Source organism: Myotis yumanensis, unplaced genomic scaffold (assembly GCF_028538775.1).
Source record: "Myotis yumanensis isolate MYYU_CA2020_CCGP unplaced genomic scaffold, mMyoYum1.0.hap1 SCAF_19, whole genome shotgun sequence".
In the NCBI taxonomy this organism is placed as follows: Eukaryota; Metazoa; Chordata; class Mammalia; order Chiroptera; family Vespertilionidae; genus Myotis; species Myotis yumanensis.
The window spans coordinates 25,253,332-25,310,478 of record NW_027223770.1 but is presented as its reverse complement, the minus strand read 5'-3'; the positions used below and the strand labels follow the sequence as shown (position 1 = coordinate 25,310,478).

At 58.6% G+C, this 57,147-nt stretch overlaps 4 protein-coding genes across 15 annotated transcripts; 3 read left to right on the top strand and 1 right to left on the bottom strand.

Moving 5' to 3' along the window:
- Nucleotides 1-2,398: 2,398 nt before the first annotated feature.
- Nucleotides 2,399-15,570, bottom strand: TCN2 (transcobalamin 2). The gene is made up of 11 exons (XM_070399632.1): nucleotides 15,511-15,570; nucleotides 13,818-14,012; nucleotides 13,341-13,540; nucleotides 10,341-10,533; nucleotides 9,288-9,457; nucleotides 8,197-8,358; nucleotides 7,822-7,994; nucleotides 7,504-7,690; nucleotides 6,190-6,361; nucleotides 4,774-4,889; nucleotides 2,399-2,974 (listed from the first exon to the last, which is right to left on the bottom strand). Exons 3-11 carry the CDS (start codon nucleotides 13,402-13,404, stop codon nucleotides 2,913-2,915), a joined length of 1,299 nt encoding a protein of 432 aa, XP_070255733.1. The 5' UTR covers nucleotides 13,405-13,540; nucleotides 13,818-14,012; nucleotides 15,511-15,570; the 3' UTR covers nucleotides 2,399-2,912.
- Nucleotides 15,571-15,881: 311 nt separating this feature from the next.
- Nucleotides 15,882-27,780, top strand: PES1 (pescadillo ribosomal biogenesis factor 1). 2 transcript variants are annotated; one of them, XM_070399481.1, is made up of 15 exons: nucleotides 15,882-15,990; nucleotides 17,509-17,588; nucleotides 18,330-18,483; nucleotides 20,073-20,182; nucleotides 21,305-21,476; nucleotides 21,565-21,654; nucleotides 23,519-23,635; nucleotides 23,755-23,829; nucleotides 24,136-24,222; nucleotides 24,337-24,467; nucleotides 24,828-24,953; nucleotides 25,079-25,263; nucleotides 25,691-25,860; nucleotides 25,961-26,122; nucleotides 26,925-27,780. In XM_070399481.1, the coding sequence occupies exons 1-15, from the start codon at nucleotides 15,967-15,969 to the stop codon at nucleotides 27,006-27,008; spliced, it is 1,767 nt and encodes a 588-aa protein (XP_070255582.1). In that variant the 5' UTR covers nucleotides 15,882-15,966; the 3' UTR covers nucleotides 27,009-27,780. The 2 variants fall into 2 exon arrangements, with proteins under 2 accessions (XP_070255582.1, XP_070255583.1); XM_070399482.1 differs by lacking the exon at nucleotides 15,882-15,990 and adding an exon at nucleotides 17,292-17,311.
- A 1,576-nt stretch (nucleotides 27,781-29,356) lies between these two features.
- Nucleotides 29,357-39,188, top strand: GAL3ST1 (galactose-3-O-sulfotransferase 1). Of its 6 annotated transcripts, XM_070399793.1 has the most exons (5): nucleotides 29,357-29,457; nucleotides 31,832-31,944; nucleotides 32,373-32,451; nucleotides 36,790-36,929; nucleotides 37,785-39,188. In XM_070399793.1, the coding sequence occupies exons 4-5, from the start codon at nucleotides 36,799-36,801 to the stop codon at nucleotides 38,935-38,937; spliced, it is 1,284 nt and encodes a 427-aa protein (XP_070255894.1). In that variant the 5' UTR covers nucleotides 29,357-29,457; nucleotides 31,832-31,944; nucleotides 32,373-32,451; nucleotides 36,790-36,798; the 3' UTR covers nucleotides 38,938-39,188. The 6 variants fall into 6 exon arrangements, with proteins under 6 accessions (XP_070255894.1, XP_070255895.1, XP_070255892.1 ...); XM_070399794.1 differs by lacking the exon at nucleotides 31,832-31,944; XM_070399791.1 differs by lacking the exons at nucleotides 31,832-31,944; nucleotides 32,373-32,451 and having other exon boundaries at nucleotides 29,385-29,457.
- A 5,484-nt stretch (nucleotides 39,189-44,672) lies between these two features.
- LOC138997732 (SEC14-like protein 4) lies at nucleotides 44,673-54,262 on the top strand. Of its 6 annotated transcripts, XM_070399537.1 has the most exons (13): nucleotides 45,126-45,226; nucleotides 46,904-46,979; nucleotides 48,441-48,484; nucleotides 48,752-48,811; nucleotides 48,933-49,121; nucleotides 49,553-49,648; nucleotides 49,957-50,017; nucleotides 51,277-51,360; nucleotides 51,667-51,773; nucleotides 51,839-51,978; nucleotides 52,076-52,245; nucleotides 52,967-53,013; nucleotides 53,268-54,262. In XM_070399537.1, exons 1-13 carry the CDS (start codon nucleotides 45,173-45,175, stop codon nucleotides 53,400-53,402), a joined length of 1,263 nt encoding a protein of 420 aa, XP_070255638.1. In that variant the 5' UTR covers nucleotides 45,126-45,172; the 3' UTR covers nucleotides 53,403-54,262. The 6 variants fall into 6 exon arrangements, with proteins under 6 accessions (XP_070255633.1, XP_070255638.1, XP_070255632.1 ...); XM_070399532.1 differs by lacking the exons at nucleotides 45,126-45,226; nucleotides 53,268-54,262 and adding an exon at nucleotides 44,673-44,699 and having other exon boundaries at nucleotides 52,967-53,202; XM_070399531.1 differs by lacking the exon at nucleotides 53,268-54,262 and having other exon boundaries at nucleotides 52,967-53,202.
- The last annotated feature ends 2,885 nt before the right edge of the window (nucleotides 54,263-57,147 follow it).

Below are 57,147 nucleotides of genomic sequence, written 5' to 3'. Positions count from 1 at the left end.
CCATCCCAGGACCCTCTAGGGACCTTCCCATCTCTGGTCACAGTTATCCGTGGGTCCTCAGCATCCAGGAGAGTTGGACCACGGGGTCCCCTAAGGTCTCCCCATCGCCCCTCCCTAGTCCCGGGCGGGCCCCTCTGGGCGGGCGAAGGAAGCTGAATCACCGAGGCCACCGCAGCTGCGGAAGCCGGGTACCGCTGGCCGCCATCCACCCCTGGCCGCCCGGTCCCACCTCCTGGGCACGCAGAGCTGACTCATCACTGGACTTCCCGGGGTCCACCCTCGGCCCCAGCTCTATCCAGCGGGACGGAGAGCCCTGGGTTGCCTGGGAGACGGGGCAGCGGCCACAGCCCTGGTCCCTTCCTGGGTCTCAGCCTTCCCCTCTGAGCGAGGGATGCGCCGGGCAGGACAAGCTCATCTGGACTCCTGGCCTCCGCGAGCGCCTCGCCAGGTGCCCAATGCCGGCTGCGCGCGTCTTTCCTGTTATGCGGCTTCCTTCCCTGCGGAAGCTCTTCCCCTCCGGACAGCGCTCACCCCCACCCCCACTGGACAGGCTTACCCCCAACCCCCCCACTCCGCCCCCCTTCACTGGAGGGGCTCACCCCCAGACTGCCTTTGATGACAGTAATCTGTCTGGACTCGCAGTGGTTCTCAACCTTCTGGCCCTTTAAATACAGTTCCTCATGTTGTGACCCAGCCATAAAATTATTTTCGTTGCTACTTCATAACTGTCACGTTGCTACTGTTATGAATCGTCATGTCAATATCTGATATGCAGGATGGTCTTAGGCGATCCCTGTGAAAGGGTCGTTCGACCGCCAAAGGGGTCGCGACCCACAGGTTGAGAACCGCTGGCTGGAGGAACAAGACCACTTAGCCCGGTCCGAGGCGCCCTCTGGTGGCCAGACCGCAGAATGGGGCACGCAGGAGACAGCCCATCCATGATTCTCATCCATGATTCTCTTATAGTTGATCTCTCTCTCTCTCTAAAATCAATTAAAAATATTTTTTTATTAAAGAAAGCCCAGTTCAGGGGGTGTTCCCAATATGTGCCACCTACCCTCTCTCTAACCTGGCCCAAGAGCAGCCGGGGCCGTTCTCCCTGCATGGGAGGGGTCCGTTCGTGTCTCAAGGGGTAGAGAGGTGGCAGGGTGGCGCAGTGGCAAGTGCTGAGGGCTGGGGTCAGTGGGTGAGGTGTGGGCTCTGCTACTTCTAGGCTGTGTGCAAGCTGCAGACCTCTCTGGGTCCCCACCTTCTGCGACGGGGCTGTCACGGGGAGTCACAGGGCGGGTCCTGAGTCCTCCTGGTAGTACCCTAGGCTGCGATGAAGGGAGGACGAGCAAACAAGCACTCTGGGTTCTGGGCACAGACGATTCACCTTAAAAACGGAGCCCACTTTTCCATCTGGGCTTGCCCATAGTTCGATGTTTGGTTCAATACAAGAGAATGTTCTGCCTGGACAGTGTGGCTCAGTGGTTGAACTCGACCTATGAACCAGGAGGTCATGGTTGATTCCCGGTCAGGGCACATGCCTGGGTAACAGGTTTGATCCCTGGTGTGGGGCGTGCAGGAGGCAGCCGATCCATGATTCTCTCTCACCGTTGATGTTTCTCTCTGTCTCCTTCTCCCTTCCTCTCTGAAATCAATACAAACGTATTTATTTTTTACAAGGAATTTTTAAATCGCCTACTTCCCCTACCTGCCCGGACCCTACATATCTGACACTGGCGTTCTAGGAAGAGGCACCTGCTTCCTCTATGGTTTCGAGGACTCTGTGTGTGTGTGTCACCGTAAACCCCGACGGATGTGCTGCCAATCAGAGAGCCCCTCAGAGGGCAAGACCCTTCCTAACCTCAGTGGGGTGGGGTGTTCAAAGTGTCTCCCTGACCTGAACCCCACTTCCCAGAGGATATCCCAGAGCCCACAGCCTTCCGCCTGAGAGATAGGGCCCCCCCCACTCTGGCTGCTGAGGCCTGGGGTGCTGTCCTGACTGCACTGGGGAGAAGCCAGGAGTGGGAGCCCACACTCCAGGGCCCTGTCTCTGATGTGTGATCATAACACTCATTGAAGCCCCCAGTTTTCAGTGATTGAGTGAAGGAGCCAGGAGGGCACCCCCCCCCCGCCCCCCCCGTCTGTCTAGCTCCTCAGCCAGGCCTGTCACTGCGGAGTCACTTTCCCTCTTTGACACCCGTTTCTTTATCTGTAAAGCAGAGCTGACAACAAAAACATCAGCGCCCTCCGAGTTACGCAAGGAAGTGTCCAGCGAGTGTTGCCACTTCCAGCACCATTTCCCCCAGGACCCAGCACACTGACCCACCCTCTTCCCGGCCCAGGGGTACCCCCCTTTCTCTGCTCCCGGCACCGGCACGTGCTCCCTAGCATGAGGCATCAGGACGCTGGCGCATGTGCATAATCAACACTTTAATCATTTCAAAGGTAGGCTTTGAGCAGCCCTGCAGGGTCCTCGCCAGCTGCTATGCCACGGCTGGCCCTGGGGCCGCCGCCCTGACAGGGGACCTGAGAGCTGGGTTCAAGGCTCAGCCCCTGGGCTGCACCGGTCTCCTGGTAGGACCCCAAGCCCACAGCGGGTGGTACTCACACTGCCAGCGGCCAGCGGACTTCTTGTGCTAAGGGGCCTGAGGTGCTTCATGCCCTTCAGACTACGAGTGCCCTTGGTGGGACGCCCGCAGGGCCAGGCTGGCCAGACCCAGCAGACAGACATCCCAGGGAGGGAGCCTGGCTCCCTACTCCCAGGTGGGCAGTGGCTTGGGAGCCTTGCAGGGGTGGTGGCTGGCTGATCCGGGGACATTGCTCCAAGTGCACACGAGGCGGCGGCAGGGCCAGGCACGTGCCGGGATGGAGGAGGGTAGAGGTGCAGAGATTGTTCGAGGCGGCCGGGGGAGGTGAGCTGGGGGCTACCAGGTAACCAGCCTCAGCTCGATGGTCTCTCCATCTTTGGGTCTGTAGTCAGCGATACCTGCAGAGACAGGTGGAGCAGGGGTGTTAACAGGGCAGAGCCCCCCCATCTCATCTTCTGGACCTCCAGCTGAGGTCAGGGCCCGTCAGATCTGCTCAGGGCTTGGTGTCCAGAGCCAGGTGACCCTCTGAACTCAGCTGTGACCTAGGGTCCCCGAAGCCCACGGCCTCATTTTGCAGCGGGGCAGCCCCCAGAGGGTGGGGGTAGGAGCAAGCACACTGGATAACCAGTGCAAGCTAAGAGGAACCAGAGACCCTGACCACGCCCGGTGGGCACGGTCTCCATCATCCCTGAGGGGCTGCCAGGAAGAGGGACTGGAGGGAGGGCCAGGACCACCGGGGAAGACTCCCAGGAGCCAGCCTCCACTCACTGGAGACAACCCAGGCTCCAGCATGACGCCTGGGGCCAAGCCCCAGCTCTGTCACTCACTATGGGCATGACTGTGGCCAGATTATTTCACCTCCGTGAGTGCTGGTGTCCCATTTCTGACAGAGGGATAATAAAGACATCACTAATGGGGCCTCCCTCTTCCTAGGGGGGTGGGCTTCCTGCTGGATTAGAGGGCTAAGGGGTGGGCGGTGGAGGACACAACCACCCACGCCTGCCACGTGGCTGAGTCCACTGCCCGCCCCGCCCCCCCCCCCCCCCCAGGCTACATGGTCCATATCAGTGATAGAGGCCGGATCTGCAGGCGTCGTCTGCGACCCCTTCGTTTAATTTATCAATCGGTTCAGAAGCCAGGCTTCTCCTGGGGCTCCCCCAGAAAGTTCCCACCTTCCATAAAGCACTTGGCTCAGCGGTGGGACATGGTAAGTGCTGACTAGAAGTCCCAGGGAGCAGGAGCAGGGACCAATGGTCTTGACGAGTCTGTCCGCACCCCTAGGTTCATAGCAGCACAATTTACAATACTGCAGCTAAGATCTGGAGACAGCCTAAATGCCCATCAGCAGATGAGTGGATTAAAAAACTGTGGTACATCTACACAATGGAATATTACGCTGCTGTAAAAAAGAAGGAACTCTTACCATTTGCAACAGCATAGATAGAACTGGAGAGCATTATGCTAAGCGAAATAAGCCAGTCGGAGAAAGACAAACATCACATGATCTCACTCATGTGTGGGACATAATGATCCACATAAACTGATGAACAAAAGTGGATCCAGAGACAGGGTAGCACTGAGCGAACCGTCCAGCCTCGGAGGGAAGGTGGGGGAGGAGGGGTTAGAGATCAACCAAAGGACTTGTATGCATGCATATTAGCATTACCAGTGGACACGGACACTGGGGCGGTGGGGGCTTGTCCTCAGGGGTGGGAGTGGCGGGGTGGGGGTCAAATTGGGGAATAAAGGAGACATGTAATACTTGAAACAATTAAAAAGAAAAGAGTCTATCTGGTGAGTGGGCTGCGGCACAAGATGCTCATGACAGTTTGGGGCAGAAGATGCAAAATTGGAGACAGTCCACCCATCCCTCTCCATGCCCCCCTTTCTTTCTTTCTTTCTTTTTGTTAATTCTCACTCGAGGATATTTTTCCATTGATTTTTAGGGAGAGTGGAAGAGAGAGGGAAAGACAGAGAGAAATCGATGTGAGAGAAACACATCGATCGGTTGCCTCCTGCACGAGCCCCAACCAGGGCCCGGGCCGGGGAGAAGCCTGCAAGCTTGAGCATCAGTGACTATGTGAGGCTGGGGCCCAGGAAGGTTCGAGGGAAAGCTGGGGTGAGTTGTCAAAGCCTCACTTTGGGGGCAGGGCTGGTGTGAGGGGCACACCCAGAGGTGGCCGGCCACCAGACTCACCTTGCTGCAGCGGGGTGTCGGGGGCTCGGATGAGCTGCCAGAACTCACGCTCTCCGACTTCTTTCCCCATCACAGAGGTCAGGTAGGGGCCTGACAAGGAGGCCTGGGTTCCGTACCTACCAAAGGGACAGGCAACGAGGGAGAAAAGGTGACTTTGGCTCCCAGCGACCCAAGGACAGAAGTAGAGCTCAACCCACACTAGGAAACTCAGGGCCAGGGCTAGCCAAACCCTTCCTGGCCACCGTGCCATGGGTCTCACCTCCACCCCTCCTCTCCAGCCCCACTGTCACTGCCCATCAGGTGACTGCATCCCCTCTGTGCCGACCATGACCATGGCCTGCAGGAAAGGCACCTATTACATTATCAACCCCGCAGCTGGGCCCCCTCTGAGGGTTGATGTTGAAGGGGTGAGAATCCGAAGCTGCCAGGATCACATAAAATGCCAGCGAGAGAGGGTGAAGCCAGTGTGCGGAGAGAAGCTGAACATGGGGGATAGAGGCACATGGTGGTAGCACTGGGTCCCTGGTTCTGGAAGTTTCTGTGGCTCAGGGCCACTCCCTCTTCCTGTGGCTGGGTTGCTCAGTCTTCTCTCTGACTTTACATACACCATGCTCCTCGTTATCAGAGAGCACTGGAGTTCGATTTCTCTTTTTAACATATTTTTATTGATTTCAGAGAGGAAAGGAGAAGGAGAGGGAGAGAGAGATAGAAACATCAATGAGAATCATTAATCAGCTGCCTCCTGCACACCCCCCACTGAGGAATTCAGCCCACAACCCGGGCATGTGCCCTTGACCGGAATCGAACCTGGGACCCTTCAGTCCACAGGCTGACACTTACAATTCCATGGGCCATGCCCCTCCTCTCTCCAAAAGGCTGATCGATGCTTTGGGTCTTCAGGAGAGAGGGTTTTTATAATTTTAAGAAACAGAAACCCATCCAGGGTGACTTAAGCAAAGGGAAAGCAATGTTTTAGGGGGTGTCACAAAGCAGCCCCCTTTCCCAGTCATCCCCTCACTCTGTGGGGCCACAGGGTCCCTAACATTGTGTGTGGGGGGTCACATGGCTGCTCAGACCACTTCTCTCTGCACACTGTCTGTCTGTTTTTCTCTCTTCTCTCTCTGTCTCTGTCTCTCTCGCCTGAAATTTCCTGGGTCCAGATGACCCCACGGTGCCAGCGGTGGGCCTTCCCTGTTCGTTGGGAAATCCAACTGGCGCCTCTCACACTGAGGCTCATCTTTCTAGAGGAGAAGTCTGGGGCCTGGGTGACTTGATGGAAGGCACTCAACTTCCCTGGGCTAGAACCCCACTGGTAACATGAGAAGCACCCCCATCTTATTGAGGCATGACCCCGTTTCAGGGATGTGGGGTTGGGTGGGGTGAGGGCCGGGAGGTGGTGGTGGGGGGGGGTCTCACATGAATCCTCCGAGCTCCTGGGCCTTCATCAGAACATCTTCCAAGGAGGACCCAGCGGGCACCGAGATGGAGTGTCTGTATGGTGGCCAGACACTGGGGACCTTCAGCATCACATGGATGAACTCTGGGACTTGCATCGGTGAGGGGGTCACCGTAGCTGGCTCCAACGCGACTGTCCCCGAGAGAGAGGAAGTGACAGCCGGTGTGAGGGCGGGGGGCCTGGGTGTGAGTTCTCCTTTCTTCCCTTGAAGACAGCGGGACCTACCAGGACCTCCTCCTTCCTGATGGTCCCATCTCCGTCAACACCACCGCCGCCTGCCCAGCTGAAACCTGGCTGCCATCCCAGCCCCCCTGTCCCCAGCCACCCAAGATCAGGCCCCTCCATGGTGTCTCTGCCTCCAGGATCCCCCCTCCCACCAATCTGCTACACAGCACCCAGGGGGCTCTTTCTAGAATCTGCATTTGCTCAGATCGCTCCCCATCCTCTCTGAGGGTCTCCTCTCCTTTGCATTCTCCTGCCTGCCACACCAGATCATTCTCCCAGGCCCCACTCTTCACCCCAATTCCAGTCTTTACACCTCTGTGCCTTTGCTCCTGTTGCCTCTTCTCTTCTCTGCCCTCCCTTTTCTCTTCGCCACCTGCAAATCCCACTCACCAACTCAAGTCCCTCTCCCAGAGGAAGCCCTGACTCGGGCTGCTCATTGAAACTCATTATCTATGTATATAAAAGCCTAAGTGACCGGACGACAAAACAACCGAATGACCAGCCAACCGTGTGTGTGTCTATGACGCACACTGACCACCAGGGGGCAGACGCTCAATTCAGGAGCTGCCCCTGGTGGTCAGTGCGCTACCATAGCCAACCTCCTGCAGCCGGCCAACCTCCCGCAGTCCCTCCCCCTGGCCAGCCGGCCCCCGATCAGCCCTGATCACTGGCCAGGCCAAGGGACCCCACCTGTGCACGAATTCGTGCACTGGGCCTCTTGTAATGTATAAGAGCTAACCAAAATGTGTCACTCCCCATCCATCCATCCATTCACTCACTCACTCACTCACTCACTCAAACATTTATCACAGAAGGGCGGGAGACTCCTGGCCTGCCCAGAGCTCTCCATTTGGCGGCTCCCTCCCCACAATGTGAGCTGCTGGAAGCTGTGACCACATCTTAGCTGCCACTGTGTCCCACATACACTCACAAACCCCTGCTGACCCGACAAATCGGGACCAAACAACCGCCCCTCACTGGGCCGGGCAGACTTCCAGGAGCGCCCTGCAGATTGAAAACAGCCAAGCTCCCTTGAGAGGGGTGGCTACCTCTTGGTGCCAGGCAGTCTGGGGAGATGAGATCCACATAGCTCTTGTGGTTCAGGACAGGCAGCAGCTGGGAAATCATGAGAGCGTTCTGGAAAGCCCCGTCTTGCAGGCTGGCCAACAGAGCGGCCCTCGCGTTGAGGCAGGCTGTGCCCAACTCCGCCCCGGGCATAGGGGAGGTCATCAGCAGCTGGTGACAGAGTCGGGGAGGGAAGGGGGAGGCGGGTCAGCCAGCAGGGAGAAGCCAGGTCTCCCGGCGCCTGGTGAGCCCGCCTCCCACCAGCCACCAGGGGGACCACAGTCCCGGAGCCTCTGTCCCACCTGCAGCGCCAGGGGGGTGCTGTAGACATTCCCAAAGTAGCCCTCTGGGGTCTGGGCCTTCAGGACCTTCTCCTGCGCTGTCCTGATGGCCAGGGTGATCCGGTGTCTCAGATCGGAGTTGAGGTTGGAGCGCTGCAGGCAGGTGAAGGCCAAGCCCGCTACGGCCACTGTGTCTGCAGGGGACAGAGCCGAATGGAGCTGGGGTCAGGATCCCAGTCCAACTCCGACGCTGGTCACAGCCGCTGCACCACACACAAGCCCTCGCTGTTTTCCTCCTTATGGACTCGATAAGCAGGGGTCCCAGGGAAAGGTGAGCACAGGGCCCGAGGGGCTGGAGGAGCGCCAGCCTGGCCTAGCGGGGTCCGGCCCACTCACCCACAGAGAGGTGGCCCCGGTGGAGATGGTGGTCATGTTCCACGGCATAGAGGAGCTTGCCAACCACGCTGTCATGGACCCGCTTCTGGTGGACACACAGGGCCAGGATGCTCAGGCCGTACTGGTAGTAGCTGGTGTGGGGCTGGCCCTTGTGATCGTGCCCTGAGACGGGGAGAACCAAGGGGTGAGGGTGGCACCCCAGGCCTAAGGGGTTGCCTCTCTCTATCCCTCTCCCAGCAACCAGCCCCACCAGCACACAGGACGCTTGGCCTACACTTCCCAACACCCTCCTCTGGGTCGTGGGATCCTTTGTCCCTTCGACCCGGGCTCGCGGAGGCCCAGTAAGCGTCAGGCGCTGTGCTTGGAGGTCTGAGTGCGGTGACCACAGGCAGGCGCCATGCAGCTGGGGCCTCTGACAGTCACACAATCCACACTCAGGGAGCATGACCAGAACTGAGATGTGGACGGGGTCCGAGGGGCGGTGTAACAGGGGTCCCTGAGTATCTGGGGAATCAGGGCAGGACTCTCCAAGGAGGTGATGCTGGGAGGGGAGGTAGGAGAGAGCTAGGGAGGGAGGTAGCCTTCCATATACAAGGAACATATATGGAGACCCAGCTTTGGCAGCTAAGAGAAGGCCAGTGTGGCGGGAGCCCATGGAGTAGGCGAATGGGTGAGCCAGAGTGTGGGCAGGCAGAGCCTGGAGAGCAAAACATGGCAGACAGACTGGGCCTGTGGGCTTGGAACACAGCAGTGAACAAGCACCTGCAGGGTTGAAGTGGCACTAAAAGATCAGATTTATATTTAAACTGCTTGCTCTGTGTGTGCTGGGTCATGTCCGGAGGAGGAAAGTTAGCAGAAAGAGGATGAGGAGTAACTAAGAAGAAGGCTGTGTTGTTGCCCCGGAGGCAGATAGTCAGGTCAGTCTCGGTGGCATGTGGAGTGCAGGAAAGGCTTGATCAAGGAAGGCTACTGGGGCGGGCCCACGCCTCCAAGTGGACAGTGAGGTAAGGAGAATGGAGGGCAGGAGCGGGGCCTGGAGAGCAAGCCCACAGTTCTGAGGAGCCCACCCCTGGCAGGCTGCGTCCCCTCACCAATGGACCTCTTCTCATCCTCCAGGAACCGCTTCAACAGTGAGACCAGCCTGTCCCCCTTGTGGCCCCCGATAAACTCGCAGTTGGCCTTGAGCGCGAGCATGTAGAGAGCCAGCTGGCCCATGGAGGGCTTGGCCTGCAGGTCAGTGTTGTCATCGCTGGGGGCATGCCTAGGACAAAGTCAGTTAGCAACACTTCCAGGAGAAAATGCCACCCATGGGGCATTGGGGTGCCGCCCCCTGCCCCCCAACATCACAAAGTGGAAAAAAACACCAGCAGTTGGAAAATTTTCTAGAACCTTCCCCAACACAGATATAGTCAGGTAAACTGTGAGGTGGATGCCACACATATTTCGTAACGATGAAAAATTAAACTCAAGGACACACTCTGAGGGTTCTCCCATCCAAACGGCCTGTGCCTGCCCCGCCATGTTGGCCACCCTTCGCCCATGTACTCTTCCCTTCCTTTCGTCTCCCTGCCCTGCATCTACTTCTCAAGACGGAGGCCAAGAAGGAGATGCTCCACCGTACTCCTGATCCTTCATCTCTCATTCAAATTCCCACACTGGACCTCAGAACAGGCCTCCCTTAATCCCCCTAGAAAGGGAGCACAGAGTCAGATGCTGCTTCTGAGCTCAGTTTGGAAGAGTGTGGTCATGGATTAGTGATGTCTGCCCCAGGCATGGAATAGGAGCACAGACACAGATGCTGCTTCTGAGCTCAGTTTGGTCATGGATTAGTGATGTCTGCCCCAGGCAAGGAATAGGAGCACAGACACAGATGCTGCTTCTGAGCTCAGTATGGAAGAAGAGTGTGGTCATGGATTAGTGATGTCTGCCTCAGGTACAGAAGCAGCACAGGGACCCTGGATTGGCATCTCCAGTCTAGTCAAACCAATTCCATTCAAGAGACGGGAAAAGGCGCAAGGGAGGTGAAATGTATCTAAGGTCTCCCAACCAACCAGTGACAGGCGCAAACCAGCACACGGGTCTCCTGTCTCTTAGGATATGGAGCAAGACGTGGGGGGGAAAGAGAAGAGGGAGCTTGGCGATACCTCAGGAGGCTCTGCTGGTAATCGACCTTGAGGCTGTGTAGGTAGAAGGCCTCCTTGGTGCTGGCCTCCACGCTGGAGAGGCGCAGGCCCACATAGATACTGGGGTTCAGGTGCTCCAGAGAGAGCTGGTCCATCCAGGGCAAGAGGCGCTGGCCGAGACTCTGCACCAGGCTGCTGTCCACCTCGGGGATGTCTGGACGAAAGAGAACAGGCCACGTGAGGTCGCAGGGGCAGGCTGCCAGCAAGGAACTGCCTTTCCCTCACCAGGGCCTTCTCCTGGGAATACATGTCCCCACTCCACCTCCGCCAGAACACACCCTGCTCGTATGGGGGAATCTGGCCATAAAGAAAGGCAGGCATCCCCAAACAGCGGTGGGTGTGGGCCAGGAAAGGGTGGTGGTAGGTCGAGGACAGAGGAAGCTGGTTGCCAGGCAACTCCTCCGCCCATCAGGAGTGACAGAGAGACTGGAGGCCAAGCCACGTGGTGTGCCCCCCGGGCACCATGCCTGACCCCATCTGGTCCTCACACCAGCCCCTGGATGAAGGTATTGTCAGCATTGCTTTGCACGCTCACCTCTGTCCAGCCTCTTCCCTTAGGGAAGGCACCTGAGCTGAGCAGGTGGCTTTGCAGTCACCTTGGACTTCTCCCCACCTCCGGCCTCCAGGTCACTGCAGGGCTGCGCTCTGTCCTCTGTGCCCTGTCCCGGGATGTGAGCAGGCGGCCCCTCCCAAAGGGACTGCCGGCAGAGTGCCTCCTGGGCCTCCTCTCGCTCCCACGGCCCCATCTCTTCCGGTTTGGGTCCTACCGTCTTACATCTGTTTTCTCCAAATCATAGGTCTCTTTTGCTATGAGAGCAGGAAGGCAGGGGGAGTGGGATGGGGGGGTAAGTGGGAATCGCTCTCCTTGCCCTTTCTATCTTAGAGTCTTTCTGTGTATCTGTCTCCATTTCTGTCTGTCTGTCTGTCTGTGTAACTGTCTCCATTTCTGTCTGTCTGTCTGTGTATCAGTCTCCATTTCTGTCTGTCTGTGTATCTGTCTCCATTTCTTTCTCTCTCTCTGTCTCTGTCTCTCACTCTTGCTCTGAAGACCACAGTTTCTACACTACTCAGCCTGTCTCTCTCTCTGGTCACCTGTCCGTCCGTCGTCCCCGCCCCGCCCCCCCCCCCCCCCCACACACACACATTCCTTTTCTTCAAAATGGCAAGAAAATCCCTGCCCCACCCGGGGCTCTGACCTCGGGCAGGTGAGTCAGCCTGGGGGTTAGAAGAGATAAGAAGAGAAGCTGGAGCAGTAAACAGCCTCCTTAAAAGGAAGGCACCGGGCAGATGCACTCAGGGTCATAAAGTGTCCCGGCCCAGCACCCTTTCCCCCTAGAGCCTCCTGCGCCCAGGGTACCCAGCCCTGCCCAGCCCTGCCCAGCCCTGCCCGATGAGGCCTGCCTGGCATCGCCGCTCCAGGAGCCCACCGTGCACAGGTGTTAGTGCAGCATCCCTGTACGTGACCCGGGGCGCGAAGCCGGTGAAGCAGGTGTGCGGCACACAGAGAGGCAGGCTGGGAGCACTCTTAGCCCATTTTGCAGGCACGGGAATAAGGCTGAGAGTGACTGGGTGACTCAGCCACAGCAAGCAAGCCCACACACCCAGTCCCGGGCTCTCCAGGCTCCGTGGGAAGGGGACTTTAAAACTGTTCACAATGGCCCTGGCCGGTGTGGCTCAGTGGATAGAGCGTCGGCCTGCGGACCAGAGGGTCCCTGGTTTGATTCTGGTCAAGGGCACACACTTCGATTGTAGGCTCCTCCCCGATCCATGCCCTGGTCGAGGCTCGTGCAGGAGGCAACCAATGGGTGTTTTTCTCTCACATCGATGTTTCTCTCTGTCTTTCCCTCTCTCTAAAAATCAATGGAAAAATCGGGTGAGGTTTGAAAATAAAATAAATGAAATGTTCACAATCAGTGAGGTTGGGGACCGGGTTCTAGGTCTCCCCTGGGCACTGGCTAGACAGGAGCCGAGAGCCAAGGGCTAAGGGGCACTTGAGGAATCCCGGCTGGAGGCTGCTGGTGCCCCTGACCTGGCTGTGGGGTTCTGAGAACCGAGTTGGCAAAGCCAGATTCCTGGAAAGGGGCACCCTGGGCAGGTCACCTCGCCCCTCCAACCCCTGATTGCTTCACCCATCACGTGGCCGTGACCGGACCGGCCTCTCGGTTTCTCCAAGGATCACAGGAGAGCCTGCTGGTGAGAGTGTATGGCAGGCATCACGCTATGGGCAGAGTACAGAGGGAAGAGACAGGTGGGTGGCTCAGGCAGCCCCCAGCCTGTCACTCAGACTCGCAGACAGGTCCCGAGAGGCCCCTGGGGTCCGGCCCTGGAATACCATGCCAGTGTCTGACCTCGGCCCTCCCTGCCCCTCTGGGACGCGTCTCCCCAGCAGGGTCTCCATCCTCACTTCCCTCGGCCGGTTTCTTTTCCTCTTTTTGGATTTCAGTTCCCGTGTTGCCCCCAGCTCCCTGGAGATCCTGCCCCCACCTCTCTCCCTGAATCGGTGGCCTTCGATGACCTCAGCCCGCACACACACAGCGCCGATTTGCCTCTCGACTGCCTTCGTCTGTCCCTTCGCTAGAACGGAAGCTGTGGGAGGACAGGGACTGACTCTGGCTCCCTCTTCGTTCTCTCCCCCAAACCCTAACACCACACCCGTCACCGGAAGCCTCAACCAACGCGCGCTGAATGGATCAACGCACAAACGACTGAATGAAGGGAGGCGATCGTGTCCGGTGGGGAGTCAGACATGTAATTAATCTCAACACACGTGTGGAATGCTGAGGTCCGGCTCAGCCCCCGCCAAGCCCAAACTGCTGTGAGAGCCCAAAGAGGCAGGCGGGTACTCGTACCCCGTCCCACAGCGCACCTCGGTTTCCCCAGCGATAGAAGGAGGGGCTTGAACAAGACGGTCCTTTCTCTAAGGACCAGGAAGAAAGAGGCGCAGGGAGGTCTGTTACTTACTGCAGATGTCAGCCAGGGCCCCCAGGGCCCCCAGCAGGAGGAGGAGCGCCCCAAGGCGCCCCATGGCAGCAGCAGGTGGGTGAGCAGCAGACGGGGACCTGGACGGGGAACTCCTGGGCTGTCCTGACCACGGCTGGTCGGTCGCGCTCCGAGAGAGGCGGGCTCTGTCACTGATTAATCTCTCCTTGTCTGGCAGCGTGCTGCGAAGTCAGCAGAGACAAAAAGGGGGCAAGGTCTGTCGCTGAGGGGAAAGGAAGGCCAAAGGGCAGAGGAAGGAAGGGCGCAGTGACCTTCCTGAGGGTAGGGGCAAGGGGAGGGGGCGGCTGTAGAGGCAGTGTGTGGGACGTTTCGAGGCCAGCCACATGTGTCCTTCTGTCCGAAGAGCCCGCCAGCGGACCTGCCCAAGTCTACCTGACTGCACCTGCCGGGTACCCCCCAACTGTTCCAGCGGTGCACGGGCAGTGCGGGGGTGCCTACCTGCTGCCCCTCACAGAAGGAGCCCCTGGAAGTGCCTACACAGGCCTGGGACAGGGAGCAGAACGGGGAGCTGAGGTGGTCACGTGACGGAGGCTGCTGAAGTCAGCTGTTATCTGCCCGCCCAGAAGGGTGGGGCTGGCTGAATCGGGACCAGACAGGCTAGATTTTTTATCCAGCGGAAAACTTGGAAGCATCCTGGAGACCAAACAAAACAAGTTAAGGGACAGGATTTAATCATTTGAGACACAAAGCCATGGGCAGCGGGGCTGTTTATCAGGACTAGAAAAGTAACCTAAAAAAAAAAATCTCTGCAAGGAGAGGAAAGGAAGGATTTCTCATCTGCCCGGCCCCACCGCGTACAAGAGTGAACTCTGGCCGTGCTGTGTGACCTCGGCCAGGTGACTTAACCTCTCTGAGTTGGAAATACTTTCTCCTGTGTGAGGTGAAAGCGTTGGGCAACATCCTTCTAATGAAGCTCCCTTCCAGCTCAACCTGTGAAGATGTTCAGCCCTTAAAACACCGCTAATCATTTCCAAATATGCTTTTTTCCCAAGAAATATATTGAAATTATATTTATTTAAAATATAAAATATATTTTATTGATTTTTTTACAGAGAGGAAGGGAGAGGGACAGAGAGTTAGAAACATCGATCAGCTGCCTCCTGCACAGCCCCTGTTGGGGATGTGCCCACAACCGAGGTACGTGCCCTTGGCCGGAATCGAACCTGGGAACTTAAAGTCCGCAGACCGACGCTCTATCTACTGAGCCAGACCGGTCAGGGCCCAAATACGCTTTTTTATGGCAATCATTTTATGGCAAATAGCCAAGGTTCATTCTTTCAAGATAATGTGGTGTTTTGTTTTGTTTTTGTGCCTGACTTATCACAAGTCAAGCTCTTGATATAGATAAATACAGTCATATACCTCATTTCAATCAAGGATGGCCTGTATAGACAATGGAGCTGAACAAACTCTATTGCCCAGTGATGTTGAAGCCACCATAACATCATAGTGCAAATGCTACAAAAATCAGTAAGGCTGTGGTTGAGATGGCAAACAACGCTAACCCTGGGTGTGGATGTGGATGGCATTGAGGAGCTCCTAAAGGTCATTCTTGAGGGACTGCCTAGTGAGGAGTTGTTGGAAGTGGAACAGGAATGCATAGCCTTGGTTGCGGGCACATCCCCAGTAGGGGGTGTGCAGGAGGCAGCTGATCGATGTTTCTCTCTCATCGATGTTTCTAACTCTCTATCCCTCTCCCTTCCTCTGTAAAAAATCAATGAAATATATTTTTTTAAAAATAGAGTTTGGAGGCCTGAAGAAGAACCCATTAAAGAAATTTAAAATGTTATCTACTTTCCAAACCACACCACCTTGGTGTGAATATTTGTAATAAATTTTGTAATTATCCTTTGAGGAACACAATACAAAATTCACGTGTACATAGTAAAAGCTCAGATGTGTTAAATGTGTTAAAAGTACATTTAAATATAGTCCGAGCTCTAGAACTCTGGTCTTTCATCTTTTTTTTTTTTAATTAAGGATTTTATTTTTATTTTTATTTTTCATCATTTTTTTCAACCTACCGCTAAGGCTCAGAAAATATAAGTGGCCACTCTGGTTTCCCTACCCCTGTAGGATAAAAGTCTGCTTTAGCTTTATTTTACCCACATAACAGCTTTATTTTACGCACATAATTAAAGGAAAAGCCGATGGCAACCGTTACCACGACAACAGAATGCGTTCGCTCCCCTCTAAACGCGGTTCCCCTCGGCTTCCCAGCAGGCACTGCGCTGTTTACAAGCCTTCCGCCCCTCTCCATCCCAGCATGCAACGGGGCTCAGACGCCGTGGGGTCGTCATCGGGATAGTTATAGATATGCCTTAATATCGTCCCTCGTTTAAACGTTACAACGGTCTGCAATGGAGTCATAGGAGGAAAAAGCTCAAAAGATCGGTCTTAGTGATTTTTTTCCTCCTTAAATCGTGAGGAGGGAAGCCCCGTCACTGCCTAGACGCGCTCAGGCACCTCGTTGGGCAGCCTGCGCAGACCGGCAGCGTGAGGGCCTCGGGGCTTGAGGCCGGGCACGTGCGGGAGGAAGTGGCGCTGTCAGTCCGCGCGGCGCTCCGGGCCCCATCAGCGTGGAGCCATGGGAGGCCTGGAGAAGAAGAAGGTGCGTGGGGGAGATCCCGGAGCGGGGTGGCGAGGGGGCCTCGGGAGGTGAGAAACGGGGCGCGACGGGGCCTGGGGACCGCGCCCTGCCCCGGCCTTGGTCCTTCCTGGGGTCCGAGGATGGGCGAGAAGGCCGTACTTGTCCGGTGACATCCGGGGCAGAGCCCTGGAGGAGGATTGTAGAAAGAGTCGATAACCGAGCGTAGCGTCTCCCGAAAAGCAGGTTTAGCCGACAGACAGCTGCTTTCTGAGTAAAGAGTGATAAACATTGCGTAAAGTTCTCCATTGCGTCGAATTCATCTCAAAAAAACTTGTTACCCCCCCCCCCTCCTTTTTTTTTTTTCTGGAACCAAAACTATCCAGGATGGTTAAATGTGCTGTGAAAAAGGGAGCAAACGAGGGGTGTGTGTGTTGTGTGACGGTGGGCGATCCGTAAACATACCCCCCAAGAGAGGCTGCAGGGTTACCTTTGGGGCTGCACTTGGCCATGGAGGCCCCTGTCCCCCGGGAGAGATGGTGTTCAGAAAGGACGTGCTGGGCGAGCCTTGCACGGAGCTCGGTACCGTGCACTGCCCCTCTTTACCAGGGAGAGGAGAGATCTGAGTGCCAGGAAGCATCTTGGCGCTGTAGGCATCCAGATGGTTGCTCGGTTGGACCAGGCCTTTTGTTTTGATTGCCCTCCTGGCGTCTAGCTTAATGCTTGGAACGTAGTAGAGGTCCTGTTATTGTCGGTTGAATGAATGAGTGGGGAAGGGGAGAGGCTTTGTGGCTTAGAGCCTCTATTCGCAACCAGATGATATCACCCCCAAGGGAACAAACATTGGTTGGTGGGATTCGGGGGGCGGGGGGGGGGGGGTGTCTTAGATATTACAATGGTTTCTGGCCCTCTAAAGGACCACATGATGCAAACAGATCTACAGTGTATCTGTGGTATTAACATTTTATGGGGCAGCTGTGAGAGGGGGCACTTAAGGGGGGAAAGGTCTAAAAAGGCTGTTGCTGGTGGGGGTGGGTGATTATAAAGAAAAAAGTTGGGAACACTGGCTTCGTGGAGTAGGCACTGAGGTTCTGGACTTAGACCTAGGTGTGCCCCCGCCCCAGCTCTTGAAAAGCTCTGTGAGCTGGGCAAGTATTTCCACTCAGACGCCTCCTCCCCCGTGAAATGGGAGTTTAACGGCACCCACCTCCCAGTGTTGTGGGGATTCCATGAGATAATGTGTGGAAGTCGCTCATCATAACGGCCAACACTTGGAGCTACTACTAAGCACTTGGCACAGCACCTGATCCCGTGGCAGCCTCGAGATCGCCAGCACCATGCAGAGGTGTGTGTCCTTTATGCTGACCACTGCAGAGACGGTGCAGGGGAGCTCGTTCAGGCAGGCGGGGTCCCTCCCTACAGCCTTTCCTATCCCAGGGGCCTCTTGTTCAGAGATGCTTGCCTCCGGCACCAGGCATGCCCAAGATCGATGTCAGTCACTTCAGTCATTGCTAATGGAAATTTTTTTTTTTTCTCCCCAAGTATGAACGAGGCTCTGCCACTAACTACATCACCCGAAACAAGGCCCGGAAGAAGCTGCAGCTGAGCCTGCCCGACTTCAGGTGAGGTTGGAAAGGCGAGGAACGGGGCGGGGGGATGTGTGTGTCTTGGGGAGTGAGTTACACAAAAAAACGCAGCTGCATCCCTGCCTTCCCTGCGCTGCCACAAACTCCATCTGGCATTCTGATATCCCTCCTCTTTCTCACCTGGCCTCGCTTTAGTAAGCTACGCTTTGCCAGGTGTGATCTGTGGGGGAAGCCGGAGGAGACCCGGGTTACGCTGCGCTGAGTCATCAGGATGGGCCCAATGATACAACACACCGCTGCTCTCTGTCTGGGTCTGTCACCCATCTCCTTCCTTCTGGCAGAAGAGACCCCTGGCCCTACAGCGAGGGGTTCTCAGCTCCTTGTGGAGTCAGCTCCAGACTCCTGCACAGCTCGTAGGCCCTGCCACCTGGCCCCCTTCTAGTCCTTCAGGTGTGCCCAGCATTTCCCACCCTCACAGCCTTCGTCCTTCTCAGGATGCTCTTCCCACTGTGTATGGCTGCAAGGTTGGCTTCTCAGCAAGGCCTTTCCTGACTCCTCTTCCCAAAAGCGGTACCTGCCGCCTGGCCCCTCTCACCATCCTGATCGTTTCCTCCCTGGGGCTTGTGACAGTCTGCATCATGCGACTGCCCGTCTCCTCCCTAGGATGGGAGTTCTGCAAGGGCAGCCCCGTGCTACCCGTTTGGTGCTGTTTCCCAGGCCCCGCATGGCGGGTGCTCAGCACGTTTACTGATGGAAGGAATGGCCTTTGTCTTCCAGGCGGCTGTGCATCCTGAAGGGCATCTATCCCCACGAGCCCAAACACAAGAAGAAGGTGAACAAGGGCTCCACGGCAGCCCGGACTTTCTACCTGATCAAGGACATCAAGTTCCTCCTCCATGAGCCCATCGTCAACAAGTTCCGGGAATACAAGGTGAAGCACGGGCTCGGGGGTCTGTCTGGATGGGTCCGTCGCAGGTTAGGACCCGCCGGCTGTGACCTCGGCCGATTGGTCGGTCTCTGAGTAAGCCTGTGGGAGGAGTGTGTGAGGATTGACTGAGATCTCGTGTGGAAATCATTTGCACAGAACCTGGCAAGTGGTTAATGCTTTGCCTGTTGTACTGTTCCCTTGGTTCTTTGGGAAAAGAGTGAATTTACTGCCTCTGAGGCAAGGATCGCGCTATCTCAGGGCTCTCAGTATGTTTTCTGCCCAGAGATACCACTGTTACTCAGACTCTTTCTGGAATTGCTCCCAGGAGACCAAGCTTTTCATTCCACAAGTAGAAACCATTAAGTGCTGAAATACCGCAGGCAAAGTAGAAACCTGTTTATGCCAAATGCAAATAATCGAAAGTAGACAGCTGAAACTGAAGCCTTTGCCAAGCAAGCAGGGCCAGGCTGAGGCCCTCCGTGGGAGGGGTGGGGCGCCACCTGGTGGCCACAGCTAGCTGCTGGCCCACCTGTCCAGCCAAGTCCACCGAGGTGGGTGGCTGGCCCTGTTTTGCTGCTGTTTTGTTGTTGTTTAACATATTCATTTTTAATTGATTTCGGAGAGGAAGGGAGAGGGAGAGAGAGATAGAAACATCAATGATGAGAATCATTGATTGGCTGCCTCCTGCACTCCCCACACTGGGGATCGAGCCTGCAACCCGGGTATGTGCCCTGACTGGGAATCGAACCGTGACCTCCTGGTTCATAGGTCAACGCTCAATCACTGGGCCACACCAGCTGGGCTACTGCTGGGTTTTAAAACGACAGTCATGATCACCTAACGGTGCATTTCTCAGACATATCCCCATCGTTAGGTGATTTCATCATAGTGTGTACTTACACACACCTAGACGGTACAGCCTACTCCACACCTAGGCTCTATGGGATAGCCTCTCGCTCTGTGGCTACAGATCCATAACAGCACCGACACAAAACAACCCGAGGTTAAATCAAGCGAGATGTATGAGGCCGCTGCCAGCGTAACACAGCATGTGGTTATACGGCAAACTTTTTTTATTTTTATGAGTAGAAACGGTGCACTTTAAAATAACAATAAAAAGTATAGTACAGTAAATGCATAAACCAGTAACAGTCCTATTACCATTACCAAGTCATATGTCCTGTACATAGTGTGTGTACTTTCATACCACTGGCAGTGCAGTAGATGTGTTTACACCAGCATCACCACAAACACACGAGTAATGCATTGTGCTCCGACGGTACCATGGCTATGACGTCAACCAGGTGATAGGAATTTTTCAGCTCTGTTATAATCTTATGGGATCGCTGTTGTATATGTGGGCTCTGCATCGACTGGAATGTCATCACTCGGGCTCTGCTCATCAGCGGGGGTCAGTTTTGATATTCCTTAGAGTTGGCCGTTTTGCAAATCTTCGGCTGAGGGAGCAGGTGGCACAGCCACACAGCTTCAGGGGCTTTGAGAATCCTCCCGCCCCACGCACCCCTCCTCCACAGATGAGGGGTCTCCAGGAGCCCCTGCCCCAGCATCAGCTGGCTCTTCCTCCCTTCTAGGTGTTTGTCCGGAAGCTCCGGAAGGCCTATGGGAAGAGTGAGTGGAACACTGTAGAGCGTCTCAAGGACAATAAGCCCAACTACAAGCTTGACCACATCGTCAAGGAGCGGTGAGCTGGGGGCTCAGTCTTCGAACTGGGGGTACAGTGGGGAACAAGACCAATTCCCTGCCCAAGCTGCGAGCATCCTATTGGAGGAAGCAGACCAACAATCAAACTGCCCAATTGCTGTAATGATTGCAAGTCATAATGAGTGCCAGGAGGGATGCTCACTGTGTGCAGGGAACTGGGGGACACATGTTAGTTGCAGGCTCATGTGAGGAGGTATCTCTGAGGAGAGAAGTTCAAGCCAGCCAGGGGAAGCTCAGTCCAAGCAGAGGCAACAGCATGTGCAAAGGCCCTGGGGTAAGAGAGAGCCTGAGTTCTGGGGAGTGCACATCATGTACATGGTCAGACCTGGAGGGGATGGCTGGATCTTAACCGCCCCTTCTCCAGCCTTCTCACTAGTCCCACACACTGTCTAACTCAGTGGTTCTTAACCAGGTTTAAGAACGACTTGGATGGGAGGGTCTACGAGTTTTTAATGGGTAGATGCCAGGGATGCTGCTAAACACCTCACGGTGCACAGGACAGTCTCGTGACACATAACAGCCTGGCCCTGAATGCTAATGGTGGTAAGATTCAGAAACCTTGGGCTCAATGAGCGACCATCCTCTCTCGGGGGCTAATTGCCCGGGAACATTTAGCTCAGGCTCGATGGACTTGCCTTCATTGAGTCAGCCCAGCCAAGGGCTAGTGCAGGAAGAGCCGTGCTAGGAGCACAACAGCTGGTATTCTCGCCGCAGCCCCGCCACCCACGAGCTGGGTGGCCCCACCCTCCGCCGTGGCCCACTCGGGCAGCGCCACATTTTTCTACTTCCTGTCCCGGACCTCTAGATAGATTTCCTTTGACCCGAAGTTTCCACCTTGAGAAAGAGAGCCATTGGCTTGGCCTGCCCTCTTTGACCACAACATATGAAAGTGGTCCAAGTCCTCGGTTTGCAGTGGGTTCTGGGGGACCCCATCAGGATTTCTCGGATCCTCAGAGCTAAGTGGGCATGTTTGGGTTCCCTGGTTCCTCCCAAGGCCGTGGGAGGCTGGTGCTGCCAGGCCCCTTCGTGGCAAGGCCTCGCTTGGGGGTGGAGCCTCCAGGGTGGCACGTATCCAAGCCCGAGCGTCTGCCCGGCCACGCAGGTACCCCACCTTCATCGACGCCCTTCGGGACCTGGACGACGCCCTCTCCATGTGCTTCCTCTTCTCTACGTTCCCCCGGACCGGCAAGTGCCACGTGCAGACCATTCAGCTGTGCCGCAGGCTCACGGTGGAGTTCCTGCACTACGTCATCGCCGCCCGGGCCCTGCGCAAGGTGAGCGCAGGGCCACCTGGCCGGGCCCCCCCTGCTCTCCCTCGCCGTCCCCTTAGTTTTCACCAAGCTGCCCCCTCTCTCCTCCCAGGTCTTCCTGTCCATCAAAGGCATTTACTACCAGGCCGAGGTGCTCGGGCAGCCCATCGTGTGGATCACGCCCTATGCCTTCTCCCACGACGTGAGTGTGCCCGTGGGGAGGGGCTTGTGCTGGGCGGTTTCTCCCAGACATGAGGGCACGAGCAAAGAGGGGCTTTTGCTGTCCTGCGGAGTCCAGCACGTGCTGGGTTCCTAGGTATTGGCTGGGGTGTGGGGTCAGGTAGGGAAGGTGCAACGCAGCGTTGTAATAAGAACTCGAGCCAGCCTGGCCGCAGCACCCCCAGCCGGTTGGCCTTGAACATGCTCCTTCAGCGCTCTGTGCTCAGTTTATGATGTGCTTCCACTTCCTACGCATTGTTGTGAGATTTCAGAAAAGAATTTTTCAAAGTGCCCTTTGGGATGAATGAATAGTCAGTGGCTGCTGGGGTCTGAACCGTGGGTCTCTCCTCTCCCCTGTTGTGCCCCTCCTCTCCTCCTCCTTCCTGCCTTCTCCACTCTGCCTTCCCTCCTTCCTCTCTGGCCCCCCTGCTCCTTCCTCCTCTCTGATGTCCCACCCCCGTGCTGCTCAGACTGGGCTTTGTATGTCGCCCAGAGGTGAATAGGGCCCTGTGGAGGCAGCCTCCGCCCAGCTGGCCTGGGGGAAGGGAACAGCCACTGATCCCTCCTTCCTCCCTGCCCCTCCTCCCTCCCCGGGCAGCCCACTGCCGCTGCTTCCTCTCAGCAGGAGGATGGAGGACGGTACTGGGTTGTAGGTGAGGCCCTGATGTGCCCCTTCCTGTAAGCGGCCGGTGCTGGGTCCTCCAGGTAGACCCAGGCAGGTGGGGACCCCACTGCACACTGTGCTGTAGGAAATGGGGCTGCTGCTCAGATGCTTGCCAGGCCCATCAGGGGTCCTGCAGATGCTTTCGGAAGGACGGGGGTGTGAGTGTGGGCGCAGGTGGGGTACCTCTGGCCCCCGCGCCCCCACAGCCAGGTCACTGCCTGCTGGCAGGATGGAGAAACAGCTCAAGGTCACAGGCACGCCCGGCACAAAAGATGTGTGATCATCACCGCCTTTGACATTGCTTGGCACATCCTCCTGCCCGGGTCCCGGGGGCCAGCAGGGCGGGGCCAGCCTCCCTGGTTGAGGGGGACAGTGCTGTGGTGCTCAGGGGTCGAGGTACTTTGGTTTGGCTTCCAGATCCTTGCCCCGTTTTGCTTTATCCTCTCCTCCAGGGCCAGGGTGAGCCCTTCCCTGCCCCCTGCCCCCTGCTCGCTGGGTGGGCAGCTCATGAGGGTGGCTCTGTGCCTTTGTTGGAAGCAGGCAGCTTCCTGCCACCATTTCTCCAGGGCTCCCCGGGCTGTGAGGCCGCTGCCCCGATCTGTCCTGCATCTTCCGGTCTTGCCTTTGTTTCTGGCTGGGTCCGAGGCCGGTCGCTCATTTCTGAGTGTCTGTCCCAAGGCTCCTGCCAGGGCTTGGAGTTGCTGAGTGCTGTCCACCCGCTGCCCCCACCTGAGCCTGCGATGGTGCCAGGCTCTGGGAATATTGTCCCCCGGGCACTCATGGGCGAGGCCCCGAGAAGACATTGAACTGAGGCTGTGGGGTGGGCAATGAGGAAGGCGTGAGCCCTGACCAGCCTCTGCAAGGACCCAAGTCCAAGCGAGGGGTCGGGGGTTGCCTGTCAGTCCTGGGAATAGCGTGACGAAGACTTCCCTTTGCTTCCTCCTAGCTCCCCCTCCATGGCTTGGGGTTCTGGCACTGGCCTCCAGGACACCCCTAACCCTTGGGACCCCTGTCCAGTGCCTCACTGGTTCCCAGAATGCCCCTGGGTGGGGACACGTCCCACAGTCTCTTTCTGGGGGGCAGAGTCCCACGGCAGGGCTGCCCTGGAGGGTTCCTCAGCTCGCATGGGTTGTCAGTGTCATCTTTGCGTCCATCTTGCTGACGTGCCTCCTGTGACCCCCAGCACCCGACAGACGTGGACTACAGGGTCATGGCCACCTTCACCGAGTTCTACACCACCCTGCTGGGCTTCGTCAACTTCCGCCTCTACCAGTCCCTCAACCTGCACTACCCCCCCAAGGTAGGGCCCGCCAGCCCAGCCCCCGCCTCACTGCGCAGGGGCCACAGCCTGGCAGTCCCCACGTGGAGGCAGGGCTGGACCGTGGCAGGCGTTTCCCCTGACCTTCCCCTGCCTCCCAGCTCGAGGGTCAGGCCCACCCAGAGGTGAAGACCCGTGAGGACAGCTATGCACTGGACTCTGAGAGCTCCATGGAGGTGAGCACGGGCCCTGCATCCCCAGGGGGGTGGGCCCTGCATCCCCAGGGGGGTGGGCCCTGCATCCCCAGGGGGGTGGGCCCTGCATCCCCCAGGAGGGTGGGCCCTGCATCCCCCAGGAGGGTGGGCCCTGGCCCTGGAGTGGTTGTGGCTACATGTGTGGTCTCGGGACTTCCCTCAGAGCCAAACCCACTGATGTCCAGGAACTATCACTGCCTCCCCTTCCCCACCCAGGCCACACCCTCAGATAAGCCCCCCCCTAGCCTCCCCAAGCAGCCACCCTGCAGTCCTGCTTCTTTTCTGTAGAAACTGGCCGCCCTCAGCGCCAGTCTGGCCCGGGTGGTGGTGCCTGCAGAGGAGGATGCTGAGTTGGACGAGTTTCCTGCCGACGGGGTGAGGACCGTGCTGCCTCCCAGGAGGAGGGGGCGGGACGGGGGCCTGAGGGGTCTAGAGGAAGCTGCACGGGGTGTGGGCAGGCCTGACGGTGGCGGTGCCCTTGCTCTGCAGGAGACGGCGGCACACGAGGAGGAGCGAAGGAAGGAGCTGCAGGCGCAGGAGCAGCAGAAGAAGCTGTTCGAGGGCCTCAAGTTCTTCCTGAACCGGGAGGTGCCCCGTGAGGCCCTGGCTTTCATCATCAGGTGGGAAGGCCCACAGCACTGGCCCTGCCACTCTCCGGGCTGGGTCCTCCTGCCCAGGGCAGCCTGGGTGCCCCCCGGTAACTTCGGGGTGGTGTCAGGATCCACTGAAGGCTGTGTGGGGATTCAACAAACACGGTGCTGGGAAGTGCGCAGCGTACCCCGGGCGCACAGGAAGTGCCCATGGGCGGGCAGCGGCCATCACTTTCTCACCAGCTGAGGGCAGGTCTCTGCTGGCCAGCATGGGGGGTCCTGGGGTGGGGAGGGGACAGTTGTGTCCTAGGAGGGTAATCTTGGGGGCCAGCGGGTCCCAGGGCAGCACCTCATGCCTGAGTACTTTCATGGGCTTCCTTGTACCTGTAGGAGTTTTGGGGGGGACGTGTCCTGGGACAAGTCTCTGTGCATCGGGGCCACCTATGACGTCACAGACTCCTGCATTACCCACCAGATTGTCGACCGGCCCGGGCAGCAGACCCCCGTCATCGGCAGGTAGGCCCCCAGGGCCCTCGCCTCCCTCGCCTTTTGGGGTCCTGAGTGCAGAGGTCTGTCTCCGGGCGTCTGCGGGTGGAGTGGGGCCGCGGTGGCCCCTGACCCGTCTCCGCTGCCGCTGCCAGGTGCTACGTGCAGCCCCAGTGGGTGTTTGACTCCGTGAACGCCCGGCTCCTGCTCCCCGTGGCCGACTACTTCCCCGGGGTGCCGCTGCCCCCACACCTCTCCCCCTTTGTGTCCGAGAAGGAAGGAGACTACGTGCCCCCTGAGAAGATGAAGCTGCTGGCCCTGCAGCGGGGCGAGCACCCAGGTGAGGGGGCCGGGCTGGGCCGGGCGGGCGGGCCCCTGGGCCTCCGCTGGCTGTTTCCCTTCTTGGCTACAAGGCGGCAAGCTCCAGAGGACAGGGCAGCAGGGCACAAACCCCGCTTGGAGTGAGGTTTAGGGGGCGGGGACGTCTGTTCTACAGCCTGGTGGTGGTGTCAGAGTAACTGGGCACAGAATGTGGTCTGGGAGTTGTCACTGTTCACACAGGAGGCGGCAGAGCTCGGGTGGGGGGCCTGGGGTTTCCTCTGAAGGCAGCTGGGCTGCGAGGGGAGGTGCCAGAGGGGGCGTGGTGGGGACGGCCCTGCGCTGCCATGGAAGGTCCCCGGGGCTGAAGGGGGGGCGAGGGGGGGCGCTGGTGCAGCCAGGTAAAGAGCAGGCTCCCAGGGCGTTCAGCAGCCATCGGCTGTTTATAGGAAATTTGAATGAATCTGAAGAGGAGGAGGAGGAGGAGGAGGAGGAGGATGGTGATGGTGAAGAAGAAGGAGAGAATGAAGAGGAAGAGGAGGAAGATGTGGAGGCTGGCTCAGAAAAGGAGGAAGAGGCCCAGCTGACAGCTCTGGAGGAGCAGAGGATGGAGGGGAAGGTACTGGGGGGAGGGGAGCAGCTGTGCCCAGAGGGCAGGAGCCCGGGGCTGCGGGGGTGGGTGGGGACCTGCACCCACAAGCTCCCACCTGTGTTCTCAGAAGCCCAGGGTGATGGCGGGCACCGTGAAGCTGGAGGACAAGCAGCGGCTGGCCCAGGAGGAGGAGAGTGAGGCCAAGCGCCTGGCCATCATGATGATGAAGAAGCGGGAGAAATACCTCTACAACAAGATCATGTTTGGCAAGAGGCGCAAAATCCGGGAGGTGAGTCCCTGCCACCTGCAGGCTGTGGCCCCGCAGGTGAACTCTGAGGCCAGCCGGCTCGCTGGGCAGTCTGTGGGCCTCTCCTGCGAGGTTCCGCCTGGCCCGGCCCACCTTCTGAGGCCCTCCCCCAGCCTGTGTGGGCATGGCTTCAGCCTCCCGCCTGCCCCTGGCTGTTGGGGAGTCTGCTGGGGTCTGGGGACAGATCTGTCCCGGGACTCAGCCTGCTTTTATGAAGGACCATTGAACAGAAGTGCCTGAAGCCAGGGTGGCTGCGGGTAAACAAAAATCACAGTTCTGTGCTTGGGAATGGCTCGCCGTCCTGCCCTCGGGGTGACCTCTAGTAGCAGCCCCCGGGTCCTTTGTGCATGAAATAACACAGATATTACTTGGGAGGCATCGAGCTACGTACAGCGTGGGGCAAAAGTGGGCTTATAGCTGGGAGTACAGGAAACTCAGAGCTCATTCTTGTGGTGTTACTGTTTTCCCTACAAACTGCGGTAACCCTCCTTTGGCCCGTACCCTGCGTGCATTGGCTGGCAGTGATGACTTAACCAGAGCATGAACTTCATACAGCACGCCAGCTGTGCCCTGCTGCTGGGATTAGATTCTTCCGTTTGTGGGCATTCTTAGAAAACCCTGGACTGTCCCTGCCCCCCTCCCCGAGTCTCTGTAGGGTTCACCTTAGGAATGTGATTGCCGGGTTGGAAGGCCTCCCTGTTCTGTAAAGACATCCCAGGTGGCCCCGCGACTCCTCTGCTCGCTTCCCCCCATCACAGCTGGATCTGCCCCTTTGTCCTCACAGGCCAACAAGCTGGCAGAGAAGCGGAAAGCCCACGACGAGGCCGTGAGGGCCGAGAAGAAGGCCAAGAAGGCAAGGCCGGTGTGAGTGGCGGCGGCCTGTTGGTGGGCCGTGCCAGCGCGGGCCAGCTGGGCTGGCACAGGCAGGCGAGGACCCCGCCGGGCGGAGTCCCGGAGTCTCTGCTGTTTCCATCCCCTCCTCCCCCTGCCGGCCTGGCCGCCTCTCACGCTTCCGGCTGGGCCTTGGGCAGCCCCGGCTCCACTGGATGGAATTCTGACAGAGAAGAGGCGCCTGCGCCCCACTATCTCCTAGGAATCAGCAACACAGGGAGCAGGGCCCCACCAGCCCTTCACCAGGGGCTCCCATTCACCCTGGCTTTCTGCAGCCCTCCCCCTGCACCCCCCCTCCACACACACACACACACACGTGATTCTCCGGGTGCTGTGATGGAGGATGGGAAAGCATTTGTTATTAAACGGCTGGAGTCTTGCAGCCAATTGAACTCTGTGTTCATGAGCCTTCCTGAGGTTGGAGAAGAGCCACCTAGTGAGTGCCCTGTGCTCCAGGCTGCACACCCGGATGTTCACAGAGAAGGGCCTGGCCGCTGCTCCGAGCTCCCTGGATCCCAAGGGCCCCTTTGGGTCCGAGGATGCCGGAAGGTGGGTGCTCGGGTTCTGGGTTCGGACTCTGAAGGCAGTCTGCCCTCAGTTCCCAGTCCAGCCCCTTTCAGTCTGACCCTGCTTCCGCATGTGAATCAGGAGTAGAAATTCTGGGGCCTGCTTCCCGGGGGCGTGCGGAAGGATTCCATGACAGGCAGGCTCCGTGGTGTTGGATGGCTAATAAAATGCTCGGTAAACCAGCTGTGGTTGTCTTTACTTCCTGCTTGAGTCAGTCCAGCAGGTAGGCGTCCGCGCCCGAGGACCTGTGGGGCCTGGGCTCTTGGGCAGACGGCCGAGTAACCCCATGTGGATGTAACAGCGGCCCGACTTGTTACCCTCGCTGGGCCATCCCTACAGCTTCCCACCCGACCTTGGCAATGCCCTTGCTGAGGCCCAGGGGGACAAGCCCTTGCCTGGGACTGCCAGTGCCTCATGGAAGAATCAGGGCTAGAAACTAGGCCCAGACCCTCCTGGGTCGGGCAGGGAGTTTCTAACTAGGCCCCGCAACCCCCACCCCAGGCTGGCCCAGCGGGCTGCGTGCTGTCAGGAGCAAGGGCCAGGACAAAAGTGTGGGTTTGGACCTGTTCTCCTTCCCCACATTGAGGCACTTGGAGAGCCTTGGCCCTTGGCCCCTCGCTGCTCAGACTCTAGACGTTTTCTGGGCAGTGGCTCCAGGCCCAGCCTGTGGAGGGGAAAGGCGGGAGCTTGGGCGGCTCTGGCTGAGGGAGCAGAGCCCAGGGTCCCTGTCTGTGGCTGTAGGGGAGGCAGTGTTCCATCTCGGATGCTCATGGCGGTGGGCGGTGCTTCCACAGGCAGGGCCAGGCCCCTGGAGGCAGCACCCAGTGTCCTGGGGGGAGGCCGGGACCTGCCTGGGTGCATCCCGGGGCCATGGCACGGAGTGCCAGGGCAAGGCTGGAGGGCAGGCCCATCAGATACGGAAAAATCTGGCAGCCGCGATGTGGAATTTTCCCCATTCCAGAGTCGCCCGGTGACGGCGGGGGCAGTGGGGCTGTGACGCGGCCGGTGCCCCACTGGGCGTCCAGCTACTTTGGTGCTGCCTGCAGCTAGAGCTGAGCATTCTCGCTGTGGGTGGGCAATCGTTGTCCCTTTCCTTGGCCCTCTGGTGCATGCCCCGGGCACTGTGCTCAGCTCTGATGGGCCTGTGGAGAGCTGGGGTCAGACCTCCAAGTGTCTGAGCAGTGGGAGATGGGTCCCTTGCCTGAGCTTCCTTCGGGAATTCTGGCACCACCCCCGCCCCGTCCCCCGCATTCGTCTACATCTCAGAAGCAAACAAGTGTAACCCAGCCTGCACTGACTCTGAGCAGGGGACCAAACCTCCCATTGAGCCCTCGGGGCTCCAGAACTCCCCATAGAAGTTAAGCAGCCAGTCTAGCCGCCTCCTTCTTCCCAGAGCTGGGCTGCCCGCACCACTACCACGCCACCCCGTTTCCTGGGCACCCTCGAATCCCCTCGGGCTAGGAGCTCAGCCGAGCCTCAGGGTCCGGCGGTGGGACAATGGCCCCGTTGCGCATCCGAGACAAATGCGCCTTGTTGGGCCACTGGCGGGGGCGCGATGCTGAATGCGGCTTCTGTGCGCCCTGGGCGCGCGCCGAGGGCCCGGGAGGGGCCCGGGGTCCGGGTGCCCATTGGCTGCAGAGCCGGGGGCTGGGCGAGGCTGCCGGCCGCACCTGGCCGAGCGAACGCGAACGGGCGGGCGGGCGAGTGCGGCGGCGGCGGCGGCGGCGGGGGGCGGGGCGGGAGCATGGCCCAGGCCTGGCGGAGCAGGGGGCTCCGGTGGGTACGCCCCGCCGCCTAGTAAGCGCCCGGGCGGCGCGGCCCGGGCCGAGCCATCAAGCCCAAGCCCCAGGAGGGGACAGGTACGTACTGGGGTGCACCCTGCCTCATCGCCCCAACCTCCAAATTGCAAGTCAGACCGGACTCTCGGCCCCGAGTGGTTTAGGAGCGCGCTAAACTACAGCTTCGGGCCGGTGGCTGGGCTGGGGCCAGGGAGGGAGGGCGCAGGTGGGTGCTCACCCTGTCCTGGGTTTCTTCCCAGGGTCCCCCGTTTCCAGAGTTTCCCCAGTCAGAGCACAGGGGATGGGTGGGGCTGGAGCTGGGCTGGAACTGGGCTGGAGCTGGAAGTCCATTAATGATTAATCTTTGGCCCAGCAGCCTGTGCTGGGAGGAGAGGCAGGAATCTCCCCTCCGCCCCCCAGCCTTCCCCCAGAAGGGGGGCTGTCAGAGCAGGGGCTGGGGACCTGGATCAGGGAGGGATCCCCTCTGCTTGGAGAAGGCCCTGCCCTGTGCCACAGAGAGGCAGGGCCACCAAGGAGAGGCTTGTGGGGATGGGACTAACGCTGGTCTCCAGGAGGGGTCCCCTGGGAAATCCAACAGTTCCCCTGTTTCCCGGACCAGCGCCCAGGAAGGGGGACCAGCTTGGTGCCAAGCCAGCTGTGGTAACAGCTTGGAGCGAGACTGTGGTTCCTTCCCAATGGGAACCCTCTCCCCACCTGCCTCGAACCGGAGAGGTGATGGGTGCACATCTGGCAGCCATACCCACACCGGTGAGAGGGTGGGAGGGTGGGAGGGAGGGTGACAGGCCTGACACCCGATCGCCTGGGTTGCCGAGGTGACAGGGGCCATGGAAATCCTCAGAAGGACAGTCCAGTTGGGAGAATCCAGCCTCTTCCTTTACGAAGGGAGTAACCCGAGGCCCAGAGAGGGTGAGGCTGTGAGCAGGCCTGGGCCAGAGCAACCCCGATGCAGCCGCACTGTGCCTTGCCCTGCAAAGGAGACGTGGCTACTATCCCCGTGATCCAGAGGGGAAAATGAGGCTCAGGGAGATCCCAAGACTTGCCCGAAGTCACACCGTTCAAAGGTGGCTGCAAAGTGGGGCCCCTCTGGGGTCTGAGCCTCTTGAAGCTGTCAGGGCTGCCCCCCACCCCCGCCCCCTTGCCTCACCCCCTGGCTCCCAGCTCTGCCTGACACTTGGGCATGAGCAGGCTGCAACACAGGGAGCAGAGACAAGAGAGCCCTGTTCCCAGCTGCCACCTCGAGCAGATGCTGGCCTGCAGGAAATGCCCTGCGGACAGAGCAGCTTGCCTGCCTCCCGCGCATCCCCTCATCCGATGGCCCCGGTCTGATGGTTGAGAGCTTGGGTCTGATGCCCTTGTGCCACCCAGTGAGGGAGGAGTTTGTCCCCTGTGGTCCCTCCCTCTGTCTGGGGTCTAAGGGACTGAGTGTGCCACCCGGTGGGAGAGGCCATTAACTGGGAGAATGAGGCCCAGATGGTGGAATTCCAGGCATGGCAGCAGCAGGCTCTTTTTTTTTTCTTTTTAAATATATTTTATTGATTTTTTACAGAGATGAAGGGAGAGGGATAGAGAGCTAGAAACATCAATGAGAGAGAAACATCGACCAGCTGCCTCCTGCACACCTCCCACCGGGGATGTGCCCGCAACCAAGGCACATGCCCTTGCCCGGAATCGAACCCGGGACCCTTCATTCCACAGGCCGACGCTCTATCCACCGAGCCAAACCGGTTTGGCCAGGCTCTTTTAAACAAATATTTTTATTGATTTGAGAGAGGAAGGGAGAGAGTGAGAGAAATAGAAACATCAGTGATGAGAGAGAACCACTGATTGGCTCCTGCACGCCCCCACTGGGGATCGAGCCCACAACCCGGGCCTGTGCCCTGACCGGGAATGGAACCCTGACCTCCTGGTTCATAGGTCGATGCTCAACCACTGAGCCACGCCAGCCGGGCTATTGCTCTACTTAGTCTCCTCCAACTGCCCCGTGAACATCTCTGCAGCCACAGGAAACAGCCCTGGGCACTCACCCCACCACTTTCCCTGCCAGGGCCCTGTTCCTGCGGGCACGCTGAGCACACGGCACCGAGGCCCATTAGTCAGGGAGCGATTCGTGGGGAACTGTGGCTCGTCAGCACGTTCTGCAGCCGATGGCTCTGGAGGCCCTTGATCTTGATCTCCTCGGGGGATTCCCCCGTCCTGTCTAGACCTTGGGAAAAACCAATAGCATCTGGAGTGGCCCCAACCCCTCAAGGCTAGTCCAGGCGGACCTGGGCCACCATCCGTCACACAGGGGTGGAGGCGGGATTCGGGACTGTACTCTTTGATGGAGGACTCGGAGCTCGTGAAATCTCGTCAGACCCACCCTCCCAGCCTCGGCCAGGTGCTCCCCTCCAGAAGGCCTTGTGGGATGACCTGCTCACTCTCTGGGCTCCCCCAGGTTTCAGACAAATGTTTCTCTGGTCGTGTCTCTTTGAGCCCTGGTGTTTGGCAAGTCCGAGTTTGGACTCTGTCTGGCTGTCTGCCCTCTGCTGACTGTGACACCTTGGACAGGTGAATTCCCCTCTCTGAGCCTTAGTTGCTTCCCCCAGGGAGTGGGGAAATGGGGGTGTTTGAGGCACAGGACAGTGTTAAATGAGATGTGATTCAAGGAGCAATCAGCCTCCCCACCCCAGGGGCTTCCTTGTCCCTCCCGTGGCCTCTGAGCCTGCCCCAGGCTCTCTGCAGGGCTCTGCGGCTACTTGTGTCCTTGGCCCAAGGACACCAGGGACCTTGCTGAGCCCTTACATGAAGGAGCTGCCCAGCCGCTGAGGTCCAGGGAGGGTCGGGGGCCACCCAAGGGGCAGAGGGTGCACCGGCAGGGTACAGGGACCTACCACCTGCTGTCCCCAGGGAGGGAGCTCATGAATATTCACAGCCCGGAGCGGGAGGGAGCCAGCCAGCTTATTACTGGGTGTCATTGGAGCGTTCCTATTTCCCAGTGACCGCAGAGGCAGCCTGGGAGTCGGATGTGGCTCAGGCAGGGAGAGCAAAGGGGTAGCCGGCCCGTCAAGGCCCGAGGTAAGTGTGTCTGCCCCTGTCCCAGCCCTGACGTCCCCGGGGCCAAGAGCTGCCTGGTGGTGATGCTCTGGCCACCCTGGCCTGGGCTCCTTGTGCGCACGCGGTGGGGGATGAGTCCTGTTTCTCCTTCGTTCCATGAAAGGTGCTCGTCCAGCCAAGCTGGAGGATTGCTAGGCCTGGCCTGGAGCCAGCCACTGGCACAGATGGAGGGCAGCGTGGCTGGGGTCACACACAAGGGCAGGAACAGATGGGATGGGCTAGGAAAGGGGCACCGTCTGCCCCGCGTCCCTGGGACTGTCACCACCACAGGCAGGGGAAGGAGGGGATCCGGTTCTAGTCCCGTCTCTGCTGCTGCTGTGCTGTGTGACCTTGAGGGTGGCCCTGCCCTCTCTGAGGCTCGGGCCACACTGAAGTTGTCCTCAGTATCTCATGGACTAGGACCCAGGGCTGTCAGTTGCCTGCAATCCTCCATCGTGGGTGGGCAAGTCGGCGTGTACCTCGAAGGGACCGTGCCTGGGATCCCGGGAGGGTAATAGTAATGATGACCATGACCATGGTGGCAGCCCATGCTCAGCACGTGTCTGCTCTGTGCGACCCCTGGGTCTGAGGACGGGCACTTGAGACTGTAGTAGCTGCTGTCAGTTATGCACTCTGAGCACTGGAGGGAGAGTCCTCTTGCTCTGCTCTTTTCTCTTTTTAATATATTTTTATTGATTTCAGAGAAGAAGGGAGAGGGAGAGAGAAACATCAATGATGGGAGAGAGAATCATCGATTGGCTGCCTCCCGCACACCCCACACTGCGGACTGAGCCCACAAGCCAGGTATATGCCCCAACGGGGAATCGAACGGTGACCTCTTGGTTCCTGGGTCGATGCTCAACCACTGAGCTACACCCGGCCTGGCTGTTGCTTTACTCTTAATGTCTCTCCCAGCGTCCCCGTGAGAGTCTCTCCAGCCACAGGAAACAGCCCCAGGACACTCACCCCCCCACTTTCCTGCCAGGGCCCTGTTCCTGCGGGCACGCTGAGCACACGGCACCGAGGCCCATTAGTCAGGGGGCGATTCGTGGGGAACGTGGTTCCTCAGCACGTTCTGCAGCCGATGGCTCTGGAGACCCTTGATCTTGATCTCCGAGGGGGGGATCTTCCCCGTCCTGCTCCCACAATTGCAGGTCCTTCTCCTTCCTCAGTCTTTCCCTGGTGACTCCAGCTGCTCCTCCAGCCTCAACTCACACCTCTGTGCCCCAGGCCCACAGCAAGTGTGTCTTCCGCTACCCCGCACGGAGGTGCGATGGTCAGCTTTGGGGGGTGCAGAGGGTTTGCACACCACCCTGGGATGGAGGGAGGGTTGGCATCATCATTTTGGAGGAGATTTAAGGCCCAGAGAGGGCCACAGACTTGCCTCGGGCATCCAGCAAGGAAACAGCAGAGCTGGGCCTCAAACCCAGGCCCCCGGCCCCCAAGTGCTGGCGCCATGTGACTTTCACATGCGTGAGGGTCCATTTGTCAAACATTCACCGGGTGCCAGGCTCGGAGCGCTCGGGGCTGAATCACCATCAGGTTTGCCTGGGGCTGGGCACGGAGGGGATCCCTCCTCCCACACACCTGGGCCCAGGTCGATAGTGATAATAATAATTAATATGTATTGATTTCTGCCTGTGTACATGCATTCTCCCATTGAAATCTCGCAGCCTCATAACTATTTCTCTCCCCCCCCCCTCCCACCCCCAGACCAGCTCCTGGCTGCTCGTGCGCCCGTCGCTGGGCCTCAGTCTACCCAGGGGCTCTGCCTGGGGTCACTAGGGTGCTGTCTGCCCTGATCTTGCTGTTGTGCCCATTGTGCACGGGGGACTGAGGCTTGGGGAGGCTGTGTGCTGTGCCCAAGTTCACAGAGGCCAGGCCGGAAGGGAACCTCCCGTCTTGGGTGCCTCCGGCTGCTGAGACCGGAGGGACCAGCCACCAGGGCCCCCTCTGCTTCCCCACCCTTCTCCCTGGCTGCCCCGGCCCAGCCCACGGAGGCCAGACCCTGCTGTGCTGCTGCTAATCCTTCCCGCCCCGAACCCTGCCTTGTCTGTCGAGTGACCCTGGGCCAGTAACATCACCTCTGGGAGCCTCGGTTTCCCCGTCTGCAGAATGCAGGTGACAGTGGGGTCTGCCCCCCAGGGTAGCCGAGCGGAGGCAGTGAGATGTTCTGGAGAAGCCGCTGAACCCACAAGGTGGGACGGCCCAGGTCCCCCGCCCCCCTCCCGCTGGGTTGGAGGGAGCCCCAGTGGGAGAGTGAATGAATGAATGAATGAATGAGTGAGTGAGTGAGTGAAGCCGTGTGGGGGCTGGGAACACCTGGGCGGGGCCAGATGGAGCCTGATTGACGGCTCTGGGAGCCGGTCTGCCCCCTGCTGCCTGGCCTTCTGCTGGAGCTTCTTCTCAGCCTCTCTGAGTTCCTTCCAGAAGGTGCCCCGGTGAGTGGGGCTGCGGGTGGGGACGGGGCTGGGGTTTTCCGAGGGCAGGACTCCTGAGCCCTCGTTATTCCGAAGTCAGGGAAGCCGAGGCCCCTGGTCCCGCTCGGGGTTTGGGCCGGAGTCAGGCGCTGGCCTGGCCCAGGACCCCAGGGAGTGGAGGCCCCAGGGGGCGCTGGAGGCCTGGTGCAGGTCTGTGTTGGGGGGGTGCAATGGCCGCTCCTTGTTCAGGAGGTACAGCCCGGGGGTCCCCGGGGCTCAGGAGGGGCGGCCAGGGGCTCCTGCGACTGAACCCCAGGACTGGGGTTTCCAGGGCCCGAGGCCATGCCTCTCCTTCCTGGGGCCCCTCCATGACCAGGCCGTCCTAGCCGGTACCCCCATCCTCCCTCACAAGCCTTCTCATCTAGTATTTAAATCTATTTTATTGCCTTTTTCTGATTAAAAAGGTCATAAAATGCAGCCATTGCCCTGGCCAGCTTGGCTCAGTGGATAGAGCGTCAGCCTGCGGACTGAAGGGTCCCGGGTTCGATTCTGGTCAGGGGCACGGACCTCGGTTGCGGGCTCCCGGCCCTGGTCGAGGGCATGCGGGAGGCAACCAATCGATGTGTCTCTCTCACATCAATGTTTCTCTCTCTCTCTCTTTCTCTCTCTCTCCCTCTCCCTTCCACTCTCTCTAAAAATCAAACAAAAAAAAAATATCTTTGGGTGAGGATTAAAAAAAAGAAGAAGAAAGAAAAAGCAGCCGTTGCAGGCCTGGCCGGGAGGTCCAGGGTCCAGGGGGTTGGGGTGTCTTCTCAGACACCAAGAGGCTGCGGGTTTGACACCGAGTCGGGGCACACACCTCAGTTGTGGGTTCGATCCCCGGTGGGTCCCTCGTGTAACTTTTCCAGGGGAAGGACGTGGGGTTCTTTTCCAGGCGGGTTACTTGGCCTCTGCCCCCAGGGACCGTGGTGACGTGCCAATGCGTGGAGTTACCGGGCAGCATGCGTGACCTCTAGTGGCCTCAGGGACCGAGGGCCCCGTGCCAGGCGCCAGGACGGGAGTGGAAAGTTTTGTGCCTGGGCCCCTCGCTGGGCAGCTGGGGGGCGGGGGGGGGCGGGGGGGGGGGAGTGCCGCCCGAGACGGTGGGACCGGCTGGGCTTTGGAAAGGAGGCGGGTCGTGGCCTCTCCCTGTCGTCAGCCCCGGTCCCGGGCCTGGGGGTCGGGCGATGGGACAGGGTCTTCTTTTCCTTCTTCGGAAACGATTTCTTTATGAAGCCGAAAAGGGTGTAAAAAGTAAACATCCATGTACTCACTCAGCTTCAAAATTAAAACTGAACCCGGCGCCCTGGCCGGTCTGGCTCAGCGGATAGAGCGTCGGCCTGTGGACCAAAGGGTCCCCGGTTCGATTCCGGTCAAGGGCACGTGCCTCAGTTGCAGGCCGAGTCCCCAGCCCGGGCCCTGGTCGGGGCTCGTGCAGGAGGCAGCCCATCGATGTGTTTCTCCCATATTGATGTTTCTCTCTGTCTTTCCCTCTCTCTTCTACTCTTTCTAAAATCATGGGGCGGGGGGGAATGTCCTCAGGCGAGGATTAACAAAAAAACAACAAACAAAAATGGAACCGAGCAGTCGAAATGTCTCCTTCCCCCCCCCCCGCCCCCCCAACTTCTCTCAGTGTTGGCGTTGCCAGCCGTCTCCGTGTGCAACCCTGTCACCGCGTTTCTCCACGTGTGCGTCTCTCTGTCCGCATTCTGCTGGGGGGCTGAGCTGGTGAAGGCAGGGCTCAATGTCCAGGGCTGCCCCTCAACCCAGCCAGGCCTGGGGCAGTGGTCGGCGCTCCCTGGGGCCGGCCTCCTGACACTTGCCCTGCTGTGTCTCCCCCCCACCCCCCGCCCCCCGGCAGGTGTCTGAGATGCCGCTGCCTCAGAAGAAGCGCTGGGAGTCCATGGCCAAGGGGCTGGTGCTGGGAGCACTCTTCACCAGCTTCCTGCTGCTGCTGTACTCATACGCAGTCCCCCCACTGCACGCTGGCCTGCCGTCTACGTGAGTGGCCCTCCTGGGTGACCGAGGGGAGGGGGTGGGCCTGAGGGGGCACCTGAACCATGCTATGCTGAGGGCAGAACTCACTGTGTAAGCCTGGGTCTCAGTGTCCGCATCTGTGAAATGGGTATGATTTCAGAGCCTGCCTTATGCAGCAAGGGAATCAGGTAACACCATCTGTGTATAGGACTTGGATTTTTATCGACCGAGGCTCCAACGGGGCTGAGAGAGGTGCGGGGGGCCGGGGGGGGGGGGGGCGGGGTGACTTGTCCATGAGCACTCGGCTGGCACAGGGCCTGGATTCAAACTGGGGTCTGTTGGCCTCCAAGCCTGGCTCCTAACCATGAGGCCATCCCACCTCCCCACGGGGCTGCTCAGCCAAGTCCTGGCACAGCCCCTGCCCTTAGTTGGGTGGTATTAAGTTGAACTAGAGGAAATTCCTGATAATTGATCATTTTTGGGTCAAAAATGGACCATTTCTGGCCTACAGAATTTCACGTGGTTCAACCTAATGCCAGTTCATGATAAATGTACCAGGATGCAGTGGCCACAAAGGAGACAAGACCCAGCATGCTGGTCTCGCTCTGCCCTCACGCCAACACCACGAAAAGAGGATGTTTTTTCCCCATTTTACGCCTGAGCAACGTGAGGCCGGAGGGGCCAAAGCAGTGGCCCAGGCACTGCAGCCTGGAGGAAGGCCCGCCTGCCCCCCCCCCCCCCGCCCCCCCCCCCCCGTCCTGGCTCCCCCGCCACCACCGTCCCCCACAGCCCTGCTGCCTGGACACCAGGGCCTGAGGTCCCGACATCTGGGGGCCCCGGCCACCCCTGAGGCTCTCCCCACCCCTCTGTGCCCTGCAGGACCCCGGAGGGCACCGCGTCCTGCTCCCCGGCCCCGGGCGAGTCGGAGACGGCGAGCCCCGCCAACGGCTCCTCGTCGTCGTCGTCGTCAGGGTGCCGGCCCCGCCGCGACATCGTGTTTATGAAGACGCACAAGACGGCCAGCAGCACGCTGCTCAACATCCTGTTCCGCTTCGGCCAGAAGCACGGGCTCAAGTTCGCCTTCCCCAACGGCCGCAACGACTTCGACTACCCCGCCTTCTTCGCGCGCAGCCTGGTGCAGGACTACCGGCCGGGCGCCTGCTTCAACATCATCTGCAACCACATGCGCTTCCACTACGACGAGGTGCGGGGCCTGGTGCGGCCCAACGCCACCTTCATCACGGTGCTGCGGGACCCCGCCCGCCTCTTCGAGTCCTCCTTCCACTACTTCGGCTCCGTGGTGCCCTTCACCTGGAAGCTCTCGGGCCGGGACAAGCTGGCCGAGTTCCTGCAAGACCCCGACCGCTACTACGACCCCCGCGGCTACAACGCCCACTACCTCCGCAACCTGCTCTTCTTCGACCTGGGCTACGACAGCGGCCTGGACCCCGGCAGCCCGCGGGTGCAGGAGCACATCCTGGAGGTGGAGCGCCGCTTCCACCTGGTGCTGCTGCAGGAATACTTCGACGAGTCCCTGGTGCTGCTCAAGGACCTGCTGTGCTGGGAGCTGGAGGACGTGCTGTACTTCAAGCTCAACGCCCGGCGCGCCTCGGCCGTGCCCCGCCTGTCGGGGGAGCTGTACCGCCGCGCCACGGCCTGGAACGTGCTGGACGCCCGCCTCTACCGCCACTTCAACGCCAGCTTCTGGCGCAAGGTGGAGGCGTTCGGGCGCGAGCGCATGGCCCGCGAGGTGGCCGCCCTGCGCCGGGCCAACGAGCGCATGCGGCGCATCTGCATCGACGGGGGCCGCGCCGTCGACGCCGCCGCCATCCAGGACGCGGCCATGCAGCCCTGGCAGCCGCTGGGCGCCAAGTCCATCCTGGGCTACAACCTCAAGAAGAGCATCGGGCAGCGGCACGCCCAGCTCTGCCGCCGCATGCTCACGCCCGAGATCCAGTACCTGATGGACCTCGGCGTCAACCTGTGGGTCACCAAGCTCTGGAAGTTCGTGCGGGACTTTCTGCAGTGGTGACGGGCCCCCCGCCCGCCCGCCGGGCAGGGACCTGCCGGCCTCCCCCCAGCCCCTCCTGGTGCCACCTCGGTCCCCGGGGGAAGGCGGGGCTGCCGTGGGGATGCCGCCAGCCCGGTCTGTGCCCGCAGCATCAGTATTTGACTAATTATTCCTTTTTTTTAAAAAAAAAAATTAAATCCCCTGTTCTGTTCTACTTCCTGCCTCCCCGTAAAGGGGAGACCTCAGAAGTAAAGGCATTTCATGTTTTGTTACTCAGCCTCCGTGGTGGTGACTGCCAGGGCTCAGGTGGGGGGAACTGGTAGGGACTGGGGACCCCAGGGGAGCACGGTGGGCGCCTGTGTGACGGTGTCTGTGGGACGGAGCCCCAGGGGGTGGCAAGGGCTTGGTGTGTTACATGCTGCAGTCCCGTGTGGTTGAAGGACTCCCATGAGCTACCAAGATGAGGAAGATGGTGTGTGTGTGTGTGTGTGTGTGTGTGTGTGTAAGTGTGTGTGAGAGAGAGAGAGAGCGAGCTGGGGAGCACTCAGGGGGGGACATTGAGCGGTGGCGCTGGGCCCAGGCTACAGGTTTCTAAGGTTCTAGCAGAAGCTCATTCATCTCACAATAACGCTTGCGGCAGGCACAGTAAGTCCTGTTTTGCAGACGTGGGGACTGACATTCTGAGAGAAGGGACTTGCCCACGGTCACATCTCAAACCAAGAACTAAACCATCTCCCTGGGGTCCTGGGGTCCTGGGGCCCTCGCATCTCCAGAGCCTGTTTACCCCGACTCTGTCTGTCTCCCCCCCCTCCCTCTACCCCCCGACCACTCCAGCTGTCCCCCCTCTGCTGGTGCTCCATCCTTACCTAGGCCCTGGGTTCCCCTTCCATCCTGGACTCCATTTCTTTCTTTCTTTCTTTTTTTTTTTTTTTTAAGAACACAGGTTATTTTATTGTTATTTTTAAATAGATTTTTATTGATTTCAGAGAGGAAGGGAGAGGGAGAGAGATAGAGACATCAATGAGGAGCCCTAGCTGGTTCGCTCAGTGGTTAGAGCGTCTCCCTGCGGACTGAGGGGTCCAGGGTTCGATTCCAGTCCAGGGCACACGCCCGGGTTGTGGGCTCAATCCCCAGTAGGGGGCATGCAGGAGGCAGTCAATCAATGATTCTCTGTCATCAGATGTTTCTCCCTCTCTCTCTCCCTCTCCCTTCCTCTCTGAAATCAATAAAAATATAAAATAAAATAAAATAAAATAAAATAAAAGAGAAGATTCTTAAAATAAATAAATAAAAGTGATCCCCAAGGGTCTCTGCCACTGCTTGCAGCTTGCAGGAGCCAGGCTGCTCTTGCCACAGCGAGGCAGCAGGGGGCGCCATGGTGCCGAATTTGGTCTTGGTCAGTCCTGCTATTTCTGTCCAGATGGGGGCGCCACGATGACCAGTCATCTGTAGGCCTGACATGTGAAAGCCAGAGCGGGAGTCATGGCTGTCCCCGGGGAGAAATTCAGTGGAACCACCTGTTCCTCTCCACTGTGAGTTGAATTGTATCCCCTAAAAGGAGATGTTGGCCCTGGCTGGTACGGCTCAGTGGGTTGAGCATCGGCCTGTGTGCCGAAAGGTCCCGGGTTCAGTCAGGGCTCATAACTGAGGTGCACACTCCATCCTTGGTCAGGGTGCCACTGATCGATGTTTCTCTTTCATAGTGATGCTTCTCTCTCTCTCTCTCCCTCTCTCTTCTCTCTCTCAAATTAATAAAAACATTAAAAAAAGAGAGAGAGGTTGCATTGCTAACCTCCCCAGTTCCCTATAACTGACTTTATTTGGAAATACAGTTTTTGTACATGTCATCAAGATGAGGTCATATATGTAATACTTTCAACAAAAAAATATTATTAAGAAAAAAAAAATAAAAGCAGTTCAAAAAAAAAAAAGATGAGGTCATGAAGGTGGGCCCTAATCCAATATGGTTGGTGTTTTTTATTTGTTTATTTTTGAATATATTTTTATTGATTTCAGAGAGGAAGGGAGAGGGAGAGAGAGAAACATCAATGATGAGAGAAAATCATGGACCAGCTGCCTCCTGCATGCCCCCCACTGGGGATTGAGCCCACAACCCGGGCATGTGCCCTGGCTGGGAATTGAACTGCCACCCCCTCTGGTTCATAGGTTGACGCTCAACCACTGCGTCACACCAGCCGGGCTGAAGAATTCAATTGTTGTGAAAGGTGGGTGAACCAGCCCTAGGATATGCACGGGTGGGGGGGCCGGTGGGGAAGTGAGACCCCAAGAAACCCTGCGACAGTGCCTGTTTCAGCCCCCAAGCCGTCCCCTGGCCCAGTCATGCGTGGGTGAGGAGGCACGCAGGGGGGTGGTGATTCTGAGAGGAGAGTGAGCAGCTCGGGGTCTCCTCTCCAGCCTGGAGCCTGTGCCAGGGGCTGCCACTCTGCAGACAGGATGGTTTCTGTGTTCAAGGGCACTCGGCCCCAAAACCCAGCTGCAATGGAGGACCCCGCTGCTCTGTGGTATACTACCCCATCCACGCTCACATCTGTCTTTGACACAATCTCCCTGGGAACGGGTCAAAGGCCAGAGCCACTGGCCCGATAGTGGTGGTGTCCACAGCTGGTCACACCTGCTCCCTCTGACACTGTTGTCCCACTCAAAGCACCCACGCCGGGCTCACCCTCCCCTCCCCCAAACAGAGGAGCAGCCCAGGGAGAGAGAGAGTCCCGCACACTGCCCACCTGTTGTTCCGTGGCTTGGGAAGGCCGGGACCTCCCGGATTTTGTAGGGAAAGAGACCCACTGTGGCCCCAGATCCCTCACCCACCCTTCCCCCTTGTGCGTCAGGTGTTTGGGTCAGGCTCCCCTGGCCCCCCTCTCTCTCTCCCAGGCCCTTGTGGGAGCAAAGAGTCTGTGGGGATGTGGTCATATCAGACCCCGTCTTTCCCTGGAGTCACCCTGAGTGAGTGGGGAGCCAAGGAAACCCTCCCACAGCCGCCCTGAGCCTAATCTCCACCGCCCCGGCGGGCCCAGGCAGACCCTCCCTCCCGATCCTTCCTCCCAAGGTCACCCAAGCCCAGGCCTACGTATTCTGAGGAGCGTCCAGTGGCATCTGTCCAGCTAGATGTCCACAGGGTGGGAGCCATTTAGCCACGATGTGGGGCACAGCAGGCAGGACTCCTGCCACGCCTGATCGCACCCCAAAAATGGGGATGCCATTCACCCAGCAGGCGTTGCTTCCGCTGGCAGGTTCCAGGCTTGAATGAGGACTGCAGGGAGGGCACCTGCGGCCAGCGAGACATGCCAGCTGTTTTCCGAGCCTCTGGAAGGTGGGAGGAGGAGGGACTGCTGTGTGGGGGCAGGTGTGACGTCAGGGTTGCACCCCATGACAACACCCTCATTGCAGTCCGACTTCTCAGCCCACACACCACGGAAGACGGGGGGTTGTCCGTCTCCCAAAACACGGGCACCCAGATGGTGAGAGCAAAAGTCCTCCACGCCCAGCAAGAGCTGTGCTGGAAGAACAGGGACTGGAGGGGCCTGGAGTCCCATGGCAAGGTGGGCACCTGGCCCTGTACTAACCTGCCTGGTCCCAGTCCTGGCTTTGCTGCTGGCTGGTGTGAGACCTTTAATGGTGCTTATCTCGCCCGGCCAGCGTGGCTCAGTGGTTGAGCATCGACCTATGAACCAGGCTCGATTCTCCGTCAGGACACATGCCCGGGTTGCAGGCCCGATCCCCAATGTGGAGCGTGCAGAAGGCAGCGGATCCATGATTCTCTCTCATCACTGAGGTTTCTCTCTCTCTCTCCCTCTCTCTTCCTCTCTCTCTCTCTCTCTCCCTCTCTCTTCCTCTCTGAAATCAATAAAAATATAACAGCCCTGACTTGTTTGGCTCAGTGGATAGAGCGTCGGCCTGCGGACTGAAGGGTCCCAGGTTCGATTCCGGTCAAGGGCATGTACCATGGTTGTGGGCACATCCCCAGTAGAGGGTGTGCAGGAGGCAAACTGATCCATGTTTCTGACTCTCTATCCCTCTCCCTTCCTCTCTGTAAAAAAATCAATAAAAAATATTTTAAAAATAAATAAATAAAAATATAACAAAAAAAAGGCGAAGGCATTAAGAGGTGCAAATTGGCAGTTGCAACGTAGTCACAGGGTGTGTCAATAAAGTATAGCGTAGGGAACAGAGTCAAGAATGTGGTAGAAACTACGTAAGGAGCCAGGTACTGGAGATATCGGGGAGCTGGTGGGGGACACCTTGCAAAGTGTATGACTGCCAACCACTGTGCTGTGCGCCTGAAGCTAATGCACGGTGATATTGCGCATAAACTGCAATGGAAAAATAAAATTGTAAAAAAAAATAGCAAAGTTTCCTGTGTGACTCCCATGACCTGAGCTAATATTGACAAAGCCCTTAGAACAGGGCCTGGCCAAGAAGGACTTCTCTTTGCAGGTGACCTGCTACCTGTGGCATTTTAGAAACACGGCTTCCTACGCCTCAGGAACTGGGGGACGTTGGGGAGATATTCCTTTTCTTGTCGGGCCCTCCTTGGATCCGTGGACTTGGTTTTGCATCCCCAAAGCATAAGGCATCTATAACGTGATCCCGTCTCTCCCCAATTGTCCTGTGGGCGTGGGTTTTTTCCATGTCGTTATAAGCTCCCCGTCAGCCACAGTAAGCACCAGGGTCTCCTAAGAAATTGCTTCCAATTTTCCTACTAACAAGGCACAAACAACTTTAAACTGAAAATGTTTTCCGTTACTGAGGGCTATTCGCCGGCAAACTATCGAAGGACCCTAATGCGTATTGTCAGGTGGTTTTTTAGAAAAACGGAACCAATTTCCAGTCCTGCCAGCAACGTAGGAATGTCTCCGCTTCACCAACTTTGTGCTGTTAATCCTCCAGAGGATTTCTTTGCCATTGCTTTTCAGAGAGGAAGGGAGAGGGAGGGAGAGATAGAAGCATCATGATGAGAGAAAATCATGGACTGGCGGCCTCCTGCACGCCCCCTACTGGGGATCGAGCACACAACCTGGGCACGTGCCCTCAACTGGAGTCGAACCCAGGACCCTTCAGTCCACAGGCCCACGCTCTATCCGCTGAGCCTGGCTAGGGCAAAATAAAGTTTATTAATTTATAAACTTCTAAATTACAAAAATGTAAAAGAAACAGGTAAAATCCATTTTTTATCAATAGAAGACATTAAATAATGAAACATTAAAGTTTTTGGATACTAGGTCTCCGAAACGTGGTGTATATTTTTCACTGACACCTCCATTCCCACTAATGGCAAGCCACATTCTCCAACCTCAACTGCCACCCGTGGCTGGGAAGCCCAGATTGGTGGACGAAAGCCCGAGACGTGCAGCGGGCAAAGGTCTGGTAGCCTGGTTTCCCACGCCTTTACCTCCACCTCCCACCTGCTTCTCTCTCTGGGAAATGTCTGCTCAGCCAACTTGAACTTTCTCACCTTCCCCAGTGACCTTTGCTTGGCTCTCAGGTGCCATCCCAGACACCTGTGTCAACAGCCTCCCACCCTCTGGCCTCCCAAGACCCCCCCCCCCCCCCCCCCCCGCCTCAGACCCTCCCCCACACCTCACCCCTGCAGCTCACTGCTCTGCTGACAGCCTTGGCCTCCTTAGGATGAAGCAATACTCCTACCAGCCAACACGCGCTGGGTGTGCGAGGCCAGGCAAGCCCCTGGCGGGCCGTCCCCGTTAATCCTCCGGACCATCTTGAGGCTGGAACCACGCTGCACCCAAGGGCTGTCCTATCAGCGGGTGAGCACGGCCAGGGTGTAGCCTGAGTTCCAGGTCAGGGGAAGGGGTGGGGGGCCCCTTGGGAAGAAAGGCCTGGGGGCCACCCCGAGGGCTGAACCACGTTCATAGAAGCGCCCCCGTTTTGCTGGAAGGGGATCCCTGAAACTTGCCCGTGCCCTTGGTGCCCTCCCCCTGCCCTGTGGGAGCCTGTGGGAGCCCCTGGGAAGAGGAGGCCGGAAGGGGGGGTGCTTGCTGCCCTCACTGAAGTCTGCTCTGGGGCCTCTTTGGGGGCGTGTTACCTCCTGGCCCTGCTAGGGTGCATCTTGGGGACAGATGGTGGCAAACATCCCAGAGGGGAGGGGAAACCAGTGGCGGGACGGGGCGGGGCAGACGGGGCTCTCCCGTCGTCGGGGGCGGGACCAGCATCTGACCTCAGGGGCAAAACCAGGCCCAGGGAGCACCCTGAGCGGCAAAAGCGGGCGCCCTCAGGCACCATGAGCGGCCGAGTCGGGGACCTGAGCCCCCAGCAGCAGGAGGCCCTGGCCAGGGTGAGGTTCTTCGGGAGTGGGGGGGCAGGGCCGGGAGGCTTGGCTTGCTCCCACCCCAGCGGCCTGATGCTGGAGCCCCTATTGTACGGAGGGGAAAGGGGACCCTGGAGAGCGCCCCTGCCCAGCCGTGGGCACCTGTGCCCAGTTGCTGGGCCGCTGTGGACAGGACGAGGGACAGGAGCCCTTCTCTGGGCCACACTGGGGCCCGATCCAGCTCCCCACTCCTGCCCGCTCCTGTCCACAGAGCCCCCTGGCGCCTGTCCCCTGCTGGGGGTGGGGAGTGGGAAGGGGTGGGAAGGGGAGGGGCTCCCTCCCCCCTCTGCCTGTCCTGCTTCTGGACAGTTTAGGGGCAAACAGACTCCCAGATCTCCCGCCCAGATTGCAACATTTGTTTGGCTTCTCTGGGTGGCGTTCTGACTCACCAGGGCCTACGCTGTCTCCAGATCGCCAATGTTTTCATTAAAGGGGAAGGGAGGGATTGGGGTGATCTCAAGAGAGTCCGCGGGGGTCCTGGCCGTGCGGAAAGGGGGAGCAAGTCCAAGTCTTAGGTGCCACAGCATGAATGGGGTTTGCAGGTGGCCAGGGGCTGGAGCTATGACCTCAGGGTGGGGGAAGGGGGGGCCCAGCCCTGGCTGGCACTTGGGCACTAAAGGGCAGCCTGGGGCTTGTGGGAAGGGTTTCTGTTGAGGCTCCTCCCCTCGGAGGCCCTGAGGGCCCCCGCAGAGCCCAATGGGAGCCTCTGGTGAAGGAGGGGCCCTGGGTGAATTCCTACTGGAGGAGAGATGGGTCCCAGGGGAATGATGGGGGCCTTGGGGGGATCCCCAGGTAAAGGAGGAGGTCCCAGGAGCAGAGGGTCCCAGATGAAGGCAGGGTCCTCAGGTGAAAGAGAGCGGGTCCCTGGTGAACCCTCCCCCTCCCCCTCCCCCATTGGCAATGGCCTCAGAGAAGCCAGGCACTAGGCCCCTAGCAGGGACTGGACACCTGGCCTTTGGGGGTGAATTCCGGGGGCGATGCTTTAAGCAACGTAAAGAGGGTTTAGTCTTAGTTTTTATCGTTATTTGAAAGAAACGGGTGCTTTTAAAATTAGGGGGAAAGAGCCCAACTGGTGGGCTCGGTGGTTGAGCGTCGACCTGTGAACCAGGAGGTCAGGGTTCGATTCTCGGTCAGGGCACAGGCCTGGGTTGCGGACTCCATCCCCAGTGTTGGGCGTGCAGGAGGCAGCCGATCCACGGTTCTCTCTCATCATGGATGATTCTCTCTCTCTCCCTCTCCCTTCCTCTCTGAAATCAATGGAAACATATTTCAAATCATAGATGCAGTATCAGGGGCAACATTCCTAAATGTTGGCCTGCATCAAATTCCCCAGGGATCTTTGCAGAAATAAGGATGGCAGGGCCCCACCTCAGACTTATAGAGTGAGGGTCTTGGGGGACAGAGATCCCCCAAGGTTTGAGGACACAACTCTTCCTGCCATGGTGGGCCGGAGCGGTGGGCATGCTCCATTCCCAGATGCAGAATGATACAGGGAGCCGCCGCCGACTGCGCAGTCCCTGGGCAGGGTCCCTGGGCAGGGCTGACCGGCTGACTGAGGGTGGGCAGGGTCGGGGATGGGGACGGGGTTGGGGGCCCTGGGGATCATGGCAGCCCCTCTGACAATCATATCCCCCGCCCCCTCAGTTCCAGGACAACCTCCAGGACCTGCTGCCCACCATGCCCAAAGCTGATGACCACTTCCTCCTGCGCTGGCTGCGAGGTGAGGGCCTCAGGAGAGGGTGTGGGAGACTTTGGGGGACAGAGCTCTGAGCCCGGCCGGCGTGGCTCCGTGGTTGAGCATCGGCCTATGAACCAGGAGGTGAGGGTTGGATTCCCGGTCAGGGCACGTACCCGGGTTGCGGGATCGATCTCCAGTGGGGGGCGTGCAGGAGGCAGCCGGTCCATGATTCTCCCTCATCATTGCTGTTTCTATCTCTCTCTCCCTCTCCCTTCTTCTCTAAAATCAATCAAAAATATATTTTAAAAAGAAAAAAAAGAACCGGTGCTCTGGAACCAGCCCACTTTGGGCTAGAATCTGAGCTCCCCTTCAGACTGGCCTGGCACCCAAAACCCCACTGAGCCTGTTTCTTCATCTGCAAATGTGGGATGAGGCCGCCGCCCACTGGCGGTTGTGAGTGTTAAACGAGAGGGTGTGGAGCCTGGCACCGGCTGGGCACGGGGTCGAGGCGAGCTCACAGTTGGCACCTCCCTCGGGAGTTCTCGGGATGACTGGCCTGGCCCGGCCTTGAGTCAGATGTCGCTGAACACGGTCTCGGGGCACCTGCCTCTGGGCCTGTCTCCAGGTCCCTGAAGACAAGGCTGTGTGTCCCCGTAGAGAACCTGGCACCAAGCAGATGCCCCGCGAACACGCCAGGAAGTGGCTGTAATGAAAGGTGGGGGAGTTTCTTCCAGGAATGGCTGAGCCAGGGTAAAATGATTAGAATAACAGACACCACTCCAGGGCTTAGGGGAACCGTGATTTCGACTCAGCGCACCCCAGGGGACGGGTTTTGAACTTGATCATCAAGACAGAGCTGGTGGCCTTGGTGGGTTTTCTCTGGAGGTGGGTCCTGGTCAGGGCAGAGAAAGCTTCGTGGTGTATCTCTCTCTCTCTCTCTCTCTCTCTCTCTCTCTCTCTCCCTCTCTCTCTCCCCTCCCTGCCTTCCATTCTCTAAAAAAGCAATGGAAAAAATACCTTCGGGTGAGGATTAACAACAACAAAGATATCATTCCCATTTAACAGATTGAAAAACTAAGGCTCAGAGAAGTTAAGTGATTTGCTTAAGGTTGCACAGCAAATAAAAGGACAAAACTAGACTTCAAGCCCAAATCATTCCTGACTCCAAAACCCAAGCTGTTCAGCAGGGGATCGAACCCACAGCCCTGGCACAGTGGGATGACGCTCTAACCAACTGAGCTACCGGTTTAGGGTCAGGTCAACCTTTAGAATGAAGAGTTTAAAAAGCCCTGCAAACCGAAATCAAGACTTCCTCCAAAGCCTTCTAGAGAATTAAAGACCCTCCCATTTTCACAGACTTGCCAGACCCCCAGTGGATCCTTGGGGTGTCGGGAACAGACAGCCCCCCCCCCCCCCCCCCCGCAATGTCCTCATGAGTTTTTCAGAGAATAGCTTGTTCTAGATCCGGCCTCGAGCCTCCTCTTACCTCGACTCTTCCCGCAGCTCAGAAGTTCGACCTGAAGAAATCCGAGGACATGCTCCGGAAGGTGAGGCCACCCCCACCTCACGCTGCACCCCAGGGATCAGCCACAAAGGCTGGGGGCCTCGCCCTGTCCTTTTGTCACGTTTCTTCTTCCCGCCTCCTTGGACCCCTTTCTGCATTGGACCCAGGCCCCCCACGGTCCTGCTCCCGGTGTCCCCCCGCCCCGCTTCAGTGTGGGCAGAGCCCGGGGATGCTGTGGCCGGGCCTCGGTGCCTTCGAGCAGAGGGACCTTCGGGGCACACAGCCTCCAGGCCCTGCCCTGTCTCCACAGCACCTCGAGTTCCGGAAGCAACAGGACCTGGACAACATCCTCACGTGGCAGCCGTCAGAGGTGAGCCCCACACCACCCCCACCTCACTCCCCGCTCCCCGCCCGCCCATGCCCAGCTGCCTGATGGAGCAGGGCCATGGCCGGGGGGTGGGGGGGCCGATCTGAGGGAGGACCTTCCCCAGGTGATCCAGCGGTACGACTCGGGCGGTCTGTGCGGCTACGACTATGAAGGCTGCCCCGTGTGGTTCGACATCATCGGGAACCTGGACCCCAAGGGCCTCCTCCTGTCAGCCTCCAAGCAGGAGCTGATCCGGAAACGCATCAAGGTCTGTGAGCGGCTTTTGCGGGAGTGTGAGCTGCAGAGTCAGAAGGTGAGTGACCCGGGCCGGGGGTGGGGGAGTGTTGGGGGTGGGTAAGGGGCGGGGAAGGGGGTCACGTTTGGCCCACTCTGTCTAAAAGGTGGCACCGGGCCCAGCCGGTGTGGCTCAGTGGTTGAGGGTCGACCTATGAACTCAAGGCCACACAGCCTGCCAACAGCATAGCGCTGCAGACGCTGGTCAACGTAGTATCTACTACTGTATCTAAAGGTGCCCAGTGAATAAGGAACGGAGATTGTTAATCGCACAGCGAACTCATCGCAGGGAGTTAGCTGCAGCATCTTCTCAGAGCCTAGGCAGGTGCATCTGCTTGGCAAACACTGCGGGCAGCCAGGGGTGGGGGTGGCAGGAAGGTAGGAGCCGCGCCCAGGTCTCTGTGGCCTGCATCTCCCGTCCGACCGATGTACCTGCTCCGTCCCACGCAGCTGGGCAGGAAGATCGAGACGGTGCTGATGGTGTTTGACATGGAGGGGCTGGGCCTGCAACACCTGTGGAAGCCAGCTGTGGAGGTCTACCAGCAGGTAAGGTAAGCAGCTGGCTCGAGGCCAATAGGGAGCCACTGCCCACAGCAGCTTCAGTCCATGGAGGAGGGGCACCCCCCGCCCCCAGGGGTCCCACCGAGCAGTCAGTGACGCCGACCTGAGGTACCTCCTGCAGGAAGAAAGAGGAGCAGGAGTCTCACAGAGGACGGGGTGGGTGCTCATGGGAAGGCGGGGTGGGCCACAGGGGACAGGGGGAGGGGGGCTCTCGCCTCCGCAGCCTCAGAGGCCACCCATCCAGGCAGGAATGTTGGAGTGTGGCCTCAACCCGACTCTTCTTGACTTCACAGTTTTTCGCCATCATGGAAGCAAATTATCCTGAGACACTGAAGAATCTACTTGTTGTTCGAGGTGAGGGTTCATGGGGCAGCAGGGAAGGAGTAGAGAATGGGGGGTGGGCCATGGGTCAGCCACCACGTTCAGGGCTTCTGAAACCATCCTTTGTGAAGAATGGGTGTTTTTTGTTTGTTTGTTTGTTTGTTTTTTAATATATTTTATTGATTTTCTACAGAGAGGAAGGGAGAGAGATAGAAAGTTAGAAACATCGATGAGAGAGAGAAACATCGATCAGCTGCCTCCTGCACACCTCCCACTGGAGATGCGCCCACAACCCAGGCACATGCCCTTGACCGGAATCGAACCCGGGACCCTCCAGTCCGAAGGCCGACGCTCTATCCACTGAGCCAAACCGGCTTCGGCAAGAATGGGTGTTTTTTGTTGTTGTTGGCTTGTTGGTTTTTTTTGATGTGTGGGTGTTTTAACTCAGTGCTTCCCAGGCTGATATTTTGGGGATATACAAAAGCCTGTGCAGCAATGTCAAATACATCGTAAGTTTCTAAATGTTTGCTGTTATTTTCTTTACTTATCTGGGTGTGTGCACTGGTAACAGGTGGTCTATGGGCCACACGGATTGGTGGACACACTTTGGGCAAGAATGGTCCCTGTCTGTGACAGCCACATAGTGACGGGGGGGGGGGGGGGGGTCATCGTATGTGCTCTGGGTCAGATGATTTGGCTTCCAGTCTAGCTAGCTCTGTGACTTTGAGCAAGCCTGAGGAGCCTCCTGAGCCTCAGTTTTCCCATTCTGTAAAATGGGGATGTGATGGCACCTTCCCCATCAGACAGCTGTGAGGTGAAGTGAGACAGTCTGTGGAGAAGGCATAGTACAGAGCCTGACCCACAGAAAGGTCCTAGTAAGTGTGAGTGATGCAGATGGGACGTGAGGCCTAAGGCAGATGCCCCACCTACTTGCACCCAAGAGGAGTCCAAGGCAACCTGGGAAAACCTTGAGTGTGAAAAAGAAGAGGCGGCCACTGGGGAATCAACACTCCTGAAGCCCTACAGCTGAACAGGGAAGCCAGCCACGTATCGCGAGCCAGGCACGGTGCCAAGTGTTATGCACACGCTGCTAAGTGGAATCTCCATTTTACGTAGTTACAGTTAATAGCACTAAAGCTCAGAGAGGGTGAGTAACTAGCTGAAGGTCACACAGCACGAAGAGTCAGAATCTAGATCTAATTCCTGTCCGGCCCACGCCCTCGAGGGGGACTTTACATCTAATCCCAAGTCCTCGCTGGGTCAGTTTCCCAAGGGAGTTTCCTGTGTTTCAGCCCCCAAGCTGTTCCCTGTGGCCTTCAACTTGGTCACGTCGTTCATGAGTGAGGAGACTCGACGGAAGATAGTGATTCTGGGAGGTGAGTGACGTGGCCCCCTGGCTGTGCCCATCTCCCCATCTGCCCAGGGAGCAGAGATCAGTGCTCACGCCCCCATTTCTCTCTGGCTCATCCTCTTCACCCAGGCATCGACCTCAGCCTGACTCCACTGGCCTTTGCACACTCAGACGAGGCTTTGGGCCTGGTCGCCAGCCTGGGTGGCCATGCCACGCTCTCGGGTGCTCTCATGAGTAGGCACCCAGGGGAGCGAGCCAAGGGCACACCAGGGTCCCTCCCAGGGCTTGGCCCCCTCTGCCTTCTGTCAAGCCCCCCCTCTTGCTCCCTCAGGCAACTGGAAGCAAGAGCTGCCAAAGTTCATCAGCCCCGACCAGCTACCTGTGGAATTTGGGGGGACCTTGACCGACCCCGATGGCAACCCCAAGTGCCTGACCAAGGTATGGGGGTGCCCAGAGGATGGGGAGTGAGGGTGGTGATGCCACTCACCCACCCTCACCCACAGATCAACTACGGAGGCGAAGTGCCCAAGAGCTACTACCTGCACAACCAGGTGAAGGTGCAGTATGAGCACACGGCGACCGTGGGCCGCGGCTCCTCCCTGCAGGTGGAGTTTGAGATTCTGTTCCCGGGCTGTGTGCTCAGGTAGGGACGGACGCTGGCCACTGACACCTGGGCACAGCTGGGAGGAGCCTGGAGCCCGGGCATCAGGTGGCCATCAGCGGCGCCCTGTCCCCTGCAGGTGGCAGTTTGAATCGGAGGGGGCGGACATCGGCTTCGGCGTTTTCCTGAAGACCAAGAAGGGGGAGCGGCAGCGGGTGCGGGAGATGACGGAGGTGCTGCCCAGCGAGCGCTACAACGCCCACCTGGTGCCCGAGGACGGGAGCCTCACCTGCCTCCAGGCCGGCGTCTGTAAGAGCCGTAGGGTCCACCAGGGCCGTTTTCTTCCTCCTGGCAAAGGGATGGGCTGACGTGGGTGGCCAGTCTGGCTTCTCTCTCTCTGCCTTTTTTTTTAAAAAAATATTTCAGCCCTAACCGGTTTGGCTCAGTGGATAGAGCGTCGGCCTGCGGACTGAAGGGTCCCGGGTTCGATTCCCGTCAAGGGCATGTACCTGGGTTGCGGGCACATCCCCAGTAGTGGGTGTGCAGGAGGCAGCTGATCGATGTTTCTAACTCTCTATCCTTCTCCCTTCCTCTCTGTAAAAAATCAATAAAATATATTTAAAATAAAATAAAATAAAATAAATATTTCAGGAAGGAAAGGAGAGGGAGAGAGAGGTGAAAACATCAATGAATAAGAGAGAATCATTGATCGGCTGCCTCTTGCATGCCCCCTACTGGGGATCGAGCCTGCAACCTGGGCATGTGCCCTGACTGGGAATCGAACCGTGACCTTCTGGTCCATAGGTCGCCACTCAACCACTGAGCCACGCTGGCCAGGCTATTCCTAATTCTTTAATGAGCACAAGCCTCATCCAAAGCGATGGATGGCTGTGAGCCATGGGCTAGGGGCTGGGCAGTGGCTGACCCTCCAGCCCCATCCATAGTCCTGGGCGGCCAGTGCCCCAGGGCACCGGGTCTGCAGAGAGGTCGGGCTGCAGCTGCCTGATGACTTCCTTCTCCGTCCGGGCAGACGTCCTGCGCTTCGACAACACCTACAGCCTGATTCACGCCAAGAAGGTCAGCTACACCGTGGAGGTGCTGCTCCCTGACAGGGCCTCCCAGGAGAAAATCCAGGGTCTCGAGGCGACAAAACCATCCCCAGCACAATGAAGACCCTGCTGCCTCTGCGCCTGGGTTCTCCACCCCCCTCAGCACCCACTCCCTGTCCCCGGCCCCCCCAGGCAGGGTGCTGCTGGAGGCCACCCAGAGGGCACTCACCTCCCCTCACCATCTCAGCTCCTCCTGGCACACCTGGCCCAGGGGCCAAGCAGGAGGGGGACACCCAGCGCGTAGACCACCCCGAGGATCCCGACGGGCATCTGATTACCTGTCCGCAAAGGCTGGGGATGAACCAGCATCCACTGAGGAAGGATTCCGCCCGCAGAGCTGCCCCGAGTCCCTCCTGACAACGCCCACCTGTCCCAGGACTCCCCACACCCGGCGCCCGGGCTTGGCGGCCTGAGCCCCAGGCCTCGCAGGGAGCACAGCTTCAGGCCCTAAGAGCAGGGAGGCCGCGTTCTCTGCCGGGAACGGCTCAGGGGGACTGGCAGGGCCAGCTGGAGGCTTGAGCGTCTGCACAGGAGCTCCGACGCCATGAGGAGCAAGCCAGATAAATGAAACAAAACACCAGCGCCCGTGCGTGAGGCGCTCCTCGTCTGCCAGGGCGTGTGAGTGGTTTGGCAAGAAGAGAGACTGCTGTGCCTGCGTCGGGGAGATGGCCCGGGGCTGGGGTCAGGCAGAAACCACGGGACATGGTGTCCAGGGCTGCTCCCCCATCTCAGAGCGGGCTTTCCCACCACCTGGTGGCCCTACACGGTCACCCTCCGTGCAGCCTCCCAGATGCAGCCACATCTGGAGAACCCCGGGGCACTCGGGCATCCCAGAGCCATTCCCGCTGCCCTTGGCAGGCTAGAGAGGGCCCCCTGGCCGGGGTTGGGGGGACCCTTTGCCAGGTTTTGCTGGGCCCACCTGTTGCTATGACAGAGGCTCACAATAGGTGACTCCCACCTTCACAATCCCCTGCCGAAAATCAAGCGGTTTAGCCCGGCCACGGTGGCTCAGTGGTTGAGCGTCGACCTATAAACCAGGAGGTCACGGTTCGATTCCCGATCAGGGCACAGGCCTGGGTTGCGGGCTCGATCCTCAGTGTGGGGCATGCAGGAGGCAGCCGACCCATGACTCTCTCTCATCATTGATGTCTCTCTCTCTCTCTCCTTCTCCCTTCCTCTCTGAAATCAATAAAGATATATTTTTTCAAAAAAGGAAATATCTCTGAGGGGCACTGGCTGGCCCAGGTTTGTTTCTGTTCATCCATTTATTCATCAATGTTTATGGAGCGTCCGTCCAGCGCCAGGCACTGCAGGCCCCGGGGGCACCAGGCTACTGGGCTGGCCGGACCCCACTGGCAAGGAAGGTGCCTTGTGTTAGAAGAGGCAGCAGTGACTGATGGTCCATCACGAGTGAGCATGTCATCACGGGTGCGCTGGGAGGGGCAGGAGCCAAATTCTGGGGGAGCATCCAGCAAAGAAACCCGATGGGGGATCGGATGTGCTTTGCCGATGGGAGGGACCCCTGAAGAGAGAGCTGAAGCGTGTGTGTGGGGGGGGGGGGGGGGCCCTCCCAGACAGGCATGGGGTGGGGGAGGCTGTGGGGTCTGAGGCTGGAGGAGAGCCAGGAGGGCTCTTGGGTGACACTTGGGTGACAGCTGACTGATGTGTGTTACTTGCGAGCGACTGGGGACGCTTAGTTGCTAATACAACCCTGTTATGATGCAGGTTATGCAACAGAGTCTGTTGTTTGTCAGGAAAGAATGGCAAGATCTTGGCAAGAGGCCGCAGGTCAAAACTCTCACTCAAGATGAGGTGTTGATGGAGCTCCAGTGGCGGTACTTACAGGATGAGGCGTTGGGAAATACCTGGCCTCACCTGTCAAGAAAATAGACAAGTCCTGGCTGGTGTGGCTCAGTGGATAGAGCGTCGGCCTGCAGACTGAAGGGTCCCAGGTTCGATTCCCGGTCAGGGCACATGCCCGGGTTGCGGGCTTGATCCCCAGTGGGGGATGTGCAGGAGGCAGCCAATCCATGATTCTCTCTCATCATTGATGCTTCTATCTCTCTTTCCCTCTCCCGTCCGCTCTGAAATCAATAAAGACTTATTTAAAAAAGAAAACAGACAATAAATGTAGGTGAGGGAGTGAAGAAATCAGAACCCTCGCCCGTTGCTGGGGTGGGGGGGGGGGGGGGTGTAACACATGGCGCGGCCGCTCTGGGAAACAGTTTGGCTGCTCCTCAAAAGGGTACGCATAGAGTGACTGTACGACCAGGGTGTGCACACGAGAACAGAAAAGGTTATGTTTCCACAGAAACTTGTCCTAGTGACCTCCCGGAAAGAGCGGTTCCAGGGTGCGCCGTGGGCAGCCCTGTCTACCTCCTGCAGCTGTTTGCTTATGTCCTGGTTGTCGCCATGGCCCCCTGAGAGCTTGGCAAAGAGGAGCTAAACACAATCTGGGGACTTACGGGAGAAGATGTGTCCCATGGGTGGGGGTGGGGGTGGGGGTTCTCCCCTGCCAAGGGCTTTGCTTCGGGGGAGGGAGATTAATTCCGCGGCCTCGAGACACCCTGCAGCCCGGGGGCCCCACCACCATGATTTAGACCAAGCATGTCAAACTCGTGGCCCACGGGCCTCATGCCTCATTTGTTTGGCCCGTGTTACAAGGGTGAGCCCTCCCAGGGCAGGCAGGGCGTGGCTATGGGTTCAGAGTCAGAGAATCGAAGAAGTGGAAGGTCCGAGAGAGGGAGAAACTTTTCTGAGCTCTCCCCGCCGCATTCCCTGGCGTGGCTCAGTGGTTGAGCATCAACCTATGAACCAGGAAAAGCACTTTGTAGGGGTGACTCTGAAAGGCCACAGCTTCTGAGACCCCCTGGCTCTCCCTGCCCAGCCTCTGAGGTTCCCAGGAGTAGCTGGGGCACGTCCCATGAGAGGGATTAGGGCGAGAAAGGAGACGGGTGAGAAACGGCCAGGATTAGGCTGGGAGAGGGCAGCGGGGAACCCAATCTCTGCCACTGCCACCGGCAGGAAGTGGGTGTGGAGGGCAGCCGAGGCCGTGCAGAAAGAGGCTGGAATGTGAAGTGGGGAGGGACGGGGTGTGGAGGGTTATCTAACCGCCCCTGAGTGTGTGGGGCAGGCACCCCACACAGATGGAGATGCCACCGCGGGCCCCTCCTCCTCTCGACCCCCTCTATCAGGGCCCAGAGCAAGGGAGGTGTCCAGCACCACTCACATTCGCCAGCCTAAAGGGACCGAGAGAGCCCAGAGGTGGGGAGGGGCGCCCCAAGATGCCCGAGGGGTAGGGGACCTGGGCGAGCCCAGCTATTGGGGCCGAGGCCAGCCCAGGGGTGGTTTCAGCCCATGTGGCAGCCTCAAGGCCTGGAGGATGTGGCCACAGGGATGTGCTGTGGTCTCAGGCTGATGCATTATTTTTTTTAAATATTTTTTTTATTGATCTCAGAGAGGAAGGGAGAGGGAGAGATAGAAACATCAATGATAAGAGAGAATCATTGATGGGCCCCACACTGGGGATGGAGCCCGAAACCCAGGCATGTGCCCTGACCCAGAAGCGAACCTGGGATCCTTCAGTCCACAGGCCGATGCTCTGTCCGCTGAGCCACACCAGCCAGGGCTCAAGCTGATGCCTTCCTGACAGGCAGTCGTTGACAATGTGGCCTCTGCTTCTGACGGCTGAAGGCGAGTGATCCCTGAGACGGGTACAACCCTGGACAGTCTACACGGCTCGTTAGCTCTTCCCTCCAACCACGTAAGGAGGGCAGGGCAAGCGTTGACCCCCCCACCCCCCCGCCTATTCTATAAATGAGGCAGGGACCCTCTGAGATGTCATCATAAAAGGGAGGCCACTAGCCCGGCCGGCGGGGCTCAGTGGATTGAGCGTCGCCTCAGGCACCAGGAAGGTTCCTGGTTCAATTCCTGGTCAGAGCATCTGCCCAGGTTGTGGGCTCGATCCCCAGGAGCGGGTGTGCAGGAGGCAGCTGATTACTGCTTCTCTCTCATTGATGTTTTTATCTTCTCTCCCTCTCTCTCTAAAACATCAATAAAAACATTTTTTTTAAAGGAACGTCTTATGGGCGAGTGGGGAGCA

Excerpts from the sequence above, each read along its gene's own strand:
- TCN2 (XM_070399632.1), bottom strand. The coding sequence starts at position 13,404 with ATGGGGCGCCTTGGGGCGCTCCTCCTCCTGCTGGGGGCCCTGGGGGCC. Across the intron at positions 10,534-13,340 it reads GGCCCTGGCTGACATCTGCA|ACATCCCCGAGGTGGACAGC; the intron begins GTAAGTAACAGA and ends TCTTTCGTCCAG. Across the intron at positions 7,691-7,821 it reads GCACCCCCCTGGCGCTGCAG|CTGCTGATGACCTCCCCTAT; the intron begins GTGGGACAGAGG and ends CTCTGTCACCAG.
- PES1 (XM_070399481.1), top strand. The coding sequence starts at position 15,967 with ATGGGAGGCCTGGAGAAGAAGAAG. Across the intron at positions 15,991-17,508 it reads GAGGCCTGGAGAAGAAGAAG|TATGAACGAGGCTCTGCCAC; the intron begins GTGCGTGGGGGA and ends TTTCTCCCCAAG. Across the intron at positions 25,861-25,960 it reads AGCAGAGGATGGAGGGGAAG|AAGCCCAGGGTGATGGCGGG; the intron begins GTACTGGGGGGA and ends CTGTGTTCTCAG.
- GAL3ST1 (XM_070399789.1), top strand. Across the intron at positions 36,930-37,784 it reads CACGCTGGCCTGCCGTCTAC|GACCCCGGAGGGCACCGCGT; the intron begins GTGAGTGGCCCT and ends TGTGCCCTGCAG.
- LOC138997732 (XM_070399537.1), top strand. The coding sequence starts at position 45,173 with ATGAGCGGCCGAGTCGGGGACCTGAGCCCCCAGCAGCAGGAGGCCCTG. Across the intron at positions 51,979-52,075 it reads TTCCCGGGCTGTGTGCTCAG|GTGGCAGTTTGAATCGGAGG; the intron begins GTAGGGACGGAC and ends TGTCCCCTGCAG. Across the intron at positions 52,246-52,966 it reads CTGCCTCCAGGCCGGCGTCT|ACGTCCTGCGCTTCGACAAC; the intron begins GTAAGAGCCGTA and ends CCGTCCGGGCAG.